Source organism: Vulpes lagopus, chromosome 8, assembly GCF_018345385.1.
Source record: "Vulpes lagopus strain Blue_001 chromosome 8, ASM1834538v1, whole genome shotgun sequence".
Taxonomy (NCBI): Eukaryota; Metazoa; Chordata; class Mammalia; order Carnivora; family Canidae; genus Vulpes; species Vulpes lagopus.
The window spans coordinates 79,684,280-79,753,998 of record NC_054831.1 but is presented as its reverse complement, the minus strand read 5'-3'; the positions used below and the strand labels follow the sequence as shown (position 1 = coordinate 79,753,998).

Sequence of the window (69,719 nt, the reverse complement as noted above, 5' to 3'; positions counted from 1 at the left end):
GTGGAAGGTGTCTATATTTATAATCCAGTGAGAAAGGGTGGGTAGTCAAGTACATATGCAATCTCAAGGTTGGTGATGACTGTGGTAGAAAAACACTCAGGTGCCCTGGAAATATAGAAGACTAGCATCTAAACTGAGGCTGGGAGAAAGTAGAAGCCATGGGTCTTGGGTTAGATGTAGTCAGATGATAGGAAAATTACAAAAGGACATTCTGATGTTGGCTCAGATACTACCTTATCCCCATCATCATCTGCAGGGAAATTTTTGCAGCTTATTAAAATTTTCAAGAATTGGCTGCAAGTTTTGTGTTTGTTTTCACAAAAACATATATCCTACTGTGTTTTCTCTTCGTATTCTTTAGTTGCCAGGCTTGAATGCCTACAAAGGCTACTGTAGTAACCAGCTGGCAGCCAAAGCTCTTCTTGATCAAAAGAAACAGGATCCACGCGTCCAGGACTTCCTCCAACGATGTCTTGAATCTCCCTTCAGTCGAAAACTAGATCTTTGGAGCTTCCTAGATATTCCTCGAAGTCGCCTGGTCAAATACCCTCTACTGTTGAAAGAAATTCTTAGACACACTCCAAAAGACCACCCTGATGTTCAGCCTTTGGAGGAAGCTGTAAGTCTAGTAAATGATTCTTAGATTTTTCAAGTTTATATATTAGCTTGCCTTAGAAACATACACAGTGGTACTCTCAAATCTTATGCGTATTGCAACATAGCGAAACGCTCTGTTCAGTACCCAGTACACATGTGTACTAAGCAGTAAAGAGATGTAATGCATGTTATATTTGTATTTTAATCAGAAGACTAGATTGTAATATCTGACCTCTTCCACCAGCTAGCTGTATGGCTTTGGGCAAGTCACCCAATTTGGCTGTGGCTGTCTTTTCATCTGTAAATTGAAGAGACTGAATTATCTGATTTCTAGAGAGAGTCCTTTCAAGCTTTAAAATCCTGTCACTTTAATAAAATGTTTTAGCCTTGTAAGGAAACCATAAAGCTAATATGCTGAAAATGCTTCGTTGATTTCTTGATAACTTTTAGATACTGATAATACAAGGAGTTCTCTCTGATATCAACTTGAAGAAAGGTGAATCAGAATGCCAATATTACATTGACAAACTGGAGTATCTAGACGAAAAGCAGAAGGATCCTAGAATTGAAGCAAGCAAAGTACTGCTCTGCCATGGGGAGCTGAAGAATAAAAATGGACACGTGAGTGTATATTTTTTCTCACTAATATGAAATGAACTATTACTTTCACCTTCCCCGCTTGTTTAATTTTTTCTGCATAAGTTATGAAGCAGGTTTTAAAATAAAATCATCACAGTGAGAAAATTATTAGTTTTTACTTTATTAGCTTTGATGAAGCAAACTTTAGTTTCTGTTGTGACAGAATGACTTAAAGGTCTTGGTTGGAGAACAGTTGTATATTTTAGTTTAGTTTTTTTTTTTTTTTTCAAAGATTTTATTTATTTATTATCACCAATTCGTGAGAGACACAGAGAGAGAGAGAGGCAGAGATACAGGCAGAGGGAGAGAGAGAGACAGACAGAAGCACAGGCAGAGGGAGAAGTAGGCTCCATGCAGGGAGCCCCTGTGGGACTCAATCCCAGGTCTTCAGAATCAGGTCCAGGGCTGAAGGCGACACTAAACCACTGAGCCACCTGGGCTGCCCTATATTTTAGTTTTGAAGCATAAATCAACTTTTTTGGCTAGGGGTTCCTTTCAAAATAAATTAATAGTTTCCTAATTTTAAAAACCTGTCTTTCAATTTTTTTTTTCGAAGAGTTTATAGTGATAGAAGTAACTTGTAGCACTACTAAACAAATTTCTACAACAGTTTGAGTGAAAGCAAACTTATTTTTTAAATATTAATTATACAGGCACCTGGGTGGCTCAGTGGTTGAGTGTCTGCCTTCGGCTCAGGGTGTGATCCCGGGATGGAGTCCCACATTGGGCTCCTGGCATGGAGCCTGCTTCTCCCTCTGCCTGTCTGTCTCTCTGTCTGTCTCTCTCTCTCTCTCTCTCTCTCTTTCTCTCTGTCTTTCATGAATAAATAAGTAAAATCTTTAAAAATGAATGTTTATTAAAAAGTACTTGCTAGAACTAAATAAATGTAAGCATGGATTTTTTTTTTTTTTTAAGATTTATCTATTTATTTGAGAAAGAAACAGAATGCACCTGTTCAAGGGAGGTGCAGAGGCAGAGAGAGAGAGAGAGAATCTCAAGCAGATTCCATGCCCAGCATGGAGCCCGATGTGGGGCTTGATCTCGGGACCCTGAGATCATGACCTGAGACAAAACCAGGAGTCAGATGCTTAACCAACTATGCCACCCAGGAACCCCATGTAATGGTATTTTGTTTTATTAGGTGCTTTTCAGAAAGAAGGCCATTTTTTGGGAAGTTTTATTTTAATTCCAGTTAGTTAACATACAGTATAATATTAGTTTCAGGTGTATAATGTAGTGATTCACCAATTCTGTACATCACCTGGAGCTCACCACAATTGCAGTCCTTCATCTGCATCACCTATTTCCCCCATTTTCCCTACTCCCTAGAAGCCCAGTTTAGAAGTTGAGATCTTTTTGGCAAAAGTTGAAACCTGACACCTCTGATTTCTATTATGAAGCCTAATTGTTCTATAAAGGCTTACATTTGTGTGGGACAAAATCAAACCATTAACATTTTTACCAGCTTGCATTTGTTAATCCTTGTTTTGTTAGAAAACTGGTATCTGATACTGGTGTCTCCAGACATGTTACTACTGGTAGGTGTTTTGTGGTGCATAGCGTTTACTCAGCTGCTGCTTAATCTAATGTTACCCGCTGATAAAAATAAATTTTATATAGTCTGAGATTAGAAAAGCTCTCCAAGTAGAACATGGGTAGCTTTGAAATCAAAGTCTTTATGAGATCATTTGTAAGGAGGATGTTAGTAAATAAATCTGAGGAAGTTACTGTCGAATCAAGTCATTTTAATGGTGGATTTCAGTCACTTAAAATCACAGAGTTTCACATTTAAGACATATTTATTTCTTGTTTTTCCAGAAACTTTACATATTCCTGTTTCAAGACATCTTGGTTTTGACTCGGCCTGTTACACGAAATGAGCGTCACTCTTACCAGGTTTATCGGCAGCCAATCCCTGTCCAAGAGCTGGTCTTGGAAGACCTGCAGGATGGAGATGTGAGAATGGGAGGGTCCTTTCGAGGGGCTTTCAGCAACTCAGATAAAGGTAAGAATACAAGCATTAAAGTAGTTTAAATACACATAAACTCAAAACCTAAGTGAATTTAGTTGTCCTTATACAAAAAAATTGTAAATGAGAAGGATTCCATCATCCTGTACCTGTTGCACTCACTGAGTTGGCAGGCGCTTTGCTGCTCTGACCCAGCAGGTGTATCTAAGGAGTCAGGGATGGGCTTTTCCTAGGCTGTCTGCCTGATGGATGTACCTGCGATATGAACACCCACCATTCTAAGATTGCATGCTGACTTTATTTACCAGAAACTTTTTTAAGACTCTTTTTTTACATTTCTTTATTCTTCTAGCTAAAAATATCTTTAGAGTTCGCTTCCAAGACCCCTCCCCAGGCCAGTCCCACACTCTGCAGGCCAACGATGTGTTCCACAAACAGCAGTGGTTCAACTGCATCCGTTCGGCCATCGCTCCTTTCCAGCAAGCTGTCGGCCCAGCCGACCTGCAGGGTCTCCCAGAGCTTGACGAGGAGTGTGGGGAGAACGACCCCTCTGCCGGGAGCATCAGGGCCCGGAGAAGGGCCTCCACGGCGTCCAGCATGACTCAGGTCCAGGTTGACGGAGACAGTTCAGAATGTGTGTCCCCAGTGCACACAGCAGAGGACGTGAAGAGTGTGAAAGTTCACCAAACACAGTCTGGCTTCCGAAAAGCAAGGGACAAAGCCCAGTTCAGTGGCAAACGGAAAGAGACTTTGGTATAAAGGAAGTTCTGTGTATGAACTGGTGGAGAGACTGTTTATTTATAAATGTGTACAGTTTGTTTTTTCTTGTAATGTAAGCATGGGAGCATTGCAGGGCTACTTAATACCAGTCTTAACATTTTCTATGTTTTTGGTTGGTTTGGGTGGTTGTTCCTTTTTTTTTTTTTTTTTTTTTTTTTAAGGCAGCTAAAGATACATGCAGATTACTGTTAAACTGTAGCCTTTTTTTAAAAGATGTTTTTCTCAGATTATTTAGAACATGCAAGCCTTTTATTAATCAAATGAAATATTTATGAAATGGATTTTCTCTTTATTCTGCATTCATCAAGACTTTCTAATTATGATATTTACAATATTTGCCAAAACTTAAAGTTTTACAAATACTGGGATTTCACCAGTGTTTCTCCTCTGGTAAACTCTGCATACAGAGTTTGAGTTTGTAGCATCAGCAACCTGAAATCTTCACACAATATATGTTTGTGATATTTCAGAACTTACACTGAAACTTAAAGTCTTTGGAGAACAAACCGTAAAGCTTACTAAGTTTTCCATTTTGTCAACTGGAATGCTTTATATTTGTTTTTCATTGCACATTCCTCATTTTTCATCCATTTAACCTGCCAAGTATTTAATTTTTTTTAATTTGTAGTTTTTAGTATTTGCTTTTATTTTTTTTTACTTTGATGCATTTTCCTTTTCAAATTGGTGTGTCTCTAAAGTATTTTTCTTTTTTGATTAAAATGTGTATGTATGTGTGTGTGTGTATATATATATATATACATATATATATACATATATATATCTTTTTTAAAAAAATCAGATTAACTTGACCAAGTGAAATCAAGCCATATTGTTTTTGAGCCAATTAAGAAAATTGCAATCTTTAAAGCATAGCATGTCAGAGTGGAGAACACACGTGAAATGACCCCGTGTATTCTGGACTACGGGAAGAAAAATGCCGTAAGGTTCTTCTTGAAAGTTTTAGTGTTGTCTGAGAAGCAAGAGGGAAGGCAGTTGACTGGTAATAAGTTCAAAACAAACAAATAAAAAAGAGAGCCTAAGAGAGTAGTTTTGTCTTAAGGTAAAAACGTCTGGTTGTGCCAGGACGTTGAAAGGATATCGTAAAAGCTAAACTTGAGGGTATGTCGTAAGTCGTAGAAGGCTTGGGGGAAGTGAATTTTTCTTTGTCTTGGTTTATGGGTTTGAAAGGAAACAAATGTGTTGAAAATTTGACCATATTAGATCAGTTTTGCTGGATTTATTCATAAGAGGGAAAAATAACTGATGAATCTTTCACTGTAAAATGTTTCTGTTCAATGAGGCCATCGTCTCTAAGGAGGGAAGGCTGAAGCCCTGTGTCATGGCAGATCTATATTGGTAATCAGCTCAAGTAAATGTTGACTATTACGTGAACTGTTTCTGGCCAGTGGAAATGAAAATTGAAAAAGATTGTAAATAGATAATCAAAATGATTTCTCTGTATAAATGAATTATACAATTAAAAAAAAAAGCACACACATAATCACCCTTAAAGGTTTCTTGGCTGGTGGATGTTGAGCGACATGTGCCATGACATGCTGGTACAGCAGAGGAGGTTAATGGCAAGCTTCACAAAGGTTTTTAAAAATCGTAAATAACTAAACCCTTAATTCATTGATGAGTAAGAGAAAGACTGAATTATAAGGTCAAGCTTTGTGAGTCTTCTTAGAATATCAGAATACAATATAATCAAAAATAGCTATTCGATTGAAGTCAGCTGAACATCTGGCTGCTTCCTGATTATAGTAGTAAAGCTAATAGCAAAATATGCTGATTAATTTCAGATTTTCATGTATCTCAGGTTTCCAGGTTTGGAAATGCAAAGTCAAAAGTGTAGGTTACATGAATAGTTGTGATCTGAAAAGTTAGAAAACAAGATGTTATATAGAACATTCCTTCCAGAATTACCCTGATCAGCTTCTGAAAGTACAGAAACAAGTTCAAATGCTGTTAATGGAATGATTTTTCATCGAAAACTGTATCTTCTTTGGTTCACTCAAGAGAGAAAATAGGCCCAGAAACTGAATAATTACATGGAATGAACATTTCAGAAATTGCATCTGTATTTGAGAGCATCTGATAATTTAGCTAATGGCTCTCAAACCAGTTCAGGCATCAGAATCACCAGGGGTGCTTTAAAAAAAAAAAAAAAAGAAGTGGGCCCACCCCTTAGCTCCTCCCCATATAAATACCCATTTCCCTGAATCAGGATCTTGCGGAGAAGGGGTGGCAAGAGTGAGGGCTGATCATCTGTATTTGTAAACACTCCCTCCTAGTAATTCTGATAAGTGAACTCCTTGGGTCAGCACTTCGTAATCAGTGACCCAGCCAATAGCCATTATGTAAATGATGCACGTAAGTATAGGCATATCGCTAACTTGTCCATCTGCCTCACACTCTTCAGGGTCTGTCGAAATAAGTCTGATTTTTCTAACTTCTTTCAATGGGTGCATTTATGTATTTTGAGCAAAGTTAGTCTCTGCCTAGGGAGGTCTTTTTTAAACTCAGGATGTGTGCACACGAGGTGGGGCGGGAAACTAAGGCACCCACCCAGATTAACTCTAGAGAATGGGAAGCCATTGCCATTCAGTCACCCTTGAGTCTGTGAGGACTGGTGTTTCGTCAACTGACTCAGGTGAGCGGTTACTTTTGTGCTAACTTCTCTCCACAAGCAGATCCAGCCCAGTACTTGGTTATTTAATATATAGAGAACTATAATATTACTAGATTAATTTTGCAAACCACAGCAAATGCCCGGTTGAATGCCCAGGGAAGGCTTCCTTCCACCATTCAGTCCTGGTAACTGAGACGCAGAGAGGAGGTCTTACAGTTTGTCTTCATGATGCCCATCAGATAAAATTCCTGCCTGTCCCCAGAGATGAAACTGGTGTTCGTTGTTCATTCAGAAGTCCACCGGATTCAGAGGACATGACAGCTCAACCTCGAGCTTTTCTTAACCAGCATTCAAGAACACCTACAAAAGAATGGTATTTCCTTGTCCACTGAACCTAATTCCCCTGAGGGGAATGTCCTATCGAAAAAAATCTCCCTCAATCCAGAGGACTCCATAATCTCCGCGATCCAAAGGAGTTTTGATTCTTGCCTGAACAACTCCAGAACCAACCACAAGCCTGAGGATGCCTCAGATAGAAGTGGTTCCTCAGGGCCAGTCGATAGGAGTATCTTGAGACTCCCGATACAAGGTATGGGCCCTCTCCCCCCAGAAAATGTATATATGTACATACACATCCACACAGGTTAGTGGGGTTCAGGGATATTCCCCAAACCTATCTATGGACCCCAAGTTAAGATTTGCTCAAATGTAGTCTGACCAGGACTTTGTTTAGGGAAACATGCCATAGATTCTCAATTTTTGAAAATCAGGAAAATATAAAAAACTTGTGTCGAGGAAATGAGAAGACTACAGACTCTAGGAGAATTTGTAAAAGACACATCTGATAAAGGACTACTAGCCAAAATCTGCCAAAAACAACCAAACAAAAAAAGAAAACTTTAAAACTTGACAATAAGAAAATGAACAAACTAGTTTAAAAATGGACAAAAGACCCAAACAGACACTTAAGCGAAGAAGATATGCAGGTGACAAGCACAGGAAGAGAGACTCCACGTCATACGGCCTTAGAGAAGTTCACGTTCTAACAACGGGGGTTCCACTCCAGCCTGTTGGGACGGTGAGATCCAGGTGCTGGCGACCCCAGGCCCAGACCCCAGGCCCTGGCCAGGATGTAGAGCAGCAGGGACGCTCATTCGTTCCCGCTGGGAACGCAAACGAAGCGTTGGGCAGTCTCTTCCCAAACTGCAAAGGACAAACCCCGCCCCGCAGTCAAGCAGTCCTGCTCTGGTTTTACCCACGGAGCTGAAAAGTTCTGTCCACACAGGAACTTGCACGTGGATGCTTATGGCAGCTTTATCCGCAAAAGCCAAAGCTCTGGAACAACCGTGGTGCTCTGCTTGGTGACGGGGAAGTAAACCATGGTGCATTTAGACCTAAATAAGACACTCGGCACTAAAACCACAAGGAGCCATCAAGCCCCGAAGACAAGACACAGAGGAATCTTAGACGCGTATTAGCAAGGGGAAGAAGCCAATCTGAAAGGGCTCTGCGCTGTAGGATCCCAACTTTACGATGTTCTGGAAAAGGCCAAACGGGAGACCGTAGGGATCAGTGGTTGGCGGGGGATAGGGCGACGGGGTTTTTACTTCTAAGACAGTGTGTGTGATACCATAAGGGTGGATACATGGCATTGTGCATTCGCCCAAACCCAGAGAGTGCACAGCACCGAGCGTGAGCTCTAATGTCAGCCGCGGACTCTGGGTGATGTGACGGTGTAGGTTCACCGCTGTCCCAGTCGGGGGGCGGGGGCGGGGGGCGGTTGCTGATGGTAGGGGCGGCTGTGGGTGTTTGGAAGCAGAGGGTAAGGGGAAGCTGCACTTCAAACGTCTTATTTTTGAAAAAAGAACAAAAAAATTACCCAGGCCCAGAAAAAAAAAAATGTGCACTTAGGAATATGCATCTTTCAGGTCAGATCTGCAGAGACCAAAACTGGAACACTACTGTGGATATTCTACGACTTTGGGTGAAAAGTGAGAAAAGTGAGCTGTATGTCTGGATGTCCGGGCCAGGACCTCAGGTTCTAACAGCAGGTCCGGCCACCCAGGGCAGCCCGTCCCTAGCACCTGACGGCCAGGACCTGGGGCGGGAAGGCGGCTGGGCCAGTCCTCCCCGAAGAGGAGGAAGAGGAGGAGGAGGAGGTGCCGTCAGCAGCAGCACCCCAAGGGGTGCCCCGGACTCGGCCCATCCTCCCCGGCTTGCATCTACGGTTGGGGCTGTGCGCTGTCCTCGGCGCCCCGGAGCCCCATTGCCCTCGTCTGTCCCTGTCTGTCCCCGTGGGCCCCCGAGGGCCCCCATGGGCCGAGGGAGTGGGGCCTGCCCTCCACTGCCGCCGCCTGGCCGAGGCCGCACCTGGCGCCCACCCCAGAGGGTTGAGGACGAGTTCGTGGCGGCCGGCGGGGTGTCCCCTTCCTGCACACGCTGCTCCCAGCTTCCAACTGCTACTGTCAGGGCGGGACTTGAAAGGTTGGCCCAGGCCGCCCCCCTCCTGGAAGGGAGCCCCGCGTGACCTCACCACCCCGCCCGTGCCGCCTGCCCGTTCTCCGGTGTTGGGCGCTCTCCAGGTGTGAGCTCAGCCCTGCCCGACTGTCCCAGAAACCCGGGGGCTGCGGTGCCCGTGGCGTGCGGGCGCAGGCAGGCAGGGGCGCAGAGCATCGGGTGGAGCTGTAGCCCACGGCCTGCCCAGCACCCCATCCTGCCCCACGGTGTGCAAACCCACCCCACGGCAACCCACACAAGCCCCCCGTGGGAACAGAGAGCTCACGGGTTCCTATTCATACATCAAGGGTCCAGTGCACTGTACGGGGGGAGGGGGTGCTGGAAACGGGGCGCTGAGCTGTGGAACCGGCAGGCCTGTGGTCACCGGTGTCCCCCAGACCGCCGGCCACCCGCTCCCCCATGAGCAGCGCGCTTCTCCACCACAAAGGACGGCCGCCCAGGTGGGCAGCCGCACACCCCGCGCGCCCTGTGGAGCAACTGGGGGGCCGAAACCCCGAAAGCACGTCTGCCTGCAGGCAAGGGGCGTGAAGCAGTGTTTTCCATCGCTGGAAAGTCCTTCTGTGCTGTCGTGACCCACAGCCAGCTCCTCCAGGCTGAATGTCCCGGAACTTTCCAACGAGCTTCTTTGTTGCAGGAACAGACGAGTGCAACCTGGCATCGGCCTAACAGATCGCCCTGGAACGATGCGGAACTTTCCATTGGTTCTGGGAGGTTCTGAAACCAGAGCGTGTGGGAGAAGAGACATCCTCGTGGGGCAAGGCCGCACCCCGACCCAGGCCGCCGGCTCTGCACCTGCCCCACGTCTCCACACCTGGGCGCCGCTCCTCCGTCCTCCCCGAGACCCCCTCCAACGCCCTCGGGGCCCCGCCGGCCCTCACCTGAGCCCAGCAGCCCTCTCCATCCCGCCCGCTCAGCTCTGCGACACGGGACACCTTCCCGCCAAGCATCGCCGTTGCGTCCAGGCTCTGGGTGTCCCCAGTAACGGCCATTTCCCCCGATGCAGGGAACGCGCTTGCATGGGTTTGCTGAAGGAACCAGATGGATACGTTATCCCGGCCCCGTGGGAGCAGGAGTCAGCGGCACAGGGACGACTCGCGGCCTCTCCAACGGCCTCCAACGTGGCCGGCCCTCCCGGTGGCCGCTGGCCAGCCCCGCCGCCGGCAGCTCGCACCGTCCCCGGTCCCTCCCACAATGCATCGCTGGTCCCTACGACCCACGGAGTGACACGGACGTGACGGCGTGCGACTGCTGCTTGCCGCGCCTCGGGTGGCAGGCTCTGGAGGACAGTTGGGCCGCTCAGGCGGCGGAGAGGCCCCGGGGAGGTCCGGCTTCCAGGGGGCGCCGGGGGACGCCCTGGGACGTGGAACCGAGCCGCCCCGATGGCCAAGCTCATGAGAGGTGCGGCCTCTCGCCCAGCAGCTAGCTGCTCCCTGAAAGATGAGCTACCCCCTGCTGGTTCTTGTCTCTGCTGCGAGGTCGTCGTCCCCCAGCAGCAGGCGAGCATCTCAAGTCCCAGAGGCTCAGCAGGGTCGTGGCCGCTGCGGGGAGAGCCGTGGGGTCGCCGGCCGCGGGGACTCACGGGGGGCACCCTGGGCCCAGGACACGCCCAACAGAAGCAGCGAGGAGCACCTCCCAGGAGGAGCGATCAGGCTCTCCCCCGGGCCCAGACGCACAGGTCACTTGAACACTGAGCAGGCGTGGCTGTGGCTCGCGCCCCGGGGCCTGCTGCCCTGCGACCCCGAGTCCGCGTCCCAGGGGCCCCGGCGAGCGCACTGGCCTTGGCTGCCCCGCTCTGCCTCAGGGCACTAGGGACCGTCGCCCCTGAGCAGTTCCAGAGGCCCCCACCTGCCCCCGCACCTGGACGCCATCCAGCTGTGTAGCAGCCGCACAAGCCCCGTCAGCCCCTGAACACCCCGCTTCGGTCACACCGCCACCGGGAACGGCCATCTCCTGGGCCCCGCCGCCCGCCACCCCGACCTGGGCCCAGAGGGGCCTACGCGCCCGGCCCACACCCCACCCAGGGTCAAGGGGCTCCAAGGGCAGCGATCTGCCCCGGGTGGGGCACAAACAGGCCCCGGAGGCGGGTGCAGGGTCCCAGAAGGCGGGGGCTCTGGCTGCGGAGCTGTGGGCCCAGCAGTGCCCGACTCCTGGGCTTGGCCAGGTGGGGACACGCCCGTGGGTGCCCAGAGCAGCGGCCCCGGGGCCTGGGCGAGGGCGGCCGTCCAGGCTGGAAACCTGGCCCGACCTTATTTGCCCCTGGAGACTCGCTGTGCCCGAAGGTCTCCTCGAAGTCTGTCCCAGGCGCTGGGGTTCCGCCTGACCCCCCGGGAAGCCGCGCAGACCTGAACCTGAGCGTCCTGGGGCCGACGGGGGCGGGCTGGGCAGCACACCTGGTGGCAGCGAGACCACAGGCCCCCAGACTGGCACGGAGTCGCGGGGGGCACCGCGCCCAAGGCCAGAGTCCCGGGGCAAGTCGGGGGAGGGGTCCCGAGGCAGCCCAGGAAGGGTCCTCCAGCGCCCGCCCCGCGCTGTGAAGCCAGTGCCTGTGGACTCGGGCTTGGGGCGCAAGGAGCGGCTGGTTGGGGGCTCCCCGGGGAGGAGGCCACGCTCAGGTCCCTCTCTAGCCCCAGCTCACCGGCTCCCCGGGACTGGAGGGCAGCTCCCTGCGAGGGGCCGCAGGGCATCACCCAGGGGGCATCACCCGGGCCGCCCTGAGCCCCACCTGCCGCCAGCCGGGCTGGAGCACCCGGAGACCCTCACTGCGCGGCAGCCAAGCCTGGGGAGACCGAGTCACGCCACGGAGCCCTCAATTCTGCAGGGCCTCCCGCGTGCAAGCAGGTCACCTTGGAGAGCACCTCGAGGCCTGTGCTCGGGGAGACATCAGGGACGCGGTGGTGGCGCCCAGGAGCCCGCGATTGTGGGTTCACCCCAACCGCAATCCTGTGTCCGCCCCACACGCCTCAAGGCCGTTGCTCCTGTTTAGTGACCTTCTTCTCATAACGTGACCAAGCTTCCCCTCTGTCGGCCACCGCGTCCCAAGGAGGTGGCCAGGGAGGCGTTGTCACTGACCGCCGGGGGCGGGGTTGGAATGGCCTGTCCTAACCCACGTGGAGGGCGTGCGGCACATGCCTCCGAGACCCCACGGGTCACCCCGAGCGGCTGGGCATCCCCCCAAAGGGACTCCAACGGGGACACACGCGCTGTATACGTCCAGGCGGCTGGAGATAACCAATGAGGACTTCAGACACTCGCCACCGGTCGACGGTCAGTGGCCTGGACGAGCTCAGGGTGGCGACCACAGCTCTGTCCTACAGCCTGGTGGCTGCAGGCGGCGCCTCTGCGGGGTGACGCTGGGGATTACCCGGGACCGCACCAGGGCGCTCAGCTTAGGGACCCAGACCTGCGGGATAAATGCCGCCACCCGAACCCCGGCACTCCGCAAACCCGTGCATGACTCCAGGCTCAGACGGCTGCCCGCCAACGAGCGTGGGGCCTCGCACAGGCCCGGGGGTACCGGGGTCAAGCCCCCCTTGCTGCCCACGAGCCCCCTCGGCGCCTCACACCGGGTGTGAGGCTCACCCCCGAGGCTCGGGTGCGCTCTTCTGTGCTGGGTACGTTTCCGTCTACACCTCCCGTATTTATTTTAAGAGACCGCTTCAGGTCCCGATTAAGTGGAAAACCAGCTTCCCTCGCCATAAATAGGAGGAAACGGCAACAATCAGGGTCCTGCCTCGATTCGCAAGGGGGGGTCTGCTCCCTCTCGTTGTGTTTGTCATCCTGGGGTGGGGTGCAGAGGCCCCAAGTGAGTTCAGAGACATTTGGGGTCCCTTCCAGAGCAACCAGTGGAACTATTTATTTTTGTTTCTCCCCCTCCACCCCCAGGGTCCCCCCGTGGTCGCTGTTACCCCCCCGTGACGATCACAACACATGCAGAAGCACAATCCTGGGCTGTGAATGGGCATGCCTCGAAAGACCCTTTTTTTCTTTCTTTTTTTTTTTTTTCCTTTTTTTGCCAGCCCAGGGAACAAGGGCCCGGCACAGTCAGGGGAGAGATAAGGGGCTGTGTTTCCAGCACTTGTCCCACTGGCCCTGAGAGATACCCCGGTGGGGTTCCTGATAGGAAATCCCCTTGTGCCTCATGGAAAACCCAGAGAGGGAAGCGGAGCAGCCCCCGAGGTAGGTTCAGGCTCCACCCAGAGCTGCAGGGGCCGAGTCCCCAGGGGGCAGGCCTGGGTCCCCTCCCCTGGCCTGTGGGCTCCGACCAGCCGGGGCAGGGACCCCGGAGCCCGAGTGGCCTCTCGCCGTGGCGCCGCATGTGAGCTGCTCCAATGGGGTCTCTGCACCCACGGCACCTCGTGGAAATCTGTAGTGGGGGGGGCCTGGGGGCTCAGTGGGTGAGCGTCTGCCCTTGGCTCAGGCCATGGTCTCAGGGTCCTGGGATCGAGGCCCATGAGGAGCTCACTGCTCAGCGAGGAGTCTGCTTCTCCCTCTCCTTCCGCTCCCTCTGCTCATGCCCTCTCCCTCTCTCGCTAGCTCTGTGTCAAATGAATAAGATTTAAAAACATCTGCAGAGAGAGAGAAGCGTCGCTGCCCCCAGATCTGCAAATAGAAAAGTCAGGGCCAAGGCAGGCTCCCAAGATCTAACTCGAGGTCAGTGCCAAGGTCAGCGTCACTGCCTGCCCCCCACCCCTGGCGTCAAGGCTCCCCAGATGTGTCCCCTGTTCCTTCCAGAACTCAAGAGCTGAGCTGTCCAAGGCCACCAGGGAAGGCGGCCCGAGCCTCTGGCGCAGGAGGAAGGAGAGAGAACAGGGAGGTGCAGGACAGGTCTTGGGGCTCCCGGCAGCTGCCCTGCGGAAACCAGGCTTCCTCTCCCAGTGGCGGTGGCGGCTGCGGCCCTCTCTGTCCTCAGGGACTACAGCTCCAGTCCTCAGCCTCGCTGCAGCCTGAGGGCACCTGAGTCCCAGTTACAGAGTGGGGTGCGCAGGCCAAGCACCACTGCACCCTCCTCCCCGACCCGCCCCGGCCTGGGGGGCAGGGGTGTACCGCCGGGGAGGAGGGGATGCTGATCCGCTGTTACAGCCCTTCCCGAAAACGGGGAGCCCAACCCCAAGATGCGCCCTGCCTGGCGGGAAAGCAGTAGGGGGAGCTGGGCTCCAGCTGGGACCCTCTGGGGGGCCCACCTCCCCACCCTTCCCCCCGGGGTCCTCGCCACCCCCGCCCCTGCAGCCTGAGGAGCCCACGGCACCCTCCAATCTGCTCACAGCCACCCAAACCCTTTGCTACCCAGGAGCCCTTATTCCCAAATGGTGTTTTTAGCACAATTTAGCACCGACACTGCTGAGCAGCGCTCCTCTGGTCTTCCCACTCAGTGCAGATCAGGGACTTGGGGACCCCCAAAGCCCACACAGCTGCAGAAGGGGGAGACTGTGCACCCCTTCCTCCATCCCCTGTGAGCAGCTGACTGCTCACTTCCCCCACCCGTGTGCACCCCCCAGGACCCTGTGACAAAGCACTGCACATTGGGTGCCCTGACACCAAAGCTCATCCAGCCTCCCGGTTCACCCTGCCTCCCCCACCCCCAGTGTTGCAGGGTGTGCTTCCCTGAGGGGAACTGGGCAGGGGGTGTTAGGTCTCTGGGGGTGGGCAGGACCCCGACATGCAGTCCATCTCATTGCTTCCAATAAAACAAGGGTGTTTAGACCCGTCTTGGGGAGTTAGGGAACCGCTGAAGAGGGGCAGGGGGACACCCGGGGTCTACGCAGCCAGCCCCCCCCCGGGGGGGTGGACGAGTGGTCACCGCATCTGCCTGGATGCTCCGCCCACTGGCTCCCTGCAACCGTGGAGCCTGGGGGAGCCCTGCTTGGGGGAGCCCGGTCCTGCCCCCACCCCTGGCCCCAATTTTAGCCCCAGGGAGCAGGGGGATGTCCCTGGGCATCCAGCAGGCACTGTGTCCGTCTGCCCTGCTGCTTGCCCAACAAGGGCCTGCACCCCTGCCTTCAGAAGGGGGTGCCTGTTGCCGAGTAGAGTGGCCATCGCGGGTGCACGCAGCCTCCAAGCTGGAATCCGTGTGGGGAAACCAGCAGTGCTCAGGACAGTCTTCCAGTGGAGGGGGGAGGAGGGAGGGAGAGGGGAGAGGAGGGGAGGAGGAGGAGAGTGGGGAGGGGAAGGGGGAAGGGAGGGAAGGGAAGGGGAAGGAGGATGGGTGGGGGAGGGGCGCCCTCTGAGCTGCTCAGAGGAAGGGAAGGGAGAAAGGGGAGGGGTGAGGGGAGGGGAGAGGGGGAAGGGGGAAAGGAGGGAGGGGGAAGGGGAGGGGAGCTGCTCCAACGGGGTCTCCGCACCCATGGCACCTCGTGGAAATCTGTGGGGGCGGCCCTGGGGCTCAGTGGGTGAGCGTCTGCCTTCGGCTCAGGCCATGGTCTCAGGGTCCTGGGATCGAGGCCCATGAGGGGCTCACTGCGCAGCGGGGAGTCTGCTTCTCCCTCTCCTTCCACTCCCTCTGCTCATGCCCTCTCCCTCTCCCTCTCTCCCTCTCTCGCTCTTTCTGGACAGGAAGCCCTGGGGTCACTTCTACACCTTGGCCGCCCCCCCAAACCGCCGGGGCCCTGGCCAGAGGGGGATCTGAGCAGCCCCCTCCATTCCTGGGGCCCGGGGACTGGGGACTTTTCCAGGCTGTGCACTCTGCCCTCTTCTACCAGAGCCTGAGGCTCTCGGGCTCCCTGTGGCCCCAAGATTCTGAGAACTAACGTGTTGTCACCACTTGGCGGGACGAGAGGCCACACATGCCCCACGGTGCCGGTCCTCCAGCCACAGTGAGGACAGAGGCAGCTCCCGAGGCCGGGCAGCCGGGGCGGCACCTCCCTGGTGTGGCCGAGCCCAGAGTCCCCTCCCTGCCACCACCACCCCACCCTCACCCCAGGTGTCACCGAGGCCCCGGTGGACACAGTCATGCACCACCCCTGCCCTGCCCTTGCTTGGTGGCCCCGGGCCCATCTGCCGCACCTCTTCCTCATAGGCTCAGGCTCGGGGTGTCCCCGAGCCCCCGCTCTGCTTCACCGCCTACCGCTGACTATAACCTGCCAAGAGCAGGTGTGACCCTGTGTCCTCTCCCATCAAACTCCTCCCCGAGGATCCGTTGCACGGATCGCACTGCGTGCGAATCCAGAGCCAGCTGCTCGGTCCCTACTCGGTCACTACTGCCAGCATGTCCTCCATAGGACTCACCGAGGCCTCTCGGCCACATCGACGGAGGCATGTTATTGCCCCCACCTGACAAGGAAACTGGCAGAGGGGACCTGACTTGTCCAAGGTCACGCGCTGGGGGTGGCTCTGCTGGGAGGCCCTCCGTCCCGGGACACCAGCGTCTCCCCCATCTCCCAGGCCGTGGGATGCCCCAAGAAGGCTTGGCACGTCCCCACTGCCACACCTTTAGTCTCATGGTTCCTCTGCCAAGAACATGAAGGCCCCTTGCTCCTCCCTGGGTCTCTGCCCTCCCTGTGTGCGCTCCCGACGCCAGAATCCATCACGAGGCAACTGCCACCCACCGTCTTCGCCCGTGTGTTCACAGCCACACCTCGTCACCCTCCATGGGCAGAGGTGTGACATTTCCCTCCGTGTCCTCACAGACCCGTGGTAAGGCGGGTGGCTCAAGAGAACTCTGCAGAATGGATCAACGGATGGCTGGAGGTCACCGCCACCACTGCCACCTCCACCACGCGGCCATGGGGCTCCGCCGGGGCCCCCACATCCCTGCCCCAAGACAGACTTCCAGCTGAGTCAAAGGTCAACCAGGCAGAAAGGCGGCAGAGAGCTGAACTGGTGGCGTTCCCGGCACCAAGCGTCCCTGAGCGGGTATTGGGGCTGGCGGGTCACCAAGCAGAGCACCATCTGTTCCCAAACACAGTGACTCACACTTGACTTGTGCAACCAGTGGAGACCTGTAGAGACGAGTGCCTACTCCCCCGGATTCCTCTCCACATGCTGTGCCCGTCTGCCCAGTGGGGCAAAGGAAGAGTTGGGGGGGAGGTGGCCCGTAGCCTCATGGTTTCCAGAGATAGGCTGGAGCAGTACTTCTTACTCTTGGCTTCTCAATCATGGCCGCACAGCACTTGGAAGCATAAAACAGATGGTCAAGCCTGGACCAACTGGGGTGTCAGAACATTGGGGGACCCCTAGACCATCTGGGGGGTCAGAATGCCGGGGACCCCTAGACCATCTAAGGGGCCAGAATGTCGGGGGACCCCTAGACCATCTGGGGGGTCAGCTCATCAGGGGGGCCCTAGACCATCTGGGGGGGCAGAACATCGGGGGACCCCTAGACCATCTAAGGGGCCAGAACATTGGGGGACCCCTAGACCATCTGGGGGGTCAGAACGTTGGAGGACCCACGCATGACTGGATTCAGCAGAGCACAGGTGCAGGCTGGACCAGCACAGCTGGGGTGAGAAGCAGGGGCTGGGTCCCTGGGCGCAAGGACCACCTGCTGTTGGGAAGGGGGAGGGCACCCTGAGAGGAAACAACTGTAGATGGGCAAGGGGGAGTGCAGGGTGGGCGTCTGGGTGCTTTCCCAGAGAGAAGGGCAGGAGGAGCAGGGGCGCTCCTGCTGGGGTGGGCGGCACCTGGGAGAGGCTGGCCCTGCTCCCTCAGTGGGGGTGGGGTGGGGTGCTGAGCAGACCCAGAGAAGGAGGGCTGCGGCAGCCGTACTGCACACCCTCAAACTCAAAACCTGACCAGTCTACAGGGAACATGGGCCGAGTTGTCTTATCTAGATTTGTCCTGAGCACCTGGCCATACAGGTCCTGTCCCCGGGGTGGCAGAGGGGACGGTGCCCCAGGAAGAGCACTGATCTGAAATCCTGCAAACTGGCGCAGAGGCCCGACCCCTGCAATCTCTGTCCTGTGACTCACATGCCCTGGGACCTCCCTCTTTCTACACCAAGAGCCACTGAACTTGAGACGGTTCATTTTTGGTGTCAACCTGGCTGGACCGAGGGGTGCGCAGACGGCTGGTGAAACCTTGTTTCTGGGTGTGTGTGAGGGGGGCCGATTCGGGGCACCGTGTACAGCAGGTGGCCTCCCCGGGGGCAGGGGCGCCATCCAGTGCATCCAGGACCCGGATGGAACAAAAAGGTGGAGGAAGGGCGAATTGGCTCCCTGCTCTTGAGCCGGGACATCCATCCTCTCCTGACCTGGGCCTCCCGCCCTGCTATTCCTCGGGCCAGGGGACGTGGACAGGATTTCTACCCTCAGCCCCCTGATTCTCAGGCCTAAAGACTCGGGCTGAATGACGCCGCGGGTCGCAGCACCTCTGGGCCGTCATACTCCTGAGAGCCAGATCCCATAATAAATCCCCTCTTGGATGTCTCTATGTCCCACGGGCCCTGTTTCCCTGGAGCACCCAGGACTGTCGAATTTTAGAGCTTGTGCATAGAGCACAGTGCAGAAGGGGGGCAGGCTCCCCCTCCGTCCCTCCGGGTCTCTCCTCTTCCTGCTGAGTGGACGTTGCAGAGACCCCCCCCCCCATCCTGTGGGCACCGCAGAAGCCACATCTGGGTGGTGGAGGCGATGCCTCGTGGGGGACGGAGCCCGCCCGGTCACCACATCTACTGCGGACTCAGGGACCTTGAAAGAAAGGCCCATCTGGAATCGATAGAAATTAGGATTTAAAAAAAAATCCAGGGGCAATTCAATGACGAGATTGTATTACCGAGTGTAGGGAAGTAGAAAGATCTGTTTTGACCGGACGCAGAATAATTAATCTCAAATCTATGTCTTGATTAGTATCTTGAAGGATTTGGGGAAAATTTTGCTTCAGTTCGGATTAGTTTTGTTTTGACGGAGGCTATTCCTCCCCTGCTGGTGCCCGTTGACTTATCAGTTCCGTTCTGCTAAATGTCAGTTTTGTGGATGATTTCCTATTTCAGACACCAAGACTTCACCAAATACGTCCTAGAACACACACAAAATACCCATCCTGCTGAGCCAGTTCATACATCTGGGAATTAAAAAAAAAAAAGTATGAAAGCAACAACCGACATTGAAAATCTTTTTTTTTTTTAAATTGTATTTACTTATTTATAAGAGACACACACAGAGAGAGGCAGAGGGGGAAGCAGGCTCCCTGTGGGGAGCCTATGCAGGATTCGATCCTGGGACCCCGGGGTCACGACCTGAGCCAAAGGCAGACGCTCCACCGCTGAGCCCCCCAGGGGTCCCCAACGTTGGAAATCTAATCCAGAAGATCCTTGCTATTAGAGGCCCCTTGACCTTGAAACACCCCGTTCTCCTTCCCCCAAATCACAGACCCGATGCACCCAAACAAACACGAGAACAGAAAACAGCCAACATTCGTGTCTGTTGGGTGGTGGGGCGAGGTTTCGGTGAGCGGAGTAATGCAATGTACTGCGCCAGGCAACGGAACGGAGCGAAAGCTTTAACCTGGGTGAGGAAATCTCCAGAGAATTATTCCAGAAGTCTTAAGCCATCTCATCCAGTATGAAGGTCTGTAATCCTCATAAAGTGTTTTTACAATTTTTTTTTCTTTGGTAGATTGGGAAATACCAGCACATTGGCCTTTTGCAGAACTGGTCTTGGCAAACTGAGTTTCAGAGAAGAGGCTTTCAGAGAACTGAGCTTCCCTGAGATCCCCTTTGGCCGCGGGGTGCCCTCCTTCCAGTCTCCCCCCAGCTCCAGATTGGGGTGGGGCTGCCTCCTGAGCTTGAACTCCACCCCTCAACCCCCAGAGGTCTTCCAGGGGAGTCGGAGCCCCGAAACCGGTTCTGCACAGCTCCCAGGTGCCAGGTGCAGCGAGAAGGTCACCGGGACCGGGATTGTGGGCTTCCAGAAGATGCTCCGTGATGTGGGTCCCCACCGACCCTCTCCACCAGACCCACCAGCATCCCCAAGGGTCTTTGCTCCTTGGCGGATGGCACCAGCATCTCCAGGGGCGGAAGAAGCCCTTATGGGGGGAGGTGGTCCCATACATTTCCCCATCTCTCGTTGGAGACCTGAAGTGAGTCACTTGTCTCCCAGACCCTTGGTCCCCGCTTGTCCTCCTAGGACAGCAGGTTAAGAGAAGCACCTGTGCCCTGTGCACGAGCAGCTCACGGTGAGCAGCCTCAGGCGCCCCATCTCCCAGCGCCTGGGCTGCCAGGGCCTCAGTTCTGTCCTTCCCTCTGCCAGGGCCAGCTTTCAAGTACCTTGTGCATTGGGCTTAGTAGGACACCCTGTGCACATTCAGAAACATGGAGAAAACATCACACAAAACTCCTGCAGCTCCCCCCCACCCCGCCCCGGGGAAGCCAGCAGGAGGCCGTGGGGGCCTCCCCCACCCCCGCCCCGTGCAAACACCTCTCTGGGGCCAACACCCGGCCCCGACATCCTTTTTTTATTTTTAATAATACATTTATTTTTTATTGGTGTTCAATTTGCCAACATACAGAATAACACCCAGTGCTCATCCCGTCAAGTGCCCCCTCACCATCACCCAGTCACCCCCACCCCCCGCCCACCTCCCTTTCCACCACCCCTAGTTCATTTCCCAGAGTTAGGAGTCTTCATGTTCTGTCTCCCTTTCTGATATTTCCTACCCATTTTGGCCCCAACATCCTGAAGGAGCATTTACTATTTATCTGGGAGTTGACTATTCCCAGTGATGAGCCACCTCCTTCCTTCCTCAAAGTCGGGGGGGAAAAGGTAGAAAGAAAGAGAGAAAGAGAGGAAAAAAAGAAAGAAAAAAAGAAGAAAGAAAGAAAGAAAGAAAGAAAGAAAGAAAGAAAGAAAGAAAGAAAGAAAAAAGAAGAAAGAAAAGAAAGAAAGAAAGAAAGAAAGAAAGAAAGAAAGAAAGAGAAAAAGAAAGAGGAAGGAAGAAAAGAAAGAAAGAAAGAGAGAGAAAGAAAGAAAGAAAGAAAAAGGAAAAGAAGAGAAAGAAAGAAGAAAGAAAGAAAGAAAGAAAGAAAAAAAAAAAAAGAAAGAAAGAAAGAAAGAAAGAAAGAAAGAAAGAAAGAAAGAAAGAAAGAAAGAAAGAGAAAGAAAAAAGGAAGGAAGGAAATCGACTTTACACGCCCCCCACTCCAGCAGTGGTTCTCAGACATCTGGGGCCACGGGGCAGTGAAACCCCCACATTAACTGCAGAGGGGGTTGGCCCTTGTAAGGACTCTTCAGTTTTTTTCAGACTAAGAACATTAAAAAAAAAAAAAAGAAAGAAAGAAATCCCACACAACTACCACCTGCCATCCCGGTGGCTTCTTGGGAGCAAGGACATGTAGCCTTTAGAAATTTAAGAGCGTCATCAGTTCGGGCAGGTCGAGAAAGTCTTTATGGTGCCTGTTTCCACACCAAGGCAGCCTGGCATTTAGGACTCACTAATTCAGAAACTCAGGCCGCGGTGACCTGCGTCTGTAAGGGGACAGGGACTTTCTGGAGGGAAGCACCCTGGTGCTGGACGTCAGCCACTGCAGCCCTCACCACACCAGGTGGGCTGCCTGCCTCCCCCCTCTCCCACCCCGGCTCCTCCTTGTTGTCACGTCTTGACCTCCTCTGGGTTGCACGCTTCTGTCTTCCTGCTCCACGGCCCATCCCCTGCCTCCCTCAGGACCTTCGGGGACCTGAAACTCTTTCCCCACCTCGGAGCCCCCAGCTCTCCCCCCAGGACCTGCCCTGCTGTGTCTGGCACCTGCTGTGCTTTGGAGGGGGCTTGGCCATACCCCGGTACCGCAGGCACTTGGTCTGAGGCTGGGCCTGGGAGACGGCAGCCTGTGAGGGTCACAGGACACTGCAGTGACCCACCAACCATGTCAAATGGGAGGGAAAACCCAGAAAAGCATCATCTGAGCAGCAGTGCCTACTCCCATGCCCTGCCCCCCCCCCCGGAGCCCTGCATTCACCCACCACTTACCCACCACCTGGGCTGGAACAAGGGGCGGGCAGGCAAGGGCGGGCGCCAGGATTTTGCAACAACCCCCCCCCCCCCGGGGGAGCTGGCTCTGCCTCCCCGCCCAGAGCTGGTAACCACTGACTTGGCACAGCTAGGAAAACATAGTCATCACCAGAAGGAGGAGAAACCTCATTTCGTGAAGGAGGACGCAGAAGCCCACCATTGCAGGGCACCCAGAGCCGCACGGCCACATGCAAGACGCCGCGGGAAAACCGGCGTGTGTGTGTGTATGTGTGTGTGTGTGTGTGTGTGTGTGTGTGTGTACATTCTGGATCCCGGGTCCCAGGGCTCATCCTGCCTCCCCTCCAGCCCTCGGATTTCATTCTGATGCCACGTGGGCCTCAGTTCCCTCCAGCACAGGGGGACCTCAGGTGGAGCCATCTCTGAGACCCAGGACAGGTGACGAGCAGCGTCCAGCAGGCCTGATGCAGGGGGACCACCCTGCAGTGCCACACGCCCCAGGTCACATAGAGTGAGGGCACAGCAGAGAACAATGGGGTGCAAAGGAGGCAGTGTCCCAGCCCCAGGCTCCGGCCTCCGGCCTCCAGTCAAGACCCAGGCTCAGGCAGTCCCTCGAGCCAAAGAAATGCTCCTCTTCTGTCCTCCCCCCTTGTCACACCCCACTTGCACCTGTTCTCCTCAGGTGTCCGGGAGATGCTGGAGGAGGACTGTGTGGCCTACCCAGGTGGGTTTCCCCACTGGGGCCCAGTGAAGGGGATAGAGGCTCAAAGGAAACCCAAATGCCACCATTTGGGGCCTTCAATTTTCTACTTTCCAACCGCTCAAGCACGAGCACACACCACCCTTTGGAGCTCACACTGCTTTTATTTCAACCACCACATTGCGTTGGGTTTCCTCGGCGCAGCGAGGTGGGGGATCCCCACTTCTCTGTAGGGTCTCACCAGGCGCAGAGAGCTCAGAAACCAGGCCCAAGAGAGGCCATGCTTTCCCACCAGTAGGTAATTTCCCAACCACCACCCACACTTGCCCTTTACATCCCCGCCACACAAGCAGGGACCCCGAAGAGGCCTGAGGACCGGAGTCCAGCGGGAGACGGGCCAGGACTGGGTCTCACTTCTGGGAGAGGATGCGCACGAACTCTTCGTAGTTCACTTGCCCGTCCTTGTCCACATCGGCCTCCTGGATCATGGTGTCCAGCTCCTCCTGGGACAGCGACTCGCCCAGCTTGGCCATGGCCTGCTTGAGCTCGTCCACGCTGATGTGGCCGTCGCCGTTCAGGTCGAAGGCGCGGAAGACCTCCCGCATCTCCTGCTCACTGCCCCCGGACTTCATCTTCTTGACCATCGCCTCCAGGAACTCTTGGAAGCTGATGACCCCGTCGCCGTCCGTGTCCACCTGGGCGATGAGCATCTTCAGCTCGGCCTCTGACATATCCTTGCCCAGGGCCTGCATCACGGCGCCCAGCTCCTGGGTGTTGATGGTGTTGTCACCGTTCTTGTCAAATCTGGAGAAGACTTCCTTGAACTTGGCCACCTGTTCTGGAGGCAGCTCCTCGGCCATGTTGCCCACACCTGTCACGGAACTTCCAACCTTGCTGCCAACCGGCTCAGAGCTGGGCACTGCAGCAGGGACGGGCAGCTGAGTGTGTGTGAGGGCACAGCCTCTGTGGCAGCCTTGCCATGGGACGGGAACCCCTCCTTTTCTGCAATTGGAGCAAAGGGAGGAGGAAGGCTCTCCACCCTCCCCATCATGTCCTTGGGCGAAATCCTCCTCCCAGGGAGGGACAGACCAGCAGCAGACCAGAAATGCAGGAATTGGAGTGGCAGGGCCCGCCCAGGGGAGGCTGGAGGGAGCCACACCACACGGGGGGCCATCGGCAGCCTCCCCACAGCCCCCGGCCCTGATGGCAGACGGGCCACTGCAGAAGCTTCTTGCCGAGGCGATCCCCGCAGAGAGCATGGCTGGGAAGGGGAAGGGAGCCTCGCGCGGTGGACACAGCAGGTCCCGGGCGAGAGGGGGCCTGGCCGGCCATCCTGTGCTCCTCTCGGGCCGCCCGTCAGTGCTCACCCCACAGGGTGGACTGTGGAGGCGGATGTGCTGGAACTGAGTGGAATCAGGGTGGCCCCATGGGCGTCACTGAACTCCCAGCCCAGGTGGCCAACAGGTCTGTAATGGAGGGTGTGGCCAGCTGCCTGCGGCTTGGAGCGAGCAAGGAGCCTGGGTGCACACAGACCCTGGCACATGGGTGTGCCACTTGTCACACAAATATTCTGAGGGTGATTTCGGGTGCGAGGAAAAGGCTTCCTGTCCCCCCAGAATACCTCTCCTCTAGCTCCTCGGAATCTGTTCCATCGTTAGGTCCAAGTCTCTCCCTGAGGCCACAGGGAGGAGTGGGGCGTCCCTCCCCAGAGCAGCGGGGATGCTGGGGAGCCTGGGCACCCCCGTCTTGTGTGTTCTCTAGATGGCATCTCTGCCTGCTGCCCTGAGTACAGAGTTAGAGCAAGAGCTCAGCCCTTGGGGTCTATTCCTCAAGTCCTCGGCAAGTGGGAACCGAGGCTCTGGGGGGACACTGGTTGGGAGTCGCTATGGGGTCTCTCTGCATGCGAGCCCTACACATTCCCAGGACTTCCACCCTCCACAGTGGGACCTGTGTCTCTGAGGGATCAGATAAACTCCAGCTCTGCCTCAGCCCGTCAAATCCTCTGAGGAGTCTCTCCTCCCCTAGGAGGCAGCCAGGCAAACAGCTCCCCGGCCTGGTGCACCTGCCCCCCGCAGCCCACCCCGGGCTCAGCGCACCTGCCCCCCCCCCACAGTCTACCCTGGGCTCAATGCACCTGTCCCCCGAACCCGTCCCTCACTCAATGCTCCCCAAGCCCACGTCATGCTTGGTGCACCTGCCCCCCCAGCCCATCCCAGGCTCAATGCACCTGTGCCCCCATTCCACCCCGGGCTCAGTACACCTGCCCCCTCAGCCCACCTTAGGCTCAGCGCACCTGCCCCCCAAGCCCACCCCGAGTCAGGGGACCCCCAGGTGGACACACAAAGGGAAATGCTCTCGTCGTCTAACTTCTTTAAAGAGGTCTTGAAGAAGCGCCGCGGTTTCATCTTCGTGCTGGAAGAGGACTGAGGCCTCGATACGTCTTGAGCAATCGGTTAGTCAATGAAGCCGCAGTCACAGTCGCATCGGGTGGAGAACGTGGTGCAGCCGGGCCCGGCCTAGGGCGGGGCTCCCAGCAACCAGGGCATTCTCTGAAGACTCTATGAAGATATAAATCTATATTTTCTCGTTTTATTTTCCTCTTCCCTTAGGAGCGGGACCCGTGATTAAAAATCCGAGGCGCTTAACATTTTCTTGTTTTCCCTCAGTATTAAATGGTGCGGCGTAAACCACGAGGAATTTTTCCGATGCTATCAGGAGGCAAAAGCTCTTGGTTCTTGCTCCACCGCTGATTTGGAAATCCAACTTGGTCTCGGTATCTTCATCTATAAAATAGGATACCACGTCATCCTCCATGTATGATCAGGGCACTTAAAATCAAAGATCAAAGCATCTTTGATCAACGGAAGACATTATTATTCTAGGATAAAGCTCATCTTCGGTAGCAAGGGCTGTGTTTGATGTGACCCGACACTCAGAGGAGGGCCTCCCTCTCTGTTTTGTTATTATACGTTTCTTGATTGACCTGATAAACCAAACGTGTCTGCCCGGAGGTCTGGAGCCCGTCAAGCCGTCTGAGGCTCCAGTGTCCGTCAGCTCGTGGACGTCGCGGCTCGCACGCAGCAGAGGTGGTGTCTAGAGAGCGTCTAGCGAGTGTCCTCATGGGCGGCAGGGGGAGAATGGTGGTCGCTTACTGTCCCCATGTACAGATGGGGCCTCGGGAGGGACGGTCCTCTGCCCAAGGCCACCCACCCCTGGGGAGAGGGCCACCCTCTGTGAGTACCTCCCCACCTGCCACTTTGGGGCCTGCTTCCTCCCTCCCCATCACCGTGTATTCCAAGCCACATGGAAATCCCTCACTTCCCGTCCCACCCGGTGTCCTGCCTCGAGCGGCCGTGGGTCCCCTGCGCTGGGGAGCACCGACGGTGGACCCCAGGGCCGGGGAAGGGGGACAGTAGGGCCTGTGTTGCCAGAACCTAACCCAGCGTGATCCAGCCCCTTTCTTGCTCCGCAGCAGCCCCCGCAGAGCCCAGCGCTTTGAAAGGAGCAGGAGGGAGCCGGGAGGAGTCTGAGGCTGGGACACTGTCACTTGCTCCTGTCCCAGCACTGGGTCCCCGGGGCCTGTAAGAAGCATGCACAGGTGAGAAGAATGCCTCACGTCAGCCCGTGGGGTGCCCCCTTCCCTGACCAAGTGTGAGGGTTACGGAGAAAGGCTGCCTGCTGGTGGAGGGGGACCCTGGAGGACCACACCTGAGTGGGGGGACCCGGGTCTGCTGAGAGCGGAGTGCCCGGAGCCCATGAGAACCCAGAGGCTGTGGCCCAGAGACCCAGTAGGCCGGCTGGAGGAAGGCTGGGGCCCTCCTGGTATCACCTGCCCAAAGTCAGAGGTCAGCTGTCCCGCCCAGGACTGGCTCCCTCTCCTGCCCCACCCTGCGGCCAGGGACACGAGGTCTGCTGCCGTGGTGAGTTGCCATGGTCCTAGAGGTCCAGGGGGTCCCCGGGGCTGAGGGGAGGGCAGGGAGGCAGCAGCCCTCCCCTAGGGTGTGGGGGTTCCTGAGAGTGTTCCCCCAGGGAGAGAGTCCTCCCTCCCACTGCTCATGCAGCAGCCCTGCGTGTGCATGTGCACGTGTGTGTGTCGGGCCCAGGCGTGTGGGAGGTGGCCCAGGCCTCAGCACCCCCAGCCAGCCCGGGCTTCCCCAGGAGCAGCTCACTCAGCCCTCCCTTCGCTCGGGGCCAAGTACGGGTGAGAAACCAGTCAGACAGGTTTGGGGGCCTCCTCTGGCTCCCATGACTTGCAGGAACCCGCTCTCCCTCCTGTCCCTCCCACTCGGCCAGTCCTTGGGGTTGGCACCTCCTCCAGCCCGCCTGGAACCTCGTGTGCCCGCGTGAGGCCGTCCACACACAGAGCTTCCAGAACCGGCTCCCGCCCCCCATCAGGCCGTCAGGCGTCTCGAGGGCAGTGGGCGGTGGAAGTGCTGAGCCAAGGTGCTGCCTTCACAGACGGTGGGGCCCCCAGGGTCCCTGCTGAGCCCCTAACCTAAACCCAAGCCACATCCCCAGGAGCGCTTGGGCCCTGGAACCCGGCAGCCGCGTGGGGTGTCGCCCTGGCCTCCCGAGTCACAGATGCTGCAGCCCGAGGCGGGTGACCTCACTGCAGACAGGATGCCATCCCCGCCTAAGAGGGTTGACCCCGGTGCAGCTGCAGGATGAGGAGCACCTGCTTGGGATGGGCTCAGGCATGCAGACACCAGGAGCCTTTAGGGCCGCCCTGCCCCCTCACCTGAGCGCCGGCACTGTGGGGGACCTCGGCAGGCCCCTGGCTCCTGCGGGCATTTTCTTGCAGGTCGCAGGACAGACATCCTGGAAGCAGACCAGGGGGGCTGCGCCCCATTCCCAGAAAGTCCCAGGCCTGGGCAAACACCTGGTCTCGCTGCTGCGAGGGTCAGTGTCTGTCGCCTTCACCGCTTCCACCCCTCTCGCCCACGACGGAGCAGGTGCTCCCGGGGGCGCCAAGTCAATCTGGTAGGTGACCATCATCCTAGAGGAAGCAGTCACACATTGAAAGCTCAGAAGTCAGAGGTCATCTTTCCATTTTATTCTTTTTTTTTTTTTTAAGGATTTGTGGACTTGAGAGAGAGCGGGAGGGAGGGGCAGAGAGAGGGAGAGAGAATCCAAGCAGACTCTGCACTGAGCACAGAGGCCAACTCGGGGCTAGATCCCACGGCCCCGGGATCATGACCTGAGCTGAAATCAAGTCAGACACTGAACCGACTGAGCCCCCCGGGCACCCCGCATCTTTCCATTTCGGATGGTTGTGCAAGCCACGCCGGGATTCTCGGGCTACCAGCGGGTCACCTGGACAAGGGCAGAGGCCCTGCTGCCGCGAGGCTTGTGTTCAAAGAGCGGCGCTCTTGAACCCCCCCAGCGCTGCCTGCCGGCGCCGTTGGTGCCCGCAGTCCGCCTAGACTTGCCAGGCGGTGGGCAAGGGCCATCCTTCCCACCGTGTGACACCCCTGGGAGCTCGGCAGGACACACGCCGCCCTCCTCGCACCATCCCCACACACGCACGTGGCCCCAGCGACAAGGGCCCTCTAGCTCTCCGGCACTTTCCACGCGAGATGCTTTTCCGGGGACAGAGAGGTGGCCCTTCAGGCGCCAAGCGCGTTACTTTTGGCCATCTGCGGTAGGGACCTTCCGAGGGGGTTCCCTATGCTCTACTCCCCGTCACTCTGGGCAAGCGGGACGGGCTGTGGCCCCGAGAAATGGCCCCGTGGGTCCCATCACAGTGGGGACAGGACAGGTGTGCACGCCGAGCCCTGGAGGGTCCGGTTGCCGCACCTTCTCGGGCCGACCAGCCCCAGCTCCTGTCTGCACACAACCGCGCACCTGCCACAGCTCCCGGCCTCGTTTCACAGCGGTTTAGACACAACAAGGTGGAACCGAAGTGGTCAGGGAAGAAAAAAGTCGACCAAACGTGTAAATCAGCAAGCTTAATTTAAAAACAGTAATAAATCGGGCTCCCAGGTGGCTCCGCGGGTTGAGGGTCTGATTCTTGGTTTCAGCTCAGGTCATGATGTTGGGGTTGTGAGGTTGAGCCCCCAGTCAGGCTCCGAGCTCATCAGGGAGTCTGCTGGGGCTTCTCTCTCTCCCTCCTGCTCCTCCCTCACTGGTGTGCATGCTCACTCTCTTAAAAAAAAAAAAAAAATTATTTATTTATTTATTTATTTATTTTTAAAGATTTTATTTATTTGAGAGACAACATGGGAAAGAGAGAGAGTGTGTGAGCATGGGCGGGGGTGGGCAAAGGGAGAAGCAGACTCCCCAATGAGCAGGGAGCCCGACTCGGGGCTCGATCCCAGGACCCCAAGGTCATGACCTGAGCGGAAGGCAGATGCTTCACAGACTGAACCACCCAGGGGCTTTCAAAAAATTTAAAAATGTTATTTAAAAAAAACAATAATAAATCAATCAGTCTGAGGGCGGTGCCGGTGCGTCCACTCTATCTCTGGATTCTGGAGGAGACCCTAACGCATCGGGCTGCTGTTCCCTGCACCGTGGCTCAGACACACCTGCTGCAGCTCCTTCCCCTGATCCCTGCTCCGGGGCTGCTGCTGGTCCCATCCACCTGGCAAGAAATGAGGAAGGGAGGGGCCCCTGGGTGGCTCAGCAGTGGAGCGCCTGCCTTCAGCTCAGGGTGTGATCTCGGAGTCCTGGGATCAAGTCCCACATCGGGCTCCCTGCAGGGAGCCTGCTTCTCCCTCTGCCTGTGTCTCTGCCTCTCTCTCTCTCTCTGTGTCTCTCATGAATAAATAAATAAAATCTTAAAGAAGGAAAGAAATGAGGGAGGGAGCAGCCCCAGGTCCTCCTGCAGACGAAGGAGCGCCGGGTGCACCCACACGTCCCAGTGCATCCCATATGTCCCAGCTCGTCCCAGTGCATCCCAGTACATTGCTCAGAAAGAGCCAGTTAGGCCGTCGAGCTCCCAGAGCGCCAGGCGCGGGGCCCTCCCTACCCGCTGGGATTCCCTTGGAGAGCTCCCAACAGCTCTTTGCCATCCCGCCCCACATCCCCCTTTCCATCTGCCCCGAGGAGAGCCAGGCAGGAGGCTAACAGGGTCTCCGTCCAAACATGCCTGCCCCACTGTGGACATGACCACACAAACTGGGTCACGATGTCCTATGTTGGTAAGCAGAACATTCCAGAGCGTGGATGACAGCCTCCCCCCCACCACAGGACTGGTAATACCTGACGCATGCCCTTCTCTTGCTCTCTACGTTGGCTTGAACGCACGCACATCCGCATGCAGGACTGGAACGAAATGACCGCCCACGTTTTACCGTGTAGGGTAAGGACGGTTCAAGACAGGACCACCTTTCCTTTTACCCTTAAGAACCTTAAGGACCTTCTCCGTTAAAAAACAGTTGGCAAGTTTATATAAACTTCTTTCTCAGTGGGTAGGTGAACGCTCCATCACGGTTGGCCAGGCACCAGACCAGGGGCTGACTTTGGGAATCCCCGGGGTGGGGGTGCAGGCACAGCACAGGAGGGAAGCGGGAAGCAGCGGGGCACAGCTGCTAGAGATTGGGGAGCGATCTGGGGGGGCCAGTGGGGTGTCAGGATGTAAGGGGGGAAGAGCAGGGTCTCTGGGTCCCTGGAGAGACAGGTGGTAACAGGAGGGGGAAGAAGAGGGGAGCCCCAAAGCAGAGAAGTTGCCGGAAGCTAATTACGGTTCTTCACCGTTTTGTCAGAAGTCCCAGGACACAAACAATCCACCTGTTACACGAGGACGTAACCAGTGCCCTGTCCTGGTCATGCTAAGGGCTGTGACACGCGGACGCAGACAGCCATCAGGAGTTTAGATCTGACTCGACGTGCCAGGGGATGGAGGCCCAAAGTCAGAGGTGAAACAGCAGAAATACAGTAAAATGATTCTGGAAATGCGAAATCATGAAAGACTACGCTAAAAAATAAGTGCGACTCTGTTAAAAATAAGCTGTCCTATGAGTGGTAAAAAGTATGCACGCACATCCGCATGCAGATAAAGAAAGTTCTTCCATAAAGAAAAGTTGGTGCCTTTTGTGTTGGCATGAATACTCCTAGCGGTCAGGGCTCAGAAGGAGAGATGAAATATCTCATCTAGAGCCTGCGTCGTGCAGAGAACACAAACAGCTTCTCTGGGATTTCGTGGCAAAGACGACCAAGAGTTTATACTCACAGCCTTCCCTAAAAGTAATATGAACATCATAAACCCCATTATTTCTCCCGCGAAACGTGGCCAGCTGGAGACTTCCAAGAATACACTTCCAACTTCCCTTGCTAGTATAATTACGCCAATAGTTTCTGCCCAAGACGGTGTAAGCCAAAGAATTGTGCGCAGCCGCTAGGAAGAGAGGAGATGGACTTTCTCCACCATTTTCCAGAATTCCGGCTTGAGGCGAGGCCCTGACCCGTTGCTGGGGATCAGGAGGTGGTGTAGAAGTAGGGACATCATCACATGGCTCTCCTGTGGACTTCCTTTATATTCATGGAATAAAATCCTACATTGTGCAGTAAGCTAAAAAAAAAAAAAAAAAAAGACAAGAAAAAGAAAAAGTGACAGGTCTTGGAGGAAATGATCGAGAGACCAGTCATTTAATATATCAATGAAGAGCCCTTAATTGTTTGTTTGTTTTTTAAGAAACCATAATTAAATAGAAAAAACAGGCCAAGGATACGAAGCCAGCTCACAGAAGAGCAAATCCAAATGGACAACAAACATATGGAAAGACTCTGTCATTTGGCAGGAGATGGAGACGTACAAACTAGAGTAATAATAACAAGGTATCATTTAATCCCCAGTCTGGCTGGCAAAAATTTGCTGAAATCGCTATTGCCGGAGAGAGAGGACACCAAGAAATGGGTATCACCCCAGGTTGCTCGGCAAGAGGTCAGCTGGGGCAGCAACAGGTCATGCAGTAAAACCCGGAGTAGGATTATATGAGCACGATCACAAATCTGGGCCGTGAGCAGGGCGGGGAGGCGCAGGGAAGGAAGTACAAAGAGAAGGAAAAGATGAAAAACATGCATGATATGGTCCGTGTGCGCACATGAGCACGGGTGTACGTGTGCAAGACAACTTATCTTTAAAGGACCTTTATATCTGCTGCTATTTCTGTGATGACTCATTCTCCTTTTTTTTTTAATTTTCTAATTCTTTCATTTTTATTAGTTGTCAGACTTATATATAAAAAAGACATTTCCTATCAACTATTTGGTTATCTTGAGGCACAGTTTGTAGAGGAAAAACAGGATAAATACTTTGATTTTTTTTTTCAGCTTATTTATCAGTTTTTGGAAAAATGGGTTGTTCTCTTAGCATCCCCTGAAGGTGAACCAGTGAGAGTTGTTTTGTTTTCTGAGTGTCATTATAAATTCATGGATTTAAGTGCTTTGGGTGTGTTCTAATCCATTGAAGTTATTATTATAATTGCTGCTGAACTTGTCCCAACTTTGGCTAGTGGAAAATCTTTTAGGTTGACTCTTTCATCATCATTATGAACAAGCTTTATTAAAGATTATGAATTCAGTTTCCAAAGGAGTTATAAATGGTTTTCTACAGAGAGATTATTTACTTGGTTTATTGTTTTCACAGGTAAAATGTGTTTTGACCCATTGGGGTTATGTAGCTCATGTATTAAAATTGGAAGTTTATTCTGTTGTTCTTGACATCTGTGACCAGCAATGTTTGATTTGATCTCTGATCTATTTGTCTTCACTTTCTTTTTTTTTTTTGTATCTTTTTTATTGGAGTTCAATTTGCCAATATGTAGCATAACACCCAGTGCTCATCCCATCAAGTGCCCCCTCAGTGCCCGTCACCCAGTCACCCCGTTCCCCTGCCCACCTCCCTTTCCACTACCCCTTGTTCGTGTTTTTCACAAATCCCAGGTTTCGCAGGGCTTTCATTTTTAAGAAAAAAGGGAATCAAGAGAGGCACGCTTGGTGGAATCAGATTCACCATCCTGGGTTTCCAGCGAGCCGGAGGGGGAGGCCTGGTCCCCCGGCGGTGGCCCCCAGGCGCGTGTGAGGCCTCCCTGCCGCTGCGAAGGGTCCGGAGGCCCAGCGGCTTCTGGTCCTTGGGGCTTCCGGCCCAGGGGGGTTTCAGAGGGGTTCTCTCTCTCCGGCCTTTTATTTTTTTTAAGATTTTTATTTGTTTATTTGAGCGGGTGCGTGCGCGCATGAGAGAGAGAGAGAGAGAGAGAGAGAGAGAACCAATGGGGTAAGGGGCAGGGGGGAGAGGCAAGCTCCCCGCTGAGCTGGGAGGCTCACTGAGGCAGGGCTGGATCCCAGGGCCCTGAGGTCATGACCTGAGCCCAAGGCAGACCCTCAACTGATGGAGCCCCCAGGCACCCTCTCTTTCCTTTTAGATCCACCTGAGGGACTGTCTTGTTGGCTCCTCAGACTTGCCCAGAATGTGAGCAGGTCTTGATTTTTGTTATGTTTTCTCAAGCTGCACGTTTGGTGTCTTTTGAGTGTCACCTGGGAAGCAGGTAGTAAGTCGGGCAAGGTGACTCTGTTAGATCATCACGTTCAGGGAGACTCTCAGCCGTTCAGGGAGCCAAGTGTAGAACACATGGAACAGAACTTCCGTGGGGCACATTCCCTGACACCAGGGGTCCCCACGCTGGGCCTAAGGAGGTGGCGAGGACACAAGATGCGCCCCATGGGCCTGTTGGCGCCTGACGGGGTGTATCTGAGGCTCGGCTGGTACTAGGTGGTGTGGCTGAGCCACCGACTCAACTCCGGGGAAGGGAGGGCCTTTCCATAATGCCCAGGTTAGCAACGGTGGGACAATGGGTGCCGCAGGGCTCCTCCGATCCCCCTGGAGTCCCTAGCAGCGGGCCTGAGGCCTGTGGCCGGTGCGCCCCCAGGGCCACTCCTGCTGCCCCCAGGCCAACCCCGCGAAGGAACTTTCTAGTCTCAGTCCCTGGAGGCCCCTGACCCCAGGGGAAGGGAATGGGCCCGGGGCAGGGGCTGTGGGAGGGTGCCCAGGCAGGGTGCTCAGGGCCCCGAGGGACCAGCCTGGGAGAGACAGGCCTCACAGGACGAGGGGCTCAGCGGCTGCCCTGCCCATTGGGCTGCGGAGAAGCCACCGCTCAGGAGTGAATGGAGCTGTCCTGGGGTGATCCCCCCCGCGTCCTCTCTAGACCGTCCAGCCTCCCCCGGAGCTCAGGGGCCCTGGGCCAGCCGACCACTGGCAGGGGGTGACCGAGCGCCTTCGTGTCCACCACCCCTGCCTGGGCTGACCCGGAGGCTCTTTTTGACCCAGATGCTGTGAAGGAAGACACTGGCAGTCCTTGCACCTGCCCGGGGGGGCCGGGGAGAGAGGGACCTGCGGCCCGAGCGGCGGGGCAGGCTCGGGGCTCCCGGGGGCTCTGACGGCAGACGTGGGGGGCTCCACAGAGCCCGGAGCCGGGGAGCAGGGCCACCCGCCCCGCCTGACAGGCTCCTTGCCCAACCTGGGCAGGACTAGGTGACGCACCGTGGGGCGGCTCCTTGTGACCCCGCCCGGAAAGGCTCAGTCATCCCCGAGGAGCCCATCCCCTTGTGCCAGCTTCAGCAGGGGCGGGGGGCGGGGGGCCTTGGCACAGACGCCCCACGCCCCAGCTCCGGCTGTTCCCAGAGCCTCTGCTGCCCGCGGAGAGGTGCCCCAGCAGGGATTGCCCGGTGCTGCCTCCGCAGGGGGCTGTGCCCACCCCAGGGACCCCAGGCCGTGCTCACTCCTTCCTCCCTCCCTGGGGGGGGGGTGCAGTGCCCACCCCCATGGACCCCAGGCCTGGGTCAGTGCAGGCCCTGAGCTCACACTACCCCTGGGGGAGCCCTGGGCCTGAGGTCACCTGGCCCCGAGTTCCCACCACCCCGGGTGCGGGGATATCAGACCTTCTGGGTCAGGGCCCCTCACGCCCACCACTCTGCCTGGCCCCACCACATGGGCTCACCTGCCCGGGCCGCACCCACGCGCCTGCTCCCCACGTCGCCTCCACAAGCCTGCGTCCATCTTCGTCCACCCTCAGCTTCCTGCTCCCCAGCCTTCCGGGGCACGCTGCCCCCCTCCGTCCCTGGGTAACCTGGCCTGTGGCCCCGCCCATCTCTCTTCTGGGGCTTTTTCATGTTTTTCTCCTACTTTTCCTCCGGGTTCTTCATCTGTGTGTCTTTTTGAGGTCCGTGCTCCCCATTCACATATGGAACAATGATTTGTTTTTTAAAGATCTCCAGTCTTTACCTCTCCTTTAAGAATTTTCTTCACATTTTTTTTAGCTTATCTGACTACTTTCTGGCATCTTGAAAAGAGAACAGAAGGGCACCTGGGGGGCTCAGTGGTTGAGCGTCTGCCTTCAGCCCAGGTCGTAACCCCAGGGTCCTGGGATCGAGTCCTGCACCGGGCTCCCCGCAGGGAGCCTGCTTCTCCCTCTGCCTGTGTCTCTGCCTCTCTCCCTGTGTCTCTCATGAAGAAATAAATAAAATCTTTAAAAAGAGAGAGAGAGAGGAGGGGAGCAGAGCTTCCTCTCCACCTGGGCCCGCCCATGCAGGCCTGCTCTGCAGCCTGATCCCCGCGAGGCCTTCAGCACCTGCCTAGCTCTCTCCTCCTGCTCCCCGCGCTGCCGCTGATGCTGGACCATCTCGCTTCCCTGAGTGTATTCCAAACTGTTACCACGCACGCTGAAACAATCTTCTTTTAGAACCAAAGTGTTGCACACCAGTGCTAAATATTTGGGTTCATGGTCATGTGGTACATTTGTTTCCTTGAGCTGCACAGCTTTTCCCCCTATGATGCATTTGAAATTCCTTCCTCTGGGTCTACTAGACGGACAGACATATGGAAAATAGATAGTAGATAAGAGAAGACTGATCGATAACGGGTGAGAGAGGGGGGCCATAGTTCTGCAGCTCCCCAGGTCAGCGTGGCAAGGAGTTGGGGCGCCGGGGAGCAGAGCAGCGGGGGCACACACCAAGAGCCCCACCCAGCCCTCTGTGCGTCCTGCACCTGCCGCCTCCTTCCCTGTAGGGAAGCAGCACCCGCCCAGCGCCCAGCCTCGCGGGGGCCTCCGCCCTGACAGGTCTAGGGGTCAGGTGCTGCCGAAACCCCAACTTCTCGGGAGGCCAAAGACGCTGCTCCCACACCTGCCCACCGAGACACGCCTGGCTCCGTGCGTGGAGGTCAGGGGAAGTTGGGGGGTGCAATGTCAGGCCCCCCAGGGCGGCCCCGATGCTGGGCCCACCCCCACCCCCGAGTCAGGCCTGCAGCAGGTGCCTCCTTTCGGAGCCTGCCCCGAGCTCACCCGTGGCTTGCCCTCGAGCACCCCGCAGAGGAAAATCTCAGAACTGAGCACCACCCCATCCATCCCCCACCTTTGCCCCGGACTCCTGGTGGGGCTCCTGAGGGCAACTCCACACCGCACACCCGGCCCCTTTCTCCTCCTGGGGCCATCCCTTCTCCGTGTCCCCAAATTTGGCCTCCTCCACGTGCAATGCTTGCTCCTGGGTGAGGTGCGTTGGGGGCCCCTATACTGCTTCAGAGGAGCTCGGGGCGGCCTGTCCTCCGGGCTCAAACGTAGAAACGCCGACGCCGGGTTGGACACTGGGTTGGACGCGGGGGGCGCTCTGGGTCGGCCGGGCCCTGGAGAGCTTTGCCTCACTCCGAGACACTGCGCCCCGGGTCACCAGCCCTCCTGCCCCGTCCCCCCACCACACAGCCCCTCTCCTGGGACCAAGCCTTCCAGCACCTTCTGTCTCCCAGGTTCCACCCCCACCAGCTGACCTTGGCCAAAGGCATCATCGCCCGTGCAGCAGGTGTTTCTTGAACGCCGGCTCCATGCTGGGGGCTCTGCGGGACCCGGAGAGTCTCCCGTGAAGGAGACGCCCTCCCTGCCTCCCAGGGACTCAGAGGAGAGATTCCCTCAGCGGTGGCGATGCCCCTCAGCCCGGTCCCCAGAGCCCAGAGAGCCAGAACACCCTCCCGCTGGTGCGGTTTTGTGGCTCCGTCCCAAGGTGCCAAGTCCCGAGTAATCACCCGAGGCTGGTGGGTGACCACGTCCCTGTCTGGGGAAGAAGGGGGTTTAGGCAGGAGGCGTCTTTCGGAAATCCTGAGCCGTGGAGGCCGGTTTTGCAAGGACATCTTCCTCCAATGCTCAGTGACCGTCGGCCCCTATGGACCCCTGTGCCACCCTGCAGATGACGACCCCGGGCCAGCAGAGCTGCGACCAGGCCCCACGTGGGAAGGACAGGCACCCGGGCCTCCGCATCCCCCTCTCGGTCACCGGTCTCTTGGGAGGGACCCCTGCCAACGCCCTGGCGAGTTGAGAGCCACCGAGTGAGCAGCCTGCAAAGAGACGTCCGCACTTGGCTGAACCCCTTCGCCCCCCTCAAATCGCTTACGGGGTACGGAGCCCGCGCCCCAGACGCTCCTGCCTTCCCCACCCCGCCGGTGCTCCCGGCAGGTGCGGGGGCTCACCTGGCGCTCACCCCATGCCCACACGAGCGCACACATGCACACACACACGCACATGCACGCACATGTGCTTTCTGCATCCAGGGAAAATGTTTTCATCACAATTATAAACTTCATAGGCCTGGAACTTGGAACAAACGCTCTTCCGGCCTCTTCAAGGGCTCTGAACCCTCCGGGAAGACCAGCTCGTTCTCTGGAAGGTAAGTCCCTCACCCTGTTCTCGTGGGGACTGGGGGTCACCCGCCTGGCCAACCACCAAGTGTAGCTGGCCGGTGAGCGTCGCTCCAGCCCCTCAGCGACGTCACCTCCTTTAATGTTTTCTGTTGGTCGATTTCATTTCAAAACATCAAATATTTTTTTAGACTTTAATTTTTATTAATTAATTTTAATTTTATTAATTTTAATTTTAGATTTTTTTAAATTTAAAAATTTTTTTAATTTAACATTTTTTTTTAAGTTTTATATAAAAAAATGCAACGGGGGTGCCTGAGTTGCTCAGCTCAGACTGCTTCTCCCTCTGCCCATGTCTCTGCCTCTGTCTCTCATGAATAAATAAACAAATCCTTAAAAAAATAAAATAAGTTAAAAACGTAAACCACCATATCCAATATCAGATTTCAAAGGCCGGCGGGTGGTACAGAGAGGCCCTTCCAGACCCCTGCCCTGCCTCCTCCACCCTCCCCTCCCCTAAGGCCACTCCAGGACTCTGTCACCTGCCCAGACAATCAGGATCACGGGAGGCACCAGGGATCACAGTGAGTTACCTAGGCTAAGTCACCAGTCCCAGCAGGTGTCAGAAAAAAAAAAAATCACCCTTATCCCTGGAAAACAGGAAGTCTGAGAAGAGATTTGAATTTGTTTATCTGCTTTTATTGTGGGATTTAGTACTAATTTGCTTTCGTTTGGGGTGATCATTTAATCTTGACTTAATCCAAGGGACTGTCAATAATTAAATAGAGGTCACTTAGTGTCCTGCGTCCTCCTGCCTCTTGTGTACGTGCACTGATTGAGGTGCTCTAAGTCACTGGAGGCAGAGGCCTCAGTCGTCGAGCTGCTAAGGAGCTTGGAGATACCCAACAGGTGGCCTTGGCACGGGGTGGAGAAACCCCCTGAAGGCTGCCCCCAGATCTGCTGGCGGTAAAAGCAGGGGAAGCTGACGTGAGGACACACTGACCCGAGAAGATCCAAGAAACTTCTCAGAACAGCCCAATTTTTTGCTTCCTGTGCCTCGGTGGACTTCATTCTGCAGGTGAGGCCTCCGATCATAAAAGTGAACCACTCCTTTCCCTTTATGACCTAGCAAGAGGCAACAGGTGCTGCCCTGCCAGCTCGGGAAAAGGTGCTCTCACACCCTCTACCAGCCTCCTAAACCATGAGGTCACTCGGTTACTCAATCAGATTTCAATCAAACGACTTCCAGGTGTGATCAGAACACGATCTCCTCCCTCAGCTCAAACTCCAGTCTTAGCCTAACCCAGGACGGCTGTGGAGGGCTCTGGATGACTCACACGAGAGTGACCAAGAGTCATTCCAAGAGCTGGGTCATGCACTGAGTCTGGAAGCCACCCAGTTTGTTGTATTGACCTGAACACACCAGGACAAGGTGTTTCTAATTCATTCTGGGGGCTGGTTGTTGAGCAACTGTTAGGCCTGGGGAGTGGCTTAAGAGAGAGGGGGTGGAGGGGGGAGAAGTTCTCACAGCCCTTCTCGCAGGGCACACGCATGGCACCGGCTGACCGCACTGGGGAATCCTGGTGGGCATCTCCAGAGCCCCCGGCGGCAGAGGCACCACCCCGAGGGTGCTCCATGAACCCTTTAACAAAACCTACTCTGCCACCAATTCACACAGACCAGTGATACCTCGGGTCCCCTACTCTTCAAAGGCAGTAGCCCCAGTAGGCAGTCCCTTTGACGGGCGTCTTCATGAAGGCCGGGGGGTTGATCGGGGTCCTCATGAATACGGATTCTGTAAGGCCAACCCTGCCCCGGCCAGGATCCCAGCATTCTCGGCACCTCTCACCTCCAGCCCAGGGAGCTCTGCTCTTGGTTCAGACTTGGTTCTCCATGCCCCACCGTCGTCATCCTCCAAGTGTATTCCAAGGACCCCTGTGGGGGAAGGGTGGCCCCAGTGCCCTTCAGAGAGCCTGGGAGGTCAGAATGATTCTCCTAATAATACATTATTTGCCTTTTCTTTTTCCTGTGCTGACATCTTGCTCTGAGGCCAAAGCAATGGTGGGTGCAATCACAGCCCCTTAGCGTGAATCAAGGCTCCTATACAAACAGTCATGATATTCTTCATGGCATCTCAATTGTTAAAAAAAAAAAAAAAAAAAAGCCAGTTTCACTTAAGAATGTTCTTGGAGTGGTGAATTTTATTCAATTTCCCCCCTTGCACGTGCATCTTTAATACACTACTGAATGTGGAGATACAGTGGCTGCCATCAGAAAAGCGCCCGTGCGAACACCCTAACTAACGGGGACCGCCTTTTGGACGGAATGGCCCTTTTACTGGAAAGAACAGCTGATGTGACAATATGGTCGCTCAGACTGCGTATTTGGCAGATGCTTTTTCAAAATTGGAAGAAGTGAGCCTGTCACTTCAAGAAAAACAACTGACCCTATTTGTTGTCAATGATGATATTGGAGTTTTCATATGAAAATTATAAATTTTTGGAAATTTCACATGAGCTTGAGACTTTCTGATACTTTTCTAATAGGATTGGTGGTGATATTAATGAATGTGATTTTTTTTTTAAATTATATGTGCAATGGCTCAACCTGTAGATCTGCAGAACTCGGTGAACCAGTATTGTCCAAATGACCAACACGCAGCGTGACAAAATCACAAAGCACAAGACGACCAACGGATTTTAATGTGACAGTACGAATAGATTCATTGGCGTGGTTTTAGATTCCACACTAAGGGTAATGTTTGAGGAACCACCACTTATCAAATTTTGATACCGTACCAAAGAAGACTATCCACCAATATCCAAAGGAGTCACTTACATGTTCTTTCTTTTTCCAACTGCGAATCTGTGTGAAGCTGGGTTAACCCATGTTTCAAATCAAAGCACCTTCCCACAAATCCAGTGCGGCAGGGGCAGACATGCTTCTACAAGACTGGACGTATAAAAAGACTTGCAAAATTAGTTTTATTAGGTGCCCCTCATCTCCTTTTTTTTTTTTTTTGGTTTTAGAAGTGTAATTATTTTCTGGAAAACAACAATATTTGTGCTAGCATATAATGACTTTTTCATTTCTTTTTTTTTTCTGTTACAGATAAATCGAGAAAAATATATTTCAATAGTTCACGTTTTTCCAGTCTCAATTCTAAGTCCAATAACTATTGACAGATATACCCCACATACACAAGAGCTCCTCGGGGTCCTCAATAATTGTAGATGCTTAGGTGCATCTGAAGATCAAAAATGTGTTCTGAGGGAAGGCTACAAGGGAGAGAGTTGCAGAAGCTCATGAAAAAAGAGCTGGTTTCCTAACTAGCGAGACGCCCCAGCTGAGCCCATCCCAGCACTCTCCTTGCTGAGTCATGAGTAACTTTGCTTAAAATCCTTACTGAGCTCCCTTTCAATGTCCCTTGTTGAGGAACACGCTTAGGGCAAGGGATGGATGTTGGAGCCCCGACACCATAATCCAGAAACCTGCAGACACCTGTTGGCCACTTACCCCCTTGCAGGTGAGGTAGGCAGGAAGCAAGACCGACTGTAGCATCCATCAGGGGGCCCATCTCAGGCACGAGCTCTCCCACCATGGTGGTTCTCCTGCCTCCTGCTGCCACCCTCGCATTATCTCATGGGTACATCCCTTTGGGGGTGAGATTTCAGCTTCTGAATTTTAGAGGGACATATTCAGACCACGGCATCCAGTTTAATGATTCCTTCTTTCACGGATCATGTCTTTGATGTCATATCTAAACCCACCCCAGACCCAAACTGGATGAGCTGGATGTCATGGCCAAGCCCCAGGTCATTCAGACTTTTCTATGCCATCGTCTGCCAGTTTTATAGTTTTGCATTTTATATTTTGTCTACGATCCATTTTGAGTCACTTTTAGGGAAGGGTGGAAGGCCTGTGTCTAGCCTCACTTGTTGCGCATCGATGTCCGCTCATGCCAATGCCAGAACCATTTGTTGGAAAGACTATCATTCCTCCTTCTCGTCGCTCCTTTGTCAAAGACCAGCCAACTGTGTCGTGAGGGGCTATTTCTGGGCCCCCCATGCTCCTGCTCCACTGATCCACTCTGGCAACGCCACACCACCCGGATTACCAGGGCTCACAGTGAGTCCTGAAGCCAGGTAGTGTCCACCCTCCAACTTTGTTCTCCTGCAATATCCTGGTGGCTCTTGGGGTCTCTCCCAGTTTTTCATGGATCCCCACAGGCAGTGGGTGGTCATTCCCCCAGGCTTCCTGGGACTTGGGGGCAGGAGGCTATCTATGCTCAGTGAGCACCCCCACTTCACCTTCTCGAAAATATCCCCTCTTCTGCTCTGCTCTCCCAAACCCGGGGGTCCAGATGCAGATGTGCCTTTGCATGTCTTCCCGTCAGTCAGAGGGCAAAATGGGAACCCCCCACCTGGCCTGCGTGCCCCTTGTCAGGTGCTTCTGTCCCCTCATCCATCAGGCTGCAGCCACGCCAGCCCCTTTCTACCACTTGGCCACACCAAGCCCTGGCCCAGCCAGCTCAGCTCCCTGCCCGGACCGCACTTTCTCCCGTCAGGTCACCCTTGGGTGCTGCCTCTGAGATGGCATCCCCTGACCATCACTGTGTGACCTTCCCGTGTTCTCCCCGCCAGGACCCTTTTAATTTCCTTCATGGCATTCGTCGCCATCTCCAAGTGTCTCACCTGTCAGCTTACTTGCTAGCCAGCTGTCTCGCGGAGGGAATGTAAGCTTCTGGAGGACCGGGAGCTGCCCGTCTGGCTCGTGGCTCCATCCCCAGCTTCTCAAACCATACCTGCCCAGGCCCTCAGTACACGGGTAGGAATGAAGGAGCTGGGGGGAAATCCTTCTCCATTCATGTTTCTTCTGGAGATGAGAAGACAGTCTGTTCCTACCCGAAGAAGAAAACCTCGTTCCTTCTCTGCAGACCCTCTTGGGAACCCGAAGGCTTTCAGGCTGTGGAAAGCAAAGACAAGCAGGGGACGGTCCCGTGAGGCAAAGGCAGCCTGTGCCTCTCCTCCTGCCCCGGCCGCCCCTGGAGGGAAGCTGGCTGTCCTGCGGAGCGCAGGGTCTGAAGACGGGACGGGGCGATTCAGAGCGAGCAGGAAGGGCCGGAGCCAGTCGCTGGGGCTGGGCAGGCCGCCCTCCCTGCGGGTGTCCTCGCAGGGGCACCGGGGCTCCCGGTGCGGGGGTGGGGAGCCGTGCAGACACACACACACACACACACACACACACACACACACACACACACGCCCGGCGCTGGCGTCAGCTCAACCCTCGGCCAGCCGGACTCCTGTTCCAACAGCACCCGGCCTGGGGCAACCGCAGGGCGGGGAGTCTGCGTGTGCGGAGGGCCCTGCTCCCTCTTAAGCGCCTGCCAGTCAAGCCCGGGCCAGACGGCCAACAGCCCGCACCCCGCGCCCCGTGCCCCGAGCCCCGCCGCCTCCTGTCCTGCTGCTCCGCCGGCCACCACCACCACCGCCACCGGGGCCGGCCACCGCCGCCCTCCTCCGCCCACCGTCCATGGCTGACCAGCTGAGCGAGGAACAGGTGGCCGAGTTCAAGGAGGCCTTCTGCCTGTTTGACAAGGACGGGGACGGGGCCATCACCACCCAGGAGCTGGGCACCGTCATGCGCTCCCTGGGCCAGAACCCCACGGAGGCCGAGCTGCGGGACATGGTGGGCGAGATTGACCGGGACGGCAACGGCTCCGTGGACTTCTCCGAGTTCCTGGGCATGATGGCCAGGCAGCTGAGGGGCAGGGACAGCGAGGAGCAGATCCGGGAGGCCTTCCGCGTCTTCGACAAGGACGGCAACGGCCTGGTGAGCGCGGCCGAGCTGCGGCACGTGATGACCAGGCTGGGGGAGAAGCTGAGTGACGAGGAGGTGGACGAGATGATCCGGGCCGCCGACGTGGACGGGGACGGGCAGGTGAACTACGAGGAGTTCGTCCACATGCTGGTGTCCAAGTGAGGGGCCGGGCCTGGCGCCGCAGCCTCCGTAGCCGGCCACCCGGCTCTGCCGTGGGCACCTGGGCCCTGCGGTGCTCCCCACATCCCTCCAGCCCCTCTGGGCCCTGCTGCTTCTCTGACCAGGTGATTCTGCCCACTTTCCCGCACTTCCTTGGCCCCCTTTTTCCTGCCAACCCTCCCCAAGCCTCTTCTCAGCCGGAATGACACAGGCCACCCACAAGCCCAGCGAACATGAGGTGCTTCTGGCGCTCAGAAGCCACAGCAGCATCACTCTGCACCGTCGCCGAGCAGAAGACAGATCAAGCCGTGCTGGCTGGCTCCTGGGGGAGGCGCAGCGAGACATCACAGAGCCCTTGGCTGGACCCCTGACAGGCCCTCAGCACTCGCCCAGTGCAGGGGGCCGGCTCTGTCTGCTGCTGGACTAGGGGGGGTGAGGGCCCTGGGGTGAGGGGGCCGTTGGAGGTGACGACGCTGCAGATCCGGCTTCCAGGGAGACCTCGCCTCCTTCCACTGCATACTGGCTTGTCCGTGATTCATCCTTTGATGCTGAGAGTAAAGCCGGGGTCTGTTGTAACACGCTCGTGTTCAGCTCCACGGAGGGGAATTTGAGCAGAAGGGGAGGGAATAATAAAACGCTTGCTTTTTTGTTCTGGATCCCGCTGAAACGATCCTTGCCGCGGCCTGGGTGTAGGCAAGGCAGGCTCTTGCACTCCTGCGTTTAGAAAAGGCAGCAGAGCCTTGCGACGGAGGCTGTCGCGAAAACACAGAAGCCTAGTAAGGTAACTCTGGCAAGTTGACATTACACAAAATGGCTAAGTCAGTGGCAAGGAGTGGTTACAACGAGAGGCAGAGCCCCTGGAGTGGATAACAGGTGTGTTCCCAGCCCTGGCAGCCCTGGGCTGCCCCGCTCCGAGGGTGGGGCCAGGTGGGCGGCGGAGGGTGTGCACTGCCCCCCAGCACCCACGGCACCCCAGCCCCCCGCGTGGAGTCCCTCCCGGAGGGTGCGCCCGGTAACCCTGAGGTCAAAGGGACCATGAAGGGGTCATTTCGGTGCCCAAGGGAGCAGCGTCTGCTGTGGACTCGGTCCTGGGGCTCAAGGGACCGTCACAAAGCAGCAGGCTGCTCTCAGAGAAGTCCTTTCCCCCACACCCCGTCCCCACCACGCATGTCCTCACGTGTAAAACCAGGAACATGGGCACCGGCGCTGGACAGATGGGCATTTCCAGCCTGCTTTCCACGGCAGCAGCGTGGGGGCACCATGGGGAGCACTGGGGAGCACGGTGGCTCGGCACCACCCGGCGCAGGGGCTTCTCTGAGTAGCTTCCCCGCCTTCCGAGCTGGCGGGTGAGGGGCTGGGGCCGCAGGTCTGCGCCCTGGACCCCCTTCGCCTCCACTGGCACCGCTGACCATAACAGGGCGGCTCTGGAGCGTTTGCCAGAGGGTTAGGAATCACCTTCTGAACATGCCTGGCATGCAGTAGGTGCTTAATAAGTGACAGCCACTGTTGCCGTCACCTTGAGGAACCCCCTTCAGCTCTAGCGCTCTGTGAGGCCTGGCAACACCCTTCCACCCTTTAGTCCAAGGGAAGAGAGGAGGCGGGAAGGGGCCAGGGGCTGCGGGGCCGCCGGTGGTGGCGGGGAGGGGGGTCTCGGAGAGGACGCCGTCCTGGCCACGGAAGGAGCTAGGAGGGGGCTCCGGAGGCAGGCCCTTGCAGGCTGAGCCTGCTTGAGCTGATCCCCCTCCTCCGCCAGGCCTCAACATCGGGATCGGCTTAACACCTACAGGTGGAGGGTGGGCAAACAGCCCCTCCGTGGGTGCGGGGACGGGACGGATCATCCAGGCGTTGGGTTCCAGCCCCCTCAGGGTGCCTGGCCCAGAGGAGCCACGCTCGCCCTCACCTCAGAGGTTCAGACATGCACGACGGTCCCGCCTGCCAAGGGAAACACTGACGTCACCCCAGGAACAAAAGGATTCCATGTCAGTGTTTTTCGTGGGACTAATGCTCCCGGAAGCAAAGAAACAGGTAAGGAGGGGGCTGGGCTCAGAGGTCCCCATCTGCAAACCCCCCCCCCCCCCGAGTGGGCGTTTAACCCCTGCTTCCCTGGGGTCGGCCCGCTAAGCCCTTGCAAGGACAGGGACCTATGTGCCTGCTGACCCTCAGCCTGAAGGGGGTGAGATGTCTTTTTTCGCCTCCCACCAGCCTCCCGACGACTTAGCCGAAGCAGAACATAGGCGTCCTGGTGCGGGAGCCACCCCGCTGCATTTAACAGGCCTTAGAGCCTGGCCTGGAGGGTCCCGGGGCCAGGGCAGGAGTCCGGCAGGTGCTGCGAGCCCCCCTGACCAGCCCGTCCCTTGGGCTGCAGGTGAGGGGCCGGGGCAGGCTGGAAAGGGGGTGACCAGCTCCCCCACCCCACCCCCGGGGACAGCACAGCTCCTCGGCCCCACCTGTTGGGACACGGGGCAGCAGGTAGGAAGCAGGCCTCTGGGGGCGGGCGCACATCACTGGTTAACGGGGCCTCTTCTGCTCTCAGGTGGGAACCCTGAGGTGCCAAGGTCAAGGTGGGCCCGCAGCTGCTCCCTCCCCAACCCTCCTTTTGGTTTTACCTTCCTGAACACTATTTCATTTTTTTTTTTTTGCATTTTTTTCAATTTAAAGTCAATTTGCCAATATCTAGTGTAACCCCCCATGCTCATCCCATCACGTGCCGTCCTCAGTACCCGTCACCTGGTCACCCCGTCCCCCCACCCTCCTCCCCTTCTGCAGCCCTCTGGTTCCCAGAGTCAGGAGCCTCTCACGGTTTGTCACACATGCAATTTAAAAACAAAAACTCTTGCTTCTCATTCAAAGAGGGCATGGGTCAGCTGGGTCGGTGGCCCCACGGCCTCCACATTTGGCAGGTGGAGGTTCCTGGCCTTGCAGAGTGGGGCGGGCGGGGGGGGGGACCTGGGGGCACCTGGGGGCTGGAGCCCAGGGAGGAGCCCCCCCAGGCTCCCCGGCTGGAGCAAGCCCCTGAGGACTGAAGGAGGGTGGCCTCCTTCGCTGCATCTCCGGGCCTCGCGGCCCTGGCTCCACAGTCCCTGCCTCTTCCTGCCTTTGAATAATTGGACTTAACCTCCCTTCATCCCCCAAAAAGGTGCATTCTGCCTGCAGCTCAGAGGAACATTCCATCCGGCCCCGGAGAAGGAATTTATAAATATTACCCTAGGCTCTCACCAGGCGGCTCATAAATCAGCGCCCGGGGCTCCCGGACCCCCCGGGCTATATAAAGCCACAACTCTGCCTCCTGCGTTTCCAATTTTAAGTCCAACACAGCCCAGGCCTGCTGGCTCCTGTTGATCCTCATGGATTCCGGGGGCTCTTCAAAGGCTCCCCGAAGCAGCCGGCTAAGAAGGAAGGACTCCGTTGTTCTCATTGGGGAAATGGAAAATGGAAACTGGCGTCCGAGGTCGAGCCCGCCTGGTGATGAGGGGGGCTGGGGGGGGGTACCTGGGGGTGTTTCTCCACCAAAACCCCGAGCGCCAGCAACCAGCAAACATGCACACAATGCCTGAGAACGATCGGGGCCCGGCGCCCCTGCAGACCTCCCCCCGTCCTGCTGGGTGGTTTCTGCAACAATCGGGTGGGACCCCCCCGCCCCACCGCAGAGGGGCCACGGGAGCTGGGCCTGGAGCAGGAGTGGCCCTCCTACCAGGCACTGGGTGCCGGGGGAGGGGCAGTCAGCGTCAGGCAGGAGACTCAGGCTGGAATAAATGTGGGAAGAACATTTTGGGGTTTCCACACCCCGAAGAGAACTGCCTGTGGGGACAGTCAGGTCCTGCACGGTCCCCCGTATGCCTTCTCTCGGCGCTTCTTTGGCTTTCTAGCATGTCTCAGAATCAGCAGGGAAGGAAGAGGAGCCGGGCACATGGCCCAGCAGGACGGGAGCACCTGAAGACCCAGGCCGTTTTGGTTCCCCAGCAGGGGCCACCCTGCGGGGCCGGGGGAACTGAGCCTCAGTGGAGCAACTTGCCCTGGAAACGGCCCCTGCCAGCCAGCCCTCCCGCCGTGCACGAAGCTCTCCCCCTGCATCCCCACCTTCCCCACCAAGCTGGTCTCATCCACTGGCCGCTGTGTGCCCTGGGGACTCGAGCTTGGAGGACTTCCCAGTGAGAGAAGGACAGCTGTCAGTGAGGTGTGTAGACACCCGTGGGGACCAGGCCCCGCCACGCGCTGCACCAGCTCGCGTAACCCTGGGAAGGGGGGGGGGGGGCATGGTGGCTTCATCGATTAGCCTCACTTTAGAGAAGGGAAGATTGAGACCTCAAGAGTGTAACTAACTTCCCCCAAAGTCACACAATCCAGTCCATCGGAGTTTGAACCCGGGGTTGAGTGGCTCCAAAGCTCCATCCCTCCCACTGTCACCGAGAAGCTTCTCCAAGCACGCAGCCTGAAACCGAAGGCCGGCTGGTCTTAGCGAAGTTATGGGAGCTCTAGTGGAGCTGCAAAGGGCACGCTGGCCGAGAGACACGGAGAGGCCCAGAGGTGATGCCCGCCTGGCAAAAGTTGGACAAACAGGACCCAGAGAAAAGAAAGATCTTAAAGTGCTGTTGATGAGCAACATTGTCTTGAGAGCCTCCGGCTCGGAGCTCAGGTGGCTGCCGAGGGGGTGCCCTCTTGCCCTGGTGCTGCGGTGGTGCAAGCAGGTGCAGGGGCACAGTTATCTCTAGGAAGCGGAGGCGGCCACCATCAGCAGGAGAGATGTGCCCCAGCCGCATCTTGGTGACAGTGGACATCCTCTGCGGGCATCTCTCTGGCCAAAGCTGAGTCCAAGCCTTTGTCATGAGTACAAAGCAGCTGGGCAGCATCTGGGCCTCTCCCTCCCACCCAGCCTTACATCATGGGGGGCAGGTGATGGGCAATCAGAAAAGACACATGTCCTCCATTACGGGTTGAATTAGATCCTCACCCCGCCGCTGACATTCGTATGTTGGAGTCTTGACCCCCAGAACCTCTGGATGTAACCTTGTGTGGAGATAGGGTCTCTATGGAGGCAATCAAGTCAAAATGAGGTCATTAGGGTGAGTCCCGATCCAATAGTGTTGGTGCCCTTATAAGAAGGGGACATTTGGAGGTGGAAAGACGACCAACCACGTGCACACAGGGGGAAGACGGTAGCTGTATATCAAGGACAGTGGCCTCAGGAGAAACCGGGCTGCCCACAGCTGGATCTCAAACTTCTAGCCTCCAGATGAGAGAGAGATATGTCTACAGGTGAAAGCACCCATGCTGTGGCCTTTTGTGACAGCAGCCCTGGCAAATACGCCCCCAAAGGGAGGTTGGAGGGACTCGCAGCAGACTGCTTGATTACTCTGAGTCCCAGGAGGGCCGCCGGGGACCCCCTGGGCTCTACGAGTAGTGCAGTGAGTCATACACTGTAGGTGCTGGAGAAGATCCCAACAAGGAAGGAGAAGGGAGAGAAGAGAAGAGAAGCAGCCCTCATGGCATGGAAGAAGGCTTGCCACACATTCTGACGCCACTTCCCAGACTCAGGACCCACCATTGGAGTCAAGAGCCTGGCTCGTCACTCCCAACCTCAACACCCGCAGGGCCTACAATCATTGGAGTCGATGTGATGAGGCCCAGTGGAGTCTGGGGAGCACTGTTTCCGTCCCCAGGATGCACGGTGGCCTTCGTACCACAGGGCCTGAGATGGAGATGAACACTCAGACCTACAGAGTCTTAGATCCACACACCATCTTAGAGATTATCTGGCCTGACCTCCCATCCGGGCCCTAAGGCCTCGGGGTGACAACATCCCAGAAAGATGGCTACTTTGCATCTCCTCAGCATGCACCTGCTGTGGGGAGTTCGAGGCCAATTGTCCAATGGTTAGATAATTTTTATCCTTAGAAAGTGTTTCCTCCGGGATCCCTGGGTGGCTCAGCGGTTTAGCACCTGCCTTTGGCCCAGGGCGCGATCCTGGAGACCCGGGATCGAATCCCACGTCGGGCTCCCAGTGCATGGAGCCTGCTTCTGCCTCTGCCTGTGTCTCTGCCTCTCTCTCTCTCTCTGTTTGTCTATCATAAATAAATAAAAAATTAAAAAAAAAAAAGAAAGTGTTTCCTTATTGGGTCTGAAATGTCCCTCCATGCAACTTCATTCACTGGCTCCTTTCTCCCTTCCGTCTATGTTCTAGACAAATTCTAGAGCACCAGAAAATGAGAGGCTCCACTTCTCCATGTGTCAGTTCTTCAAAGGGCTGTAGACACCATGGCGCCCCAGCCAGCAGCCTCTCCTGTCCAGGACAAGCAGCACTAACTCTTTCTTTCTTTCTTTCTTTCTTTCTTTCTTTCTTTCTTTCTTTCTTTCTAAGATTTTATTTATTTATTTATTTATTTATTTATTTATTCACACAGAGAGAGGCAGGGACACAGGCAGAGGGAGAAGCAAGCTCCCTGCAGGGAGCCTGATGCGGGACTTGATCCCAGGACCCCAGAATCATGTGCTGAGCTGAAGGCAGATGCTTCACCAACTGAGCTCCCCAGGCGCCCCTGTGTGAGTTTATTTCTGGGTTCTCTATTCAGTTCTATTATTCTACATGTTCATCCCTTGGCCAGTAATGCTTTGCTGTCTTGGTTCCTGTAGCTATATAATAAGTATTGACATTGGGTATACAGTTGCCTCCCACTTGTTTTCTAAGTGTTTAAAAATTTCAATTCCAGTAGAGTTAACAAACAGTGTTATATTCATTTCCAGGGTACAGTATAGTGATTCAACAATTCTATACATTACTCAGTGCTTGTCACAATAAATGGACTCCTTAATCCCCATCTTTTGTTTCCCCCATCCCCCCACCCCTCATCCTCCATCCCCCTACCCCCTTACCCCTCTGGTGACCATCAGTTTGCTCTCTAGAGTTAAGACTGTTTCTTGATTTGTCTCTTTCTTTCCTTCTTTGTTTTGATCCTCCACTGCGTGATTCTTTTTCAAAACTGTTTAGCTATTGTGTGCTTCCTTTGCCTTTCGATATCAATTCTGAAATAATCTTGTCATAACTACAGGAGTCTCACTAGGATGTTGAGAGAAACTGCTTTAAGCCTGTTTGTCGGGCTGGGGAGAACTGACATCCTTAAGATACTGAGTCTTCCAATCCATGAACATGGTATGTCTTCACATTTCTGATTTTTTTTTTTCAGTGTTTTGTAGTTTTTAGTGTACATGTGTGTTGTTAGTTTTACATCTAGGTTTTGGTATTCTTTTTGAGCAATTGTAAATGTTTTTTTTTCAATTTTTAGTTTCAGTGTCCAGATGACCACTACTAGCATATATAGAAATAAAACATATTTTTATATGTTTATCTTATGTCCTGCAGCCTTGATATTTCATTTTAGCTGCTCAAGCAGACTAAGAGTCTCTAGTGCCTTGTCTCCTTCATGGGAAAGCCCTGCACTACCCACCACCACTGTCCTGCCAGGCTGCCTCCTGCTCTCCTTGGACCCTGGCTAGTACCCGAGGTTCTGGCTTTGCTCCTGCTGTTGTTCCTCCTATAAGACACCCTCCTTCCCACTCTGCATACCCCAGGCCCACTCCACCTGCAGGAGTAACACCAGCCCTCCTGTCCTACCATCTTTTTTGATTCTTCAGATTTGCACTGGGCTTCCCCTTCTGACCTAGTGCGTTTATGGTCACCAGTATACATTTTATTACTTATGTGTCCTCTGTTTATAGGTAATAATTTTATGTTCACACACACTGGACAATCAGCTTGTTGAGGACAAGGACTTTGGGTTTCTCTTCATAGCTCATAGAAGGTGTTCCAGCAGAACTTAACTGAATGATACACATACAGGTGTAGGCTTCTGTACAAAGTCAGACAAGAGATAGAGAAAAAAGAAAGCACTAAGAGTGTTTCTCAAACAACTTCTTGGCTTCCCCACTGTGTCTGAGATACAGGACGTACCAAGAGACCTTCCCCTCTATGGCACGCCTGCAAAAACAACAGCCTGGGGCTCTGGACCAGCTCCTACAGTTTCTGGCCTTGCTCCCTGTGCTGCCGCCAGAAGGGAAGGGCTGCTCAAAGGCTCTCACGCCTCAGGAAGGAAAAGCAATCTGCAGTAAGGCTCTGTCCCGAGATGAAGTTCTTAAACAACCAGTGAATAAATAGGAAAAAAATATGTTAGGAGGCAGTGGAGGTTGTGGTTGTGTTTGGAAAGAAGCAGCAGGCACCAGCGAAGGATGAGGGTGGAGAGAGCCAAGAACGGAAGACGCAGGGAGGGAGTAATGGAGAGTGAGGTGAGAGTAAAGCCAGGAGAGGAAAAGAGACAGAGGGGCGGAGACCTCAGGACAGGGAGATGAACTGAAAGCAAGGGGGAGATCGAGAGAGAGAAAGAGAGAGAGAGAAGAAGAAGAAGAAGGAAGAAGAAGAAGAAGAAAAGAAGAAGAAAGAAGAAGAAAAGAAGAAGAAGAAGAAGAAGAAGAAGAAGAAGAAGAAGAAGAAAAGAAGAAGAAGAAGAAGGAGGAGGAGGAGGAGGAGGAGGAGGAGGAGGAGAGAAGGAGAAGGAAAAGGAGAGGAGAGGAGACAAGATGAGATGAGACGAAACGAGACGAGGGGGAGGGCGGTGGGGGCAGAGACAGAACAGTAGAGGTCTATAAGAGTGGAGAATGGAAAGAAAGCCAGGAGTAGATTTACTAAGAAAACTGAAGCCGGCGAGCTTTGGAAAGAGTGGTCTGGCAGAGAGCAGTGTGCCCGTCGGGAAAATGGGAGAGGACCACGGAGAGGCCTAGAGAGGGTCAGATCTAGAAGTGGAGGCAAGGGCCTAGCATCACATCTTTCACTGGTGCTCATGAAGAGCCTGATGGAAGTGCGTGTGCGCCTCTGGAATGTGGACTCGAGGTCTGAGGACCCAGGCCATCACACAACGTGTCTTCACACTGCGCAGGATGGGTCAACATGAATCAAGAACATTCCAGGCTCGGCACCGTTAGATGTGCCCAGCGTTCAGTCCCTCCCCCAGATATGTGTTTCCCTTGGCGAAAGCCAGCTCCAGCTTCTGCTTCGGGGCCCTCTCTCCTGGGACCCTTTCCGCAGCCCTGGGAGGGGCCCTACCATCGTGCACACGGGTCACCTGTTCTTGTATGATTTGCAACCTGCAAATCGCAGGTTTTGCAGCCTGCGGTCCCCTCCCTCTCTAACCCAGGGCGTTTCCAGCCACTGTGGATACAGATGTCCAGGGAGGGACACGTTTTCAGGACTGCTTCTATGAGCCCCGGCATGACGACGGGGAGGTATGGAGCCTGTGGCCCTACCGTCATGTACCGCAGGCCCCAGAGGGTCGGGGCAGCGGAACAGAAATGAGCTGTGAGATTTATGGAGCTAGAAGCTGGGCAATCATCAGATGCGAACTAGGACTGACTTCCTGCCAAGGCCTAGCCACACCCGAGGCTCTCGTCTATGGGGAATGTGCAGTCACGTGGCTCGTGCCATCGAGAGGCCAGCACGCATCTCTGACCCTCCCCGTGGTGGCCCCCCAGCCCCGGAGCCGCTGAGTTCCCGGATGTCCTGCGTGTGTGTTTCACTCAACACTAGCTAGCTGGGGACCGGGGTGTCCCCGGCACGTGCCCCCCACCCAGCAGGCATCTCGCACGTAATCGCAAGACTCATACATGAATGAATGAGTGAACTGTGCGTTGAGATAAATATCTGGTTGTTGATTCTCCAGATGTCACCAGTATAGTTTTGTCTTCACTGCAGCCAAAGTAAGGACATAATCCTGGACGAGGGACCTGTCCTGCCACCCAGCCACCTCCTCTCCTGCCCAGTGATGACAGCTAGACCCGGAAGGCTGGCAGGTGCACATTCCCACATCCACTCTCACTCGCCGGGGTGAGGTCCCTGCCTTCTGGGTGGTAAAAAAATCTGTGTTCAGCTCTTCTTTGGGGTTTTCTGACGTCCCTGCGGGGTTTTTTGTTTTTGTTTTTTGTTTAAAAATAAACCAGAGGGCTTGCTAGTTGCAAAACCTCTTTAGCTGTGTTCATTCCCTTTCAGTGGAAGCCTCAATTTGGCAACAGCACTGGTTTCCTCACAGGTTTCGTGGGACAAGTGGAGTCTTGCTCCATCCTCCAGCCTCGGCGCATCTCCTTTGGGAACACGGTTGTATTTCTCAGGCTGGGACCGTGCAAAAGCTGAGCCTTACGAGGATGGATTCAAGAACTAGAAACTTACTTTTTAAGAGGAGGTTGAGAGGACTTTGGACGGGAGCTTTATGTGGGTAACCTGGTTCCTCGAAAAGGCGCTGGTATCTCTCGGAATATTCTTAATAAGCTTTTTTTTTTTTTTTACGATTTTATTTATTTATCCATGAGAGACACAGAGAGAGGCAGAGACACAGGCAGAGGGAGAAGCCGGCTCCCTTCGGGGAGCCCGATGCAGGACTCGATCCCAAAACCCCGGGGTCATGACCTGAGCCAAAGCCAGATGCTCAACCGCTGAGCCACCCAGGCACCCCACTAAATAAGCTTTTATGCCTAACCTTAGGCACGAATTTGGGAACAGCCTGGGCCAGGCACTGGATGGGGCTTCTCAGGGTATGAAAACCGCATGCCCACCGTGTGCACACACGCACACACACACGCACACACACATACCATAATGCGCGGTGTTCTCACACGGGTTAAACTGTCTCCGGTGTGGTCTCCTCTGCAGACCTCTCAAAATCTGTGCTACTGTGAAATTTGTCTTCACGACTCATCAGAATCTTGCGTGTGGTTGTTTCAGGCCATTTCTTGTGGTTTAAGTTCTCACAAGAAGAGAAGAACAACATCCTCCTGGCTTCTGCTGGTCTCCCTGTGTGAATGGAGAGGCCTAAACCCACTCACCATGGAGAACTTTCTTTTCCTTCCTTCGGGGTGGTGATGGCAAGGGGAGATGGGGTCTGCCGGGGACACCTTACAGTCACACCTCCTGAGTTATCAGGACCTCTTCCCCAGCTTCACCTGCTGACTTGGCTGAGATGGCCCAGGGAAAGTTCTAGGCCTTCAGGAAAGGGCCGGAGCTGGCTGGCCTGGCCAAGGGCATGCGCGGCTAGGAGGTAAGGCACCTGCTGATGTGTCGGCTCTCCGTGGTCCACGGGGGGTGGCTGCCGGTGGAGCAGTCATCTCTCCGTTCTGGGTATAACCTGTCATCCCCGTGGTGCCCTCTGGAGAAAGAAGCTGCCAGAAGAACAAGCCAAATGTGCCAGCAGGCCAGGTGACACCAACGCTGGCCCCTGTGCAGATGTCCTGCTCCTCAGAGTCAGAGGATGGAAGAGGCTGCATGGGACAGGGACAGCACTCAGTGGCTCTAGGCCTCAGCCTGCAGGACCCCGTGTCCCCAAGGCCAACACTCAGGGCCCCTCCCCTCAGCCTAGGCCTCGGGGTGCGTGCAGCACAGGTTCCTCTGCGAAGCCCTCCCCTCCTGAGTCCTCTGTCCCACTAGCGCCTGATCCTCTTCCCCCTCTCTACACCACTCCCTGTACTCACGCTCTCTCACTCTCTCACTCACTCTCTCTCAAATAAATAAATCAATAAAATCTTTAAAAATAATGAATGAATGAATGAATGAATGAATGAATGAATGAATGAATGATGCTGGAGCAATTGGGTCAGAAAAAAAATTACTTCAACCTAAGCTAAATCCCACCTTCTACGCAAAAATCAACTTGAAATGGGTCTTGGGGAATGCGAAGCTAGGAAACTTTCAAGAAAAGAAGAAAATCTATGGGATGTAAAGTAGGCAAAGTGTTTTCTGGATTTGACAGCAAAAATATGACCCAAAAAAAGGAAAAAGTGATAAACCTGACTTCATCAGATTTAAAAACTTCTAATCCACAAAAGACCCCGTTTAGAGAATGAAAATGCAGCCTACGGGCCGGGAGAAAATATTTGCCAATCCTATATATTCGACAACAGGCGACTTACTGTCTAGAATGTATAAAAAATTCTCAAAACCCAACAGTGGGGTTGGAGAATTCCAGTGAGAAAATGATGGGCAAAAAGCCCCACGAGACGTTCAATACGAGCAGCCAATAAACTCAGGAGAAGATGCTCAGCATCGTTATTCACCAGGAAAGCAGAGCAGAAGCACAAGGAGACACAACTGTGTCCAGGATGATGGGAATGAGGAAAACCAGCAAACCCGGTGCTGGCGGTGAGGTGGGGAAACTGGTGGCTCCACTTCGCGGAGCGGCATGCACGACGGCGCAGCCAGGCCGGAGGAGGGATGTTTGACATTGTCTTCAACCAACCAGCACGCACAAACTAAATACGCCACGGTCCGGGAAGGGTACTCCTAGGCCTTTATCCCCGAGATACAGAATCTTACGGTCACTTTTTTTTTTTAATAGCATACAGATGTTTTATAGTTGCTTTCTCTGTGACGCCCTCAAACTGGAAGCAGTGCACACGTCCTTCTCTGAGCGAATATGGCTAAACACATGGTGGTCCCTCCATCCACACAAGGGCCAAGGCTCAGCAGTAAAGAACTGGTGGGGGGACGCCTGGGCTGGAGCGTCTGCCTTCGGCTCAGGGCGTGACCCCGGGGTCCCGGGATTGAGTCCCACATCGGGCTCCCCACAAGGAGCCTGTTTCTCCCTCTGCCTGTGTCTCTGCCTCTCTCTCTGTGTCTCTCATGAATAAATAAATAAAATATTTTTTTAAAAAAGAACTGGTGGTGATCCGCACCGCCGTGATGAATCTGCAGGGAATTATGCTGGGCGAAGATCATCTCAAAAAATCCCAAAATGTTGCAGGAGGAGGGGCTACGGTGGGAACATTCTGTGCCTTGGGTGTCCATGCCTGTGACCCCTACTGCAGGTACAGGACCACCATGCGGAGAGGCGGTGCAGGGTGCCGGCTCCGAATCTCTCCGGTATTATTTCCTAAAAGGGTGTGTGAATTCTGCACTGCGAACTTGTAGGAAGAGGGGAGCCGGGAGGTCAGCCAGAGAAGTCTATATTCAGGGTGCCGAGAAATCGCTCCCCGAAGGAGGCCTTCCTGGGCTGCTTACCTGCAGGGCATACGGATGCACGAAGCCTGTCATTGTACAGATGTGCCAGAAAGTGAAGAATATTGAAAAGCCTTGACTGAAGGTACTGAGAAAATTCTTACCCCAAAACCAAAATTTAAAAAAAAAAAAAAAGGATATTTATTTATTTGTTTGTTTGTTTGAGACGGAGAGAGCATGGGGTGGGGGGGACCAGCAGAGGGAGAGGGAGAAGCAGGCTCCCCGCTGAGCATGCAGGCAGACGTGGGGCTCGATCCCAGGACCCCGGGGTCATGACCTGAGCCGAAGGCAGACGCCTCACCGACTGAGCCACCCAGGCGCCCCCCCTTAAGAACAAAACTTCTTAAGCTCATCATTAAAATAACGAAACAAGAAATGAAGTACGGTTCCTTCTTTGAGATTAAAGATCAGAATGCAGCACAGTATTTCAGGGTGAAACTGGATTTCTTTTCTTAAATATTGTGGGTTTTTTTTTAAGTAAACTTTAACGTGGGGCCTGAACCCACGACCCTGAGATCGAGAGCCGCATGCTCCACCAACAGAGCCGGGCAGGCGCCCCTGAACCTGGACTTCTAAGCCTCAATGCATGGTCAGCATTTAATGCTAATTTCTGGAGAACTCTGTAAATGTTTCTTAGATATTTGTGTTGCTTTTACTGGAATCTAGCTCGGGAACGGTATTAATAAAATACTTACTACAAATATTTTGGAAATCACATGTGACTGTGCAATTACCTCAAGTAAAACAATTTTTTTTAAGTTAAGAATAAAATGAGTATAGGCATGTTGTATTTTATATTTAATAGTATAACGTGAGCATTTTTCATTGTCGAAAATATGCTTATATATTATATATTACTGAGTATAAAGGTTTCGCTTATACATAGACCATATTATTCAACTATTCCCCTCCCCCAGGGATTTGTGCTATTTCAAGTCATTTGTTTATTATTTTTTAAAATGCTGAGAATAGGGGCGCCTGGGTGGCTGGACTCTTGGTTTCGGCTCAGGTCACGGTCTCAGGGTCATGAGATCAAGCCCAGAGTCGGGCTCCGTGGTTGGTGTGGGGGCTGCTTGGGCTTCTTTCTCCCTCTCCCTCTTCCCCTTCCTCTAGACTCACTCACACTGTCTCTCCAATAAATAGATAAATCTTTTTTTTTGAAGGCTGAGGATAACATTCTGGTGCCCTTTTTTGTTTTTTTTTTTGTATCTTTATTGAGATACAAATAACATCATAATAATGCACCCATTTCAGGTGTACAGTTTAGGGGCTCCCCCCACAACCCCGCGCCTTCCTGGAGGCCGAGCGGACGGTCAGGCCCACAGGTCTGCTCAGTCAACCGGTGATCCCTGCACCCCCGCCCCAACAGTGACCACCCCCGGCCCCATGGCATGGTCGTCCCGGGGTTTCAGGGAGATTGCACCTGCTTCAGGGGGCTCAGAAGGGCGGCCGGGGCCAGGAATCCTGCCCGAGGCCAGCGAGCCAGGGGCAGCAGAGCAGGACCCCCAGCCAGGCCTGGGGCCCGGAGTGTCGGCCTGGGAGCTGGGGCCCGCCTGCTGTCTCATCCCTCGGTCTTGGGGAGCAAGCGGGTGGGGTGCTAGGGCTCTCTGTCCTTCCGCCCTAGCCCTGCAGGGCTTGCTCACTAGTGTTTATTCTAGCACCTTCTTCCCTCTTCCCCACAAAGCCCTTTGTGTAAGGAATGGGTTTCCCTTCCAGTTCGGCTTCAAAACCTGTGGACTAAGGAGAGCCCTTGGCCGCCTGGCCTCCATCTGGGGGGTTTGCTGTTGTGGACGGGAGACCTGAGCCAGGAGTCACCCCAAAAGCGGTGGATCACAGAGCAGGCCAGGGGCGGCGGGCCTGCAGAGCTGTTCTCCAAGGCCTGGGGGGGGGGGGCGGACGGCTACAGGCACAACTCCGAGTATGCGTGGGACCCAGAGGCCGGTCCCCCAGGGGAGGAGCCAGGTCAGCCCCCAGGCTGAGCAGAGGTCAGGGACGCAGACAATGGAAGCCAGGTCAGCCCCCAGGCTGAGCAGAGGTCAGGGACGCAGACAATGGAAGCCAACCCCACCTGTGCCTGGGAGCCCAGTGTCAGGGCCGGAGGGCGCGCCCCTTGCCTGAGGAGGCCTGGCGGGAGCCCTGGGGGGAGAGGGCCGCCCGCAGACTGGGTCCGACCTGAGGGCCACCAGTGAGTGTGGGCATCCCCGGGGGACACGGCGGGCAACATCGGCGTGCACAGACTGCCGTGGACCACGTCCACCCAACATGTGGGCGTTGAGACCTAACCCTCAGGGTGACGCCATGGGGCCGCAGGGCCCCCGGGAGGCGATGAGGTCATGAGGTGGAGCCCCCATGAGGGGCTCGTGTCCCTCTGGGCCACGCCCAGAGCTCCCCCAGCCCTCCCACCCCGAGGGGACACCATTCTGAGCCAGAAAGTGGGTTCTCCCCAGAAGCGGACCGGCTGACACCTGCTGACACCTGGGTCCTGAACGTCCAGCCTCCAGGGCTGTGAAGGATGCAGGTGTGTGGTCCCTGAGCCACCGACCCAGGGGTTCATGGTGGGGACCCCAGCTCCTAGGTCCACCGCGAGCCCACCTGCCGCCACCCAAAACGCTCTCCGCGTGCTGATGACCGTAAGGCCCGGCCCGAGCTCTCTACCGTGTGCAGCCAAGCGATCACTCACATATTTGTAACGAACTCCTGTCCCCATGTAAGCGTCCTAAGTAAAGGACACGCCGAAGGGACACAGAGGCAACGTTCCGAACCCTCAATAAATGGGTATTCGAGACGAGAATCGAAATGGGGATTCACGGAGAGCGATGCCGAACACCCGAGTCTGGCCTGTGAGGTGGGGGGGTTGCAACCCCAGTAGTAGTCGGGGTTTACACAGCACAGAAAAGCTCAGCACTTAGAGTCCTTGCTGCAGCAATCAGGGCGGGCTTCCTGGGGGTGGTGAGGCCCGAGTGAGTCTCCGAATGGTGGGTTCAGAGGGGAGACGAAATCCTGGGCGGCAGGAGCCGCGTGAACGGTCAACAGTGAATTCAGAGCTGGCTCTGGGGGCGCCCGTTACCCACTTCACGGCCCCGGCACCAAACCGTGGTCACATGGTCGATGGTGGGGTTACCACCGACGTGGGGACGGCGCGGCTGGCTGCCCACGGACGGATCCCGGGGACAGGTGGCATGTGACCGTCCTCTGGGGCCCCAGGGCCACCCCGGGGCTTCATGCTGAACAGGAACCTCGCCCCGGCACAGCCCCCTCCCCACCCCCCTAGGGTCCCCGTCCCCCCATCACACGGTGTACAGCCAGCCACTGCTTGCCCACCCAGTCCTGCCCTGGGAGCCTGGGGGGCCCGACTCCCCCAACCGCGCCCCTGTGCCCCTGGCAGGTGGAGGCTCCAGGACAGGGTGCTGCCAGAGGGCAAAGGGCAAAGCCAGACAGGAGCTCATGGCCCCTCACAGCCCCCGTTGGTGCTCAACCCATTGGGGCACCCAGGGGCTCAGTGGTTGAGCATCTGCCTTTGGCTCAGGGCGTGACCCCAGGGTCCCGGGATCGAGTCCCACATCGGGCTCCCCACAGGGAGCCTGCTTCTCCCTTTGCCTGTGTCTCTGCCTCTCTCTCTGTGTCTCTCATGAATGAATAAATAAAATCTTTAAAAATAAAAGCATAAATTAACCTTAGCAGTGGTTTCCCCGGGGGTGGGGGGCAGGGTGATGGTCGTGTTCAGTATTTTGCGTGGGGCAATGTGTATTCCACGGGTCAAAATGCCCACCTCGACGTGCAGTTGCTTGTGCGTCAATTATACCCCAACAAGGCTGCTCCAAAAAATTCGAACTCAGGGCTATCTTACTAAAAAAACAAAACAAAACAAAAACAAAAACAAAAAACAAACCACACACACAAATTACGACGGGCGGGCTATTTCCGGGGGCCCCGGAGCCCGGCGTGCCCTCTCCCTCCGAGGGCGCCCGGCACGGAGTCGGCCCCGCACCCCCAGGTCGGGGCGGAGAGGCTTCCCCCGGGTCCACACCCCTTCCCTGCAGACGCAGGGGTGCCTTGCCCTCCCGCCGTTTTCCCAGATATGGAAATGGAGGCCGAGGCCGGAAAGCTCATGGGCTTTGGTCACCTCGAGTCAAGAGACGAGCTCCGGCCTCTTCTAGCTGCCTCCGGGCGACGGCCGGGCCTTAGGCTTGGCCCAATGGGAGCCCCCAGCTGCGAGCTCGTGTGTGCAGGTGCCTCAGCCACCCAGCCCCGGCTGCTAAGAGCACAGGGCCCCCACCTGCAGCCAGAGGCACCAGCACGGGAGCCCCCCTTCCGGTCCACTCAGCTGGGGGCTGAGGATCACCAGCCTTAGAAGCAACGGCATGATTTCCCCCTTAGGACACTGTTCCTTGCACTGCAGGGATGAATTTTTTTTTTTTTTGATGATTTTATTTATACACAAGAGATGCAGAAAGAGAGGCAGAGACACAAGCAGAGGGAGAAGCAGCCCCCCACCCTGGCCCGCCCCACCGCAAGGAGCCCGATGTGGGACCGGATCCCAGATCCAGGGATCACGACCTGAGTGGAAGGCCGACCCTCAACAGCTGAGCCACCCAGGCGTCCCCTGGAGGGATGAATTAACACCATTTAGGTCAACCCTGGATGCAGGGCTGCTGCGTTCAGTCTCGCAGGCTGCACACTGCACAAGGGCAGGAGGCACCAGTTACACAGTGCGACCTGCCAGGTGGCATTCAGGGTTGAGTGGGAAGGAACCCGTCGTAACAGGGTTAGGAGGAAGAGATGTGTCCACCTCTGTGATGATGGCAAGTGGTGGAGGACGTCGGGCTGAGCCCAGGCGGAGGTCACGGTGACCTGCTTGCAGCCCCGGCCTAGCCGGGAACGAGCTGCCCGACGACCTTGGGCGGACGCCAGTGGCCTCACCCCAACAACACAGAACTGGTCCGAGCGCTGAAGGAAGCATGCAATGCCAGCAATCGCAGCGGAGCGGGAGGCCACAGAAGTGTCCCCGCCAGGTCACTGTGCCGTCGTCTGCCGGACAGGACTGGGTAGGGCTGCAGCTCACTAAGGACCACCCGACCCGGCCCGGGAGGAAGAGCCGGCGGGGCTAGTCTAACCTACAGGCTCCCAGGAGGAGACCGACCGCGCCCCGTCCTCCCGCCCTCGTTGTGGCCTCGCTCCCGACAACAGGAGCCCCCTGGGAGCCGAAAGGCTGTGCTTGGCCGACGTCTCAGCCTCCTTCCCTGTGCGGGAACAAAAACGGACCTTCCTTTCGGGGTTCGCTGGGTCCCTTTGCAGGCCTTGGGCTTTGGCTTTAGGCAAATAGAGCTGGCGGGTCAGCTCTGCGGCAGGAGGACAGGGGACAGGGGATAGGAGGACTGAGGACAGGAGGACAGGGGACAGGAGGACAGAGGACAGGAGAATAGAATACAAAGGACAGGAGGACACAGTACAGGAGGACAGGGGACAGAAGGACAGGGGACAAAGGACATGAGGACAGAGGACAGGAGGACAGGGGACAGGAAGACAGAGGATCCGACGGCCGGGAGGGCCCAGGACCGCGCAGGGGAGAGAGAAGCCCCGGGGATCCGGGGCCCAGGTCCCCGTGGGGCTGCCAGGCCTGCCAGTCTCGGCGCTGCGCCGGTCACCCTGTCCCCCACCTGCAACCTGCCTCCGCAGCCCACTTGGTCCTCGCCGCCGCCGCCGCGCCACCTTCCGGAGACCCGCGGAGGTCGCACAACCTGGCCGGAGGCCTCGGGGATCAGGCGAGCCCCACCCCGAGCCGCACACCTCACAGGCCATGGTGACTCCCAGACCCACATGCCCCCCCACCCAAGGCCGGGCCCCGCTGGCGATGAGCCAGGCAGCCTGAGGAGGGCAGGCAGGGTCACAGTCCCGCCACGTGTGCCCCATGCCCCTCGAGGCTTGAAGTCTGCGGCAGGCTGGGTGAGCCCTCCTGGCCTGCCCCGGGGCACACTCACGCCATCACACTCATGCTCGTGTGCCCCCCACTCCCACACCCTCACACAGTCACACTCACACGCACGCGCCCCCAGCGACCACAGGGAGGTGGCCCACTCAGAGAGGCGAGTGGCCATGTAAACCGCTCACCCGCCCACTCAGGTGACCAGCTGGCCGACACCCCGTCGGCTCCCGCCGCTCAGGGACACCCGCCTCACCCTCCCCAACCACCTGGTGCCTGTCACGTGCTGTGGGCACCCGCCCCGTAGGGCCACCTCTGCACGTGACAAGGCCCCGCCTGGGCCCGCGGCCGTGGCGCTCAGAGCAGGGCCCCGTCTGTGGCTGGAAGCCCACTGGGTGAGCGCAGCCCCCAGGGTGCGAGGCCGACACCCCTCCTCCGGTTCCGGGCTGATGTCAGAGGATGGGCAGGGTGGCCCAGGCGGGGGTCGCCCATAACCACCCCAAAGGCATGGGCAGCCGGGCCCCAGCACCTGCCAGGAGCTTCCCTTCCTCGGCAGACGGGCTCTGCAGGCGGGGTCCGTGTCATCAGGGTCCCCGGACACGGGCCGTCCATCTTCTCTCGCCGTTGGACCTCAGCGCCCTGGTTCTCAGGCCTCTGGGTGGGATGGGGACAGGGACGCAGGGACGGGGCGCAGCCCGGGCTCCTCCTTCCAGGACGCAGGCAGGAGGTCAGGACTGCGGTCAGAGCTCGTGGAAGGCAGAGGCACTTGAGCAAGGGGCTGCAAGCCAAGGATGGTGGGCAGCCTGTGGGGAAAGGCAAGGGCGCAAATTCTCCCCAGAAGCCTCCAGAAGGATTCCTGCGGGAATACGTTTGAGGTATTCTCGGCCACTAAGTTGTGGTCCTTTGTTAGCGCCTCCCTAGGAAACTAATACAGAGGGGAATCAGGACAGCAGGGGCAGGGGAGGGGGCCTGGAGAAGGCCCTGGGGACCCAGGACAGGACCCCGCGGGGAGCTCCAACCACGGGGACTTGGGGGGGGGCATCTGGCCCATGACAGGGGTACCACAGCCAGGACCTCAGGGCACCTTGGCCATAGTCCCCGCAGTCTCCCCCCAGAGTTGGTCACAGCCTGCCCAAGAGGCGGCCGGGGCAGGCGGGAGATGCGGAGCCACCCAGGGCTCGCCGGGCAGGACGGAGAGAGGCCAAGGGCGCCAGGACCCCGGCGGGGTATGGCGCGGTCTCCCCAGGCCAGGCCCGCACAGCCCGCAGCCCACGGCCTCACAGGGGACCAAGGAGACACCAGCGAGCAGCAGCCCTGCTCACAGCAGCACCGCCAGGCCCCGCACTGTGCAGGCCCAGGTCGGGTGCCCCGCTGCCCAAGAGTCTCCGCAGGGCATTGGCCAGGGCCGCAGGGCATTGGCCAGGGCCGCAGGGGCGGCGCGTGGGCCTGCGTGCACGCCAGTGATCCCCACCAGCACACCTGGCCATATCCCCAGGGGAGGAGCGTGCCTGTCTCTCCTGCTACCACCACTGCCACCACCACTGCCATCACCACCATCACCATCACTGTCACCATCACCACCACCATCATCACCATCACTACTGTCACCACTACCACCACCACCATCACCACCACCATCCCCATCACCACCACCATCACCACCATTGCCATCACTGTCACCACCACCACCACCACTATCACCACCACTGTCATCACCACCATCACCATCACCACCACCAACCCCCCTCACTGCCATCACCAACCCCCCCACCACCATCACCACCACCCCCACCGCCATCACCACCACCACCACCCCAGCCTCTGACTCACGCCTGGCCCCAGGCAAGATTCTCAGCGCTACAAGTGACTCAGAGCTGCCTCCAGAGCTCCATCCAGCTCCCGGCCTCCTCCAGGCCAGGGTGGAAGCCCTCACTCCCACCCCACGGCGGAGGCACGGGTCTGACTTCAGTCGGATTCAGCAAGCTGCTTACTCGAACAGAGAACATTGAATACAAATACTCACAGAGGAAGAAAATTGCTAACTTGGCGACTAAAAGGTAAAAACAGGAATCTGCAGCCTCCCTCCTGAGGCTGAGGGAGCAAAGGGCAGAGGCTGCGATGGAGAGAGGGGCCAGGGACCTGGGACCCCCCACCTCGGAGGAGGGGGCTCCAGCGGATGCTGGCATGTCTGAAGTGGGGAAAAGCTTCTCACCCTGACCCTCTGCCTCTTAGATCCTGAGTATTTCCGTAGCGTCTTCCTAAGCACGTAAGTCACATTCGCACTGAAAGAAACACTGGATTTTGATGCCTTCACCCGCACACGTTTCCAGCAGCCGAGCAGACTCTGCCACAGGTGAGAAATCTGGGCGCCTATTCAGATGACTCTAGAACCCCCGTCAGACCTTCCCTTCCTCCTCCACTTCACTGTGTCGGATGGTTAATTCTCCGGGTCGGGCTGCCAGGGCCGAGGGAAGCCTAGATCCCTGGTAAAACACAGTCCCTGTGCGTGCCCTGGAGGGTGTTTCTGGAAGAGATGAGCACAGATCCAGTACGGCAGACCGCCTCCCCCAGGGCGGGGGGCTCAGCCAGTCCTCTGAGGGCCTGGGTAGGACAAGAGGAGGAGGAAGGAGCAATTCACTCTCTGCCTGGCCCGGGATGTCCATCCTCTGCTGCTCGTGGCTACCGGTGTTCCTGCTCCTCGGGCCTCCCGGCTCCCAGCGTGCAGACAGCGTGCAGACAGCGGGTCTGAGACCTCTCAGCCTCCATATCTCCACAAGTCAATTCCTCATAATAAATTTCTTTCTAGTTATCTATAGATCCTATTGGTTCTGTTTCTCTGGAGAAACCTGGTTCATATGGCAGCAGGGTCTCCCCTTGGTCTGGCATCCTCCTACCTGTGGCCAGGAGGCCAGATCTATGCAGGACCATGGGGGCTGGGTCCCTGAGACACAGGAGTTCCATTTAGTTGCTAACACTTGATGAAGGACCCCAGGAGACAATGGGTATTCCCATTCTTATCCACGGCTCCCAGAATGGGTGGAGGGCGCCTCGCCCTGACACTCAGCCACAGCTGTAAGATCGCTCGGGTGGTTACACAAGACTAGGGGGTGTGGACATAATACCATATAATCCTGCAGTTGTCCAGCACTGGCTTGGAGGAGCTTTGTTTTCAGAAAATGAGACTGTCAAAACTCACTTTACAGAAAATATGCTTTTCCTGCTTTGTCCATCAGAGACCCAGCAGGAAACGGTGCAAATTCCACTTAGGGTAACCAAGGAGGGCGTGGTGAAGGGACCGGTCCTGCAGGCACACACAGCGTGTGGAGAAACCATGGGGACACGTTGTGCCCCGCACTTGGCAGCCTTGGAGAGCTGAGGAGCTGGGGGAGTCATCAAGAGGAGGAAGAGAAAGAAGGCTGACAGGCCTCTGTCCAGGTTTTAGGTTTTAACTGGATTATTTGTTGGGGTTTTTTTTTTTTTTTTGGTTTAGGGTTATATAAGTTCTTCATGTATTTTGTATACTAATCCTTTATCAGATACATCATTTGCAAATATCTTCTCCCATTCTGTAGCTTGTCTTTCGGTTTGTGGATTATTTCCTTGTCTATGCAGCTTTTTATTTTCTTGTGGTCCCAATTGTATATTTTGCTTTTATTTCCCTTGCCTCAGGAGACATATCTATAAAAATATTTCTTTTATTCTTTTTTTTAAATATTTTTTACACAGAGAAAGTAGCAGAGACACAGGCAGAGAAGCAGGCTCCCTTCTGGGAGCCCTATGTGGGACTTGACCCTAAAAAAAGATTTCTAAGGCAGATGTCAAGGAAATGACTGCCTGTGCTTACTTCTAGGACTTTTATGGTTTTAGGTCTCACATTTAGGTCTTTAATCCATTTTGAGTTTATTTTTACATACGGTGTAAGAATTATGTGTGGTTTCATTCTTTTGCATGTAGCTGTCCAGTTTTCCCAGCGCCATTTGTGGAAGAGACTTTTTCCTAGTGCATATTCTTTCCTCCTTTGTCATAGATTAATTGACCGAAATTATATAAACATGGGTTTATTTCTGGGTTCTCTGTTCTGTTCCTTGAACTATGTGTCTATTTTTGTGCCAGTATCATGCTGTTTTGATTTGTAGTCTATCTTAAAATCTGGAATGGTGATATTTCCAGCTTTGTTCTTTCTCAATTGCTGTGGCTATTTGAGGTCTTTTGGGGCAAACAGACACATGAAAAGATGCTCAAAATCACTCATCACTAGGGAAATGCAAATCAAAACCACAATGAGATCGTTTCACACCCATCAGAGTGGCTAGAAATCAAAAGCACAAGAAATAACAAGTGTTGGTGAGGGGGTAGAGAAAAAAAGAAACCCTCGTGCACTCTCAGTGGGAGTGCAAACTGGTGCAGCCACTGTGGAAAATAGCATGGCCGGTCCTCAAAAAATTAAACATAGAAATATTATATGATCCAATCATTTTACTACTAGATATTTACCCAAATAAAATGAAAATGTCAATTTAAAGAGAGATGTGCGTCCCTATGTTTACTACAATGTTATTTACAATAACCAAGACATGGAAGTAGCCCAAGTGCCCACCCACAGATGAATGGATAAAGAGGTGATGTGTGGACACACACACACAATGGAATATTAGTCACAAAAGCAAATGAAATCTTGCCATTTGCAACAACATGGATGGATATAGGAAGTATTATGCCAAGTGAAATAAGTCAGAGAAAGACAAATGCCACGTGATTTCACTCATATGTGGAATTTAAGAAACAAAAGAGATGGACAAACAGGAAAAAAAGGGACAAACAAAATCCCAGACTCCAGACCCGGAGAACACCCTGGCAGTTAGCAGTGGGGAGCTGGGAGTGGAGCACGTGAACGGATGCAGGGGTTAGGAGCGTACTTATATCCTGAGCTCTGACAGATGCTGCGTTATTACACTGTACACCTGAAGCTCATAGAACACTGTGTTAATTATCCTAGAAGAAAAATAAGGTTGAGAGGATGCAGGACTTCCGGGGTGGGGGGCCAGCAGGGCGGGAGATGGCATGAATATCTCCACCTCCCGCTCCCCACTGTGAGCTCCCACCGGGTTCCCCATCACCGGCCCCAACCAGAAAGCAGAGAGGAGGGGTCCCCCCACACAGCCCATGCAAGCCCGAGTCGGGTGAGGGAGCAGGGGGTTCCTGGAGGGGTGACAGACGGCACCAGGGCCCCTCCCAGAGACCCCTGGTCCCCCTGGAGAAAATGTACCTTCCTGGAGAAAAATACCCCGCGGGAAATGGTGCGTCTACGTCCAGGGCGAACCGCAGAGCCCTTGCCCATTAAGGCCTGACAGACGCGGCACAGCCCAGGGTCCTCAAAGGGATGCCAGAGCGACGAAGCTGGCTTCAGGGGTGACAATGATGTGGGCCATTCTGTACAGAGGCACATATCCCCAGAGGCCCAAACTTCAGGATTGGGAGGTTTGGCCTTCGCTCTCCCTCTCGCAGACTCTCTGAGCAAACTCGAGAGCTCTGATTTTTTTATTTAAAGCCAAATCTGAGATGATTCAGTGAGACCAGCCCCTGGCCTCACTCTGTGTCCGGTCGCCGAATCCCTTTCTAAGGTCCCCGAGGCTCCACTCTGCGGCCCCCTGGCTGTGTCACATCCAGAGCTAGAAGAGACTCGGGCCTCATCATTTATGGGGTTCAGCATCCCCCTGCTCCAGGGAAACCACTTTCCTCTCCAGTGAGCATTCCACACTCGCGGAGCATGAGACTGGCCCAAGGAGGAGACGTGACAAGAGCGTGGTCTGGGTGGTGCTGCACCTGCACTGACGTCCCCCAGGCCCACCCCACGCTTCCCTCCATGCCACGACATGCTTGCACTGCCCAGCAAGAGGAAGCAGGGTCCAGACAGGCTGCGCGTCGACCTCGGCTGGGCCAGCCGTCAGCTCGGAGCCCAACACCAATCACTCAGCTCAAAACCAAGAAACAGTCCTGCAGGAAAATTCATCAGGCTCGGCTGCAGGCCAGCCGGTTAGGAATGGATCCGGATCCCTCGGAGGCTCCCGCAGATCACTTCTGCTAATTAAACAAATATTTTTCCAGATTTTTCTGTGTTTCCTCTGGTGGAGGTTTGCAGGCTGGCCATCGGAGCCAGGCCCTGGGAAGCAGTGCAGGGCAGGGGGAAGAAATGGAGATTTGGAGCAAAGAAAAGACATGTCTTTGGGGCAGAGGAGTTGTGAGTCCAGACTGAAAGGAGGGAAAGCAAAGGAATAGGGGCGCCTCTGAGTCACAGCGAGCTTACAAATGCTTGCTCACCGGTGGACGCGTGTGCGCACACACACACACAGACGACCTAGCAGCAGAATAACAATTCCAAATTCAGAAGCTGGCACATAATTCTGGTTCCTACACAGGAAGAAGTCAGGGCACCTAACAAAGTTACTTGGAAGAAGTTGACAACAGCCTCAAGGTCTCCACGTGACGAAAGTCAAGAGGCTTAAATCCTTGCAAGGGTGCTGCTCCCACAAACTCCCCTCTGCCTCCCCGACCACCTTTGTCCCACACACAAGGTTTGGGTACAAGGTCAGCAAGTTTAGGATTTTGTGCCGCTGGCCAAGAGCAGACCACAGACTGCAAGTCTGGAGCACCAGCGCTAGAAAGCAGAATGTTTGGGCACACGGTTTGCCCTCCCTCGGTACCCCGGGAACCCCCTTCATGGGTGCCTGCCTCCACAGCCGCATGCCCCCACGCAGACCCCGAAGGTCCCCCTAACTTAGTGGCTGCTGGCCTTTCTCAAATGAGGTGTGATCTCTCATAGAGCTCTCCTCCTGCCCAGGGCGTCGCTGAAAACTGGCTCCTGTGCCCGGCTGTGCCCACCGAAGGCCCCAGCCCCACTGCAGCGAGCCCCAAGGAAGCGATGCACCAAGCGGCCTGTCCCAAGGAAGCAATGCACTGAGCCACGTGCCCCAAGGAAGCAATGCACCGAGCCATGCACCTCAAGGAAGCGATGCACCCACACGTCTCCTCTGTGGAGCAACGGGCCCTCTGAGAAGCAGGGGCAGCGATGGCTTCATGCTTTTTTTTTTTTAATTTTTATTTATTTATGATAGTCACACAGAGAGAGAGAGAGAGGCAGAGACATAGGCAGAGGGAGAAACAGCTCCATGCACCGGGAGCCCGATGTGGGACTCCATCCCAGGTCTCCAGGATCGCGCCCTGGGCCAAAGGCAGGCGCTAAACCGCTGCGCCACCCAGGGATCCCCGGCTTCATGCTCTTTAGGCCAAAAGCCCCTGCCGGGCCAGTTCCCACAGCAAAGCAGAGGGGCTGCAGTTGGAGACAAGGTGGGAGATGCCCCCCAGTAACCCCGCTGACCCCCTTGGCAAGCCCGGTTAACAGATGCTGGGCCAAGGGCACCTGGGTGGCTCAGCTGCTGAGCGTCTGCCTTCCACTCAGG

General features: G+C 55.5%; 3 protein-coding genes across 3 annotated transcripts in view; 2 read left to right on the top strand and 1 right to left on the bottom strand.

Moving 5' to 3' along the window:
- LOC121498081 (neuroepithelial cell-transforming gene 1 protein-like) overlaps positions 1–4,110 on the top strand; it is a 12,271-nt gene extending 8,161 nt beyond the window's left edge. The window contains exons 7-10 of the mRNA XM_041768047.1: positions 362–619; positions 1,048–1,218; positions 3,055–3,241; positions 3,558–4,110. Coding sequence (XP_041623981.1) covers positions 362–619; positions 1,048–1,218; positions 3,055–3,241; positions 3,558–3,964 — 1,023 coding nt within the window. The 3' untranslated portion in view covers positions 3,965–4,110. The remainder of the gene's footprint in view (positions 1–361; positions 620–1,047; positions 1,219–3,054; positions 3,242–3,557) is intronic.
- An 18,759-nt stretch (positions 4,111–22,869) lies between these two features.
- Positions 22,870–23,701, bottom strand: CALML5 (calmodulin like 5). The gene has a single exon (XM_041767841.1). It carries the CDS (start codon positions 23,583–23,585, stop codon positions 23,136–23,138), a length of 450 nt encoding a protein of 149 aa, XP_041623775.1. The 5' UTR covers positions 23,586–23,701; the 3' UTR covers positions 22,870–23,135.
- An 18,346-nt stretch (positions 23,702–42,047) lies between these two features.
- Positions 42,048–43,977, top strand: LOC121496486 (calmodulin-like protein 3). The gene has a single exon (XM_041764826.1). It carries the CDS (start codon positions 42,875–42,877, stop codon positions 43,322–43,324), a length of 450 nt encoding a protein of 149 aa, XP_041620760.1. The 5' UTR covers positions 42,048–42,874; the 3' UTR covers positions 43,325–43,977.
- Positions 43,978–69,719: the final 25,742 nt, after the last annotated feature.

What these genes read in the sequence shown, in the direction of transcription:
- CALML5 (XM_041767841.1), bottom strand. Translation starts at nt 23,585, where the DNA reads ATGGCCGAGGAGCTGCCTCCAGAACAGGTGGCCAAGTTCAAGGAAGTC.
- LOC121496486 (XM_041764826.1), top strand. Translation starts at nt 42,875, where the DNA reads ATGGCTGACCAGCTGAGCGAGGAACAGGTGGCCGAGTTCAAGGAGGCC.